At 34.9% G+C, this 60723-nt stretch overlaps 1 protein-coding gene across 5 annotated transcripts; it reads right to left on the minus strand.

Annotated features, from left to right (window-relative positions):
* Window positions 1–22938: 22938 nt before the first annotated feature.
* On the minus strand, window positions 22939–57535 carry LOC138329080 (secreted frizzled-related protein 5-like). 5 transcript variants are annotated; one of them, XM_069275809.1, is made up of 6 exons: window positions 40572–40723; window positions 38968–40387; window positions 26943–27023; window positions 26317–26607; window positions 25707–25752; window positions 22939–23199 (listed from the first exon to the last, which is right to left on the minus strand). In XM_069275809.1, exons 2-6 carry the CDS (start codon window positions 39461–39463, stop codon window positions 23193–23195), a joined length of 921 nt encoding a protein of 306 aa, XP_069131910.1. In that variant the 5' UTR covers window positions 39464–40387; window positions 40572–40723; the 3' UTR covers window positions 22939–23192. The 5 variants fall into 5 exon arrangements, 4 of the variants coding, with proteins under 4 accessions (XP_069131910.1, XP_069131908.1, XP_069131909.1 ...); XR_011209403.1 differs by having other exon boundaries at window positions 25707–26607; XM_069275807.1 differs by lacking the exon at window positions 40572–40723 and adding exons at window positions 51880–52011; window positions 57226–57535 and having other exon boundaries at window positions 22939–26607.
* Between the last annotated feature and the right edge of the window lie 3188 nt (window positions 57536–60723).

The following is a 60723-nucleotide window of genomic DNA, read 5'->3' on the forward strand; positions in this document are numbered from 1 at the left end:
CTTACTTTATATGTTATCGAGTTATTCCGTCTTTGCACATTACAATGTTAGCTCCCTTGCCGGTAGGTTTCCATTGTGTCGTCATTGTGAGAACAATTCACGTCGCTTTCCCCGAAAAATATGACGTTATGCTCGCAAACACATGACGTCACAATCAATAACTACTCGCAAGGGCAGATAAGTCTTTAATATGTAAACACAGAATATGTTATGAGATCCATAAGAATAACGAAGAAATATGATGGCTTTGAAGTAACAAAAAGGGTAAGAAATGTCATTATCTCTCTCCAGTTAGAATATGAACAACTAGTGAACTTTTTCTTTAAGCGTGATTTATACAATCTCATTCCATACTGCACAGTTCGATTTGATATAATTATAGTTTTGTATTATCCACCATTGACTTTATATACCAGTACATAAAGTCAGTACAATATAAATTATCGTTCAAATCGGAACACCATTACCATATAAATGTGTTTTTAATGTCATTGAATAATTTCAATTATAAAAATAGAATCTATATTTATTTGAATTTTTGAATGGGAAATTCAAGGTTGGCATGGTTCTTAATGTGTCACCATAGCTATAACTAATGTTTTCTTGCTATTATGATCATTAACGTAACGTTTCGTAATGCACTTGTTTTGGTAAAACTGAACAATTACTGGGTGTATACATGTACATTAAAAGTTGGCCTCAAACAACTCAATTTGATATGACATTACAGACTGTACATACACATCAACATAATCCTTACAACTAGAATTACAGGTAACGAAGCGTGTACGGACCAAATCGGTGCTTATCAATAAAATAGCTGAGGTATAACCACAACTCAGTGCAATCACAGTTATCGAAACCTCATTCATAACGGAGCAGACGAGACATTTCACCGACTTCCGGTTTGAAATGACTACATTTAAATTTTTGTACCGATCAGAAAGATTAGAGTATAATCTAGTCACGGAATTTTCTCGTAACAGTCCACATTCATCATTTCTACAACTGATATCAGGGAGCCCTTTATCATCTTACAGCAGGTATTCAAGTTATCTCTTATTCCGGAAGTTCGTCTTTCATTGCGTCAACAGTTAATAGATACAATTTCCGGGTCATTGAGAACCAAGGTCAAGTTATGGGCATATTTCCGGTCACGGGTCATAGCATTTCGATTTAGATGCATTTTAAAATTACAGTGATTGTAAGGGTAAGAAATATGATTTTGTATTACTTGCAAATTACAAACTGCAAAGTTTTGTAACCTGTCGCAAATTTGACAAATCTTTAAATGTCACATTTATTCAAACTAATTAGCAATACAAATTTGGAATATAAAAACCATCAAAATCATATTTTGTACATTCATTTATATGTATAACATCCGAAACAGAATATATGTATTTATGATGATTAAGATCATATAAAGCATTTTAGAACTTAATCCATCCTAATAGCAATTTAGTGTTATCCATATTTCCTGCTAACCATGAAACATTACAATATAATAATTTTTATGTACGGTTTTACGATATAATTTTTTCTATTATTACATTTTAATCACTCTGTAACTCCCCATATTTTTCCCTCTCTCACTCCATTCACTGACTACATTGTATTCTGTTTTCATCTTTCTACGTGTGTATGATATTGTATGGATGTTAATTCAAACATAGATTATGATACAATGGTTTGTGCGACAATGTTATTTTGATAAAGGAAATGACAAAGATAATGTGTGATAATAGTTTGATAGCAAGTTGATGATTACATCGATGATTTGTGTGATGGCAGTGTGCTAATGATGAGTTGGATGTTGTGTGTGTTGACGATGATAGACGCGACTTGATGAAAATAAGTTATCACTGATCGACAGATGCTTCTTTGTTAGTTTATATGTGGATGTGCAGAGTGAAAATATCTCTGTTTGTTATTTCTGACATGTTAAATGAATGATAATATATATATATATATATGCATGTATATTGAACAAAATAAAGTTTAGTGTCACCCGTTCACAATGAGTATTTTCCAATATGGGAGAGATATTGAAGTTAAACTTACATAAAAAAATCTGTTGTTTTTAATCCTTAAGTGAATATTGATCAGTGAATGCATTTATTATTAAATGTTTGGTGTGATACACGCAAATAATGTTGTTTCCACTGTATGTATTTTAGTATATTGTACATAATGTATTGGTGTGCAATTTCAGCAGTAGAGTGGACAAGTAGCAACATTTTAGATATAAGCGTTAAATGCTATAAATTTGAGGCTCCAATCCAGTGTAAATATTGTTGTAAAATATGTATTTATATCGTATAACTTTTAAAACGCATATGTGGAGGGTGTAAATAGGCTTTGTCTGGTGCCCAATCCATGTTAAATCTTCTGGGCTCTTACACCAGCCGATCCTCCAGAAATGTTATCACGGCTTCTATTGAAATGTCCATGATTGTGTGTAGGTACATCGTCTGCTTACTCATTGTCGTCATCTGAACTCGATCTCATGACCTCATCTTTTACTCGATATCTATGACATGATATCACATAAAATGTACCCGGAATAGTGAAATGCAAAACATTATCGAAACCAACCTGTTAGCCTTTTATATATTTAATGACTTGGTCCAATTCTTCTTAGTTACATTTCCAAAGTTTCCATCACTGACATTCTGTCTAGAACATTGTAGTTTATAAAAGGTACCGTCAAACTTGTTGGTAAAAATCACCCAAGGAAAGAATTATCGTTATAGACAGGTGGTCTTTAAACACAGGTCGAATCGTGTTCAAATTCCATTTGTTATTGGGGTCCCCAGAAAAGAGGTGTTATTAAGCAGGTGGTCTTCATACAGAGATGGCCGCTAAATCAGGGTTGACTATATTACAATATCTATAAAGTGTTTAAAATATATTGAGAAATAACTTTTGTGTAGGCCATATAAAAATGGCTATTTTGTATTCAAATATATTTGAGTGTCTCAGAAATTCAGTGTATTATGATATAACTAAATAATAATGTAAAAAATAAAGCGTAATTTAATGTCCCTATTTTTAATCTTTTTCTTTTGATTTTTTCTATTAATTACCAATATTATCAATACTTTTGACACGTATTTAATATCATTCATGAGTCCCTTGAAGGAAAACTTGAGTTGGAATACTTAGCTGTAGACTTGTTACGGTATTATTATTTGTCGGTAGAAATATGTCCTTGTTGAGTTTGAAGTAAATGCTGGAGGAAAGTGCAATTCTAAATATCGAGAAAAAAATAGTGTTAGACAAACATTAGATTGAAAAAATGAATCCGATTTGTACATATAAGTATACATGCTATTGACAGCTGTTGAAGTACATATAATGTAAATAGTTGACGCATATGGGGTTTGGTCCTATTTCGGGGTGACTGCCTCCCTTATTTCTCCTAAGCTTTTAATCTTATACTGTTAGAGAAAGGAAAGTAGAATGCTGTTTTGTGTGTCGAGGACCGTAAACAAGCGGCTCAATGAGTCAGATTTTCTACGTTGTCATTATCCCAACTAACCATGTATCTAGAGAGTCGTGTCAAGCATTGGGCTGAATTAGATCCGTGACATTGATTGGCACATGTCAAGTCCCTCTTTACGTTTTCACACATTCGACAGAGGTCCCGAAGAGGTTAAACACTGCTAAGGAGAGATTAGGAAATGGGTACAATTGGATATTGTGTATTTTGTAATTGAAAAAGCTAAGGCGATTGAATAAAAACCTCTGCCTGTATGAAATGTTGTAAAATATAATATGTCTCGTGCAATCTTACTTTCCATGATTGGATGATAGGGACTCGTTTATATACACGCATACACAAGTAACTTGATGCGAACGCCAAATTAAATTTCACGATACATAATTGAATAAAAAACACCGTAATAATTGGCATGTCGATATTTACACTTCTTATCCCCACTGGAACCTTTCTAGAGTCTCAGATGAAGTTTGATCGTTATGAGTTATATTTAGAAACTGTCGCTAAATATTTTAAATTTGAAAATTAACATCGCGGAAATAAATATTGCTTTATTTAGTAGAATATAATCCGTGACAGATTTATAAATTGGTTTTGTAACATAAGAGACCTTTATCGTGCTGTAATTTACTGGATCATAATGTTTACTTTTAAATTCTCCTTAATAGCATGTTTACTACCACCAAGCTTCATTTGAAATGCTCATGAAACATACAGACGGCTTTTATTTGTTAATCCAGGGAGGTATTCCAGCCTAATCATTTTACTCGCCTGATAATTGTATTTGTCACGATTTATCATATTTTTAGAATAGAACAAAGGCTTAACAATTTACAGATTTAGAATGTATTATGTTCAGTGAGTTAAGAATAATATGGTGATATTATTATGGTAAACGTAATTAGCAATCCCTCCCAGGGTTCATTGCCCCCTTCACTCAAGCGTTCCACAAGCAGGAGAGACATTTAGGACAAATCATCTACGTCAGGAGTATAGCCGTTCATCAACGATGGGGTCGGAACGTAACAACGCTGACGTTGTCAAAGGAAGAAAAAGTGGAACCATATTATGGTACAGTTTGGTTTAGATTTTTTTAGTTTAACGTCCTATTATCAGCCGGGGTAATTTAAGGACTTGTCAGGGTTGTTGGTGAAGGAAAACCAGAGTACCCGGAGAATAACCATCGATCAGCACTCAGTACCTGGCAACTACCCCACATGGGATTCGAACTCGAAACCCAGAGGTAGAAAGCTTGTGATAATATGTTGGGGCATCTTAACCACTCGGTAACCTCTGACCTGTTTTTGACGCAGTCGAAATCGGATGACCGCAATGAAATCGGGAAGTGATTACAGAATTAGCAGTAATTTCGAGGCGATATACTGTTGGAACAATTCTAACTGAAATATGGTGTAATCAATGAATTTTTAATTCTCATCCCATTCCTTATTGCTTCGTTTTGTAAAATTGCGACATGGATATCAAATTTTACAAAAAAGAAAAAAATATTGAAAGGCCCACTACCTTTCCGAAACGACTTTTGATTTTTAAAATGAGCATGCAAAAAAGATCCTACCAGTAAATATTTATATAAAATATCCCTAAATATCGTGTCTTTATTAAATCATTGACTAGCCAATACTTGGTTATTCTGTATCTCTGACGATCATCATAATTTTATTATATTTTTATAATTTGCATGTGATTGTGTCTTATACACTAAGTACAGCTACACAGGTTTTATTGACGTGCTCTTCAAACTATCCAAATCTTAATAAACCAAGGACAAAGACAATGTATATACGTGATTATAAGTCATTGTTAATTAAGCAGTATTTCAATATTTTCGATTTCAAATAACGGTTATATCACATACCTTTTTTTATCAAAATAATTTTTTTTGCCATATTTCCTATACAATAGGATTGAAACACCTTTGACAAGCCACAAGTTATACATGATATTTAGCATCTGTCGACTCCTATGAAATAGTTACATTGGTTTGTGTCTAATATTGTCACCGACTATTCGTAATCAGATTCAATTTCACTACCTTTCTGTTTTATCGTAATTATCTGACATATTCTATTACTATACTATGGACATGCAGGTTATTTACGCGTGTGATAAGAATTTTCGTAATAATATCAATGTCCCAACGACATCGCGAATATAACCGGCTATATCACATCACACAAAACTTATTTAATGTTTTAAAATGTGCAATGTGCCAGGAATAGATAATGTCATGTGAAAGCCCTGTTGGAAACTGTCTGGTATGTAAAGTATAAAACTACAATAAGAACTGTATACAACATTACAATTGTCTATTAGACTTAGTGTGGGAACCCTGGTGGAAACTGTCTGGTACGTATAGTATAAAACCACAATGAGAACTTTATACAATATTACAGTTGTCTATTAGACTTAGTGTAGGAACCCTGGTGGAAACTGTCTGGTACGTATAGTATAAAACCACAATGAGAACTTTATACAACATTACAATTGTCTATTAGACTTAGTGTGGGAACCCTGGTGGAAACTGTCTGGTACGTATAGTATAAAACCACAATGAGAACTTTATACAACATTACAATTGTCTATTAGACTTAGTGTGGGAACCCTGGTGGAAACTGTCTGGTACGTATAGTATAAAACCACAATGAGAACTTTATACAACATTACAATTGTCTATTAGACTTAGTGTGGGAACCCTGGTGGAAACTGTCTGGTACGTATAGTATAAAACCACAATGAGAACTTTATACAACATTACAATATTGTGTATAAGACTTAGTGTGGGGACCCTGGTGGAAACTGTCTGGTACGTATAGTGTAAAAACTACAATGAGAACTTTATACAACATTACAATTGTCTATTAGACTTAGTGTGGGAACCCTGGTGGAAACTGTCTCGTACGTATAGTATAAAACCACAATGAGAACTTTATACAACATTACAATTGTCTATTAGACTTAGTGTGGGGACCCTGGTGGAAACTGTCTCGTACGTATAGTATAAAACTACAATGAGAACTTTATACAACATTACAATTGTCTATTAGACTTAGTGTGGGGACCCTGGTGGAAACTGTCTCGTACGTATAGTATAAAACTACAATGAGAACTTTATACAACATTACAATTGTCTATTAGACTTAGTGTGGGGACCCTGGTGGAAACTGTCTCGTACGTATAGTATAAAACCACAATGAGAACTTTATACAACATTACAATTGTCTATTAGACTTAGTGTGGGAACCCTGGTGGAAACTGTCTCGTACGTATAGTATAAAACTACAATGAGAACTTTATACAACATTACAATTGTCTATTAGACTTAGTGTGGGAACCCTGGTGGAAACTGTCTCGTACGTATAGTATAAAACCACAATGAGAACTTATACAACATTACAATTGTCTATTAGACTTAGTGTGGGAACCCTGGTGGAAACTGTCTGTACGTATAGTATAAAACCACAATGAGAACTTTATACAACATTACAATTGTCTATTAGACTTAGTGTGGGAACCCTGGTGGAAACTGTCTGGTACGTATAGTATATAAACCACAATGAGAACTTTATACAACATTACAATTGTCTATTAGACTTAGTGTGGGAACCCTGGTGGAAACTGTCTCGTACGTATAGTATAAAACCACAATGAGAACTTTATACAACATTACAATTGTCTATTAGACTTAGTGTGGGAACCCTGGTGGAAACTGTCTCGTACGTATAGTATAAAACTACAATGAGAACTTTATACAACATTACAATTGTCTATTAGACTTAGTGTGGGAACCCTGGTGGAAACTGTCTGTACGTATAGTATAAAACCACAATGAGAACTTTATACAACATTACAATTGTCTATTAGACTTAGTGTGGGAACCCTGGTGGAAACTGTCTGGTACGTATAGTATAAAACCACAATGAGAACTTATACAACATTACAATTGTCTATTAGACTTATAGTGTGGGAACCCTGGTGGAAACTGTCTGTACGTATAGTATAAAACCACAATGAGAACTTTATACAACATTACAATTGTCTATTAGACTTAGTGTGGGAACCCTGGTGGAAACTGTCTGGTACGTATAGTATAAAACTACAATGAGAACTTTATACAACATTACAATTGTCTATTAGACTTAGTGTGGGGACCCTGGTGGAAACTGTCTCGTACGTATAGTATAAAAACTACAATGAGAACTTTATACAACATTACAATTGTCTATTAGACTTAGTGTGGGAACCCTGGTGGAAACTTTGTCTCGTACGTATAGTATAAAACCACAATGAGAACTTTATACAACATTACAATTGTCTATTAGACTTAGTGTGGGAACCCTGGTGGAAACTGTCTGGTACGTATAGTATAAACCCACAATGAGAACTTTATACAATAATACAATTGTCTATTAGACTTATAGTGTGGGAACCCTGGTGGAAACTGTCTGGTACGTATAGTACAAAAACTACAATGAGACCTTTAAACAATAATACAATTGTCTATTAGACTTATAGTGTGGGAACCCTGGTGGAAACTGTCTGGTACGTATAGTATAAAACCACAATGAGAACTTTATACAACATTACAATTGTCTATTAGACTTAGTGTGGGAACCCTGGTGGAAACTGTCTCGTACGTATAGTATAAAACCACAATGAGAACTTTATACAACATTACAATTGTCTATTAGACTTAGTGTGGGAACCCTGGTGGAAACTGTCTGGTACGTATAGTGTAAAAACTACAATGAGACCTTTATACAACATTACAATTGTCTATTAGACTTAGTGTGGGAACCCTGGTGGAAACTGTCTCGTACGTATAGTATAAAACCACAATGAGAACTTTATACAACATTACAATTGTCTATTAGACTTAGTGTGGGAACCCTGGTGGAAACTGTCTGGTACGTATAGTATAAAACTACAATGAGAACTTTATACAACATTACAATTGTCTATTAGACTTAGTGTGGGAACCCTGGTGGAAACTGTCTCGTACGTATAGTATAAAACCTACAATGAGACCTTTATACAACATTACAATTGTCTATTAGACTTAGTGTGGGAACCCTGGTGGAAACTGTCTCGTACGTATAGTATAAAACTACAATGAGAACTTTATACAACATTACAATTGTCTATTAGACTTAGTGTGGGGACCCTGGTGGAAACTGTCTCGTACGTATAGTATAAAACCACAATGAGAACTTTATACAACATTACAATTGTCTATTAGACTTAGTGTGGGAACCCTGGTGGAAACTGTCTCGTACGTATAGTATAAAACCACAATGAGAACTTTATACAACATTACAATTGTCTATTAGACTTAGTGTGGGAACCCTGGTGGAAACTGTCTGGTACGTATAGTATAAAACCACAATGAGAACTTTATACAACATTACAATTGTCTATTAGACTTAGTGTGGGAACCCTGGTGGAAACTGTCTGGTACGTATAGTATAAAACCACAATGAGAACTCTATACAACATTACAATATTGTGTATAAGACTTAGTGTGGGGACCCTGGTGGAAACTGTCTGGTACGTATAGTGTAAAAACTACAATGAGACCTTTAAACAATAATACAATTGTCTATTAGACTTAGTGTGGGAACCCTGGTGGAAACTGTCTCGTACGTATAGTATAAACCCGCAATGAGGACTTTATACAACATTACAATTGTCTATTAGACTTAGTGTGGGGACCCTGGTGGAAACTGTCTCATACGTATAGTATAAAACCACAATGAGAACTTTATACAACATTACAATTGTCTATTAGACTTAGTGTGGGAACCCTGGTGGAAACTGTCTGGTACGTATAGTATAAAACCACACAATGAGAACTTTATACAACATTACAATTGTCTATTAGACTTAGTGTGGGAACCCTGGTGGAAACTGTCTCGTACGTATAGTATAAAACCACAATGAGAACTTTATACAACATTACAATTGTCTATTAGACTTAGTGTGGGAACCCTGGTGGAAACTGTCTGGTACGTATAGTATAAAACCACAATGAGAACTTTATACAACATTACAATTGTCTATTAGACTTAGTGTGGGGACCCTGGTGGAAACTGTCTGGTACGTATAGTATAAAACCACAATGAGAACTTTATACAACATTACAATTGTCTATTAGACTTAGTGTGGGAACCCTGGTGGAAACTGTCTGGTACGTATAGTATAAAACCACAATGAGAACTTTATACAACATTACAATTGTCTATTAGACTTAGTGTGGGGACCCTGGTGGAAACTGTCTGGTACGTATAGTATAAAACTACAATGAGGACTTTATACAACATTACAATTGTCTATTAGACTTATAGTGTGGGAACCCTGGTGGAAACTGTCTGGTACGTATAGTATAAAACCACAATGAGACCTTTATACAACATTACAATTGTCTATTAGACTTAGTGTGGGGACCCTGGTGGAAACTGTCTGGTACGTATAGTATAAAACCACAATGAGAACTTTATACAATATTACAATTGTCTATTAGACTTAGTGTGGGAACCCTGGTGGGTCTCGTACGTATAGTATAAAACCCACAATGAGAATTTTAAACAATATTACAATTGTCTATTAGACTTAGTGTGGGAACCCTGGTGGAAACTGTCTGGTACGTATAGTATAAACCCACAATGAGAACTTTATACAACATTACAATTGTCTATTAGACTTAGTGTGGGAACCCTGGTGGAAACTGTCTGGTACGTATAGTATAAAACCACAATGAGAACTTTATACAACATTACAATTGTCTATTAGACTTAGTGTGGGAACCCTGGTGGAAACTGTCTGGTACGTATAGTATAAAAACCACAATGAGAACTTTATACAACATTACAATTGTCTATTAGACTTAGTGTGGGAACCCTGGTGGAAACTGTCTGGTACGTATAGTATAAAACCACAATGAGAACTTTATACAACATTACAATTGTCTATTAGACTTAGTGTGGGAACCCTGGTGGAAACTGTCTCGTACGTATAGTATAAACCCACAATGAGAACTTTATACAACAATACAATATTGTCTATTAGACTTAGTGTGGGAACCCTGGTGGAAACTGTCTCGTACGTATAGTATAAAACCACAATGAGAACTTTATACAACATTACAATTGTCTATTAGACTTAGTGTGGGAACCCTGGTGGAAACTGTCTGGTACGTATAGTATAAAACTACAATGAGAACTTTATACAACATTACATATTGTCTATTAGACTTAGTGTGGGAACCCTGGTGGAAACTGTCTCGTACGTATAGTATAAAACCACAATGAGACCTTTATACAACATTACAATTGTCTATTAGACTTAGTGTGGGGACCCTGGTGGAAACTGTCTGGTACGTATAGTATAAAACCACAATGAGACCTTTATACAACATTACAATTGTCTATTAGACTTAGTGTGGGAACCCTGGTGGAAACTGTCTCGTACGTATAGTATAAACCCACAATGAGAACTTTATACAACATTACAATATTGTCTATTAGACTTAGTGTGGGAACCCTGGTGGAAACTGTCTGGTACGTATAGTATAAAACCACAATGAGAACTTTATACAACATTACAAATTGTCTATTAGACTTAGTGTGGGAACCCTGGTGGAAACTGTCTCGTACGTATAGTATAAAACCACAATGAGAACTTTATACAACATTACAATTGAAACTTTGTGTGGGGACCCTGGTGGAAACTGTCTCGTACGTATAGTATAAAACAACCAATGAGACTTTATACAACATTACAATTGTCTATTAGACTTTGTTGGGACCCTGGTGGAAACTGTCTCGTACGTATAGTATAAACCTACAATGAGAAACTTTATACAACATTACCATATTGTCTATTACACTGTAGACTTTGTGTGGGAACCCTGGTCGAAGCTGTCCATCACATTTACCTCATTTAGTTAGTGTTTTAAATCTTTTGTTAAATGTATTAGCTTACTTAGTTAGACCACCATGTTGAAGACATACGCTGCACTTAGTATGTGACAACCCGGATGAACAATCCTGTAGTGGATCAGAAAACACGAGAGGTTTGTGAACCCACTTCTCATATTAATCTAACAACTAGATAAAGGTATGGTATTAAGTCATATCAAAACTCACAAATTGAATCATATGTTATACTTTTTTATACTTTTATCTCACTTTGAAAAGAAAACATTACATAATGTATTTAGAAAGAACGGATCCCATTGGAAAGTTATTTTACATGTTTGATTAAGCACAATAGGTGCATATGAGTTGGTTTTACGTCTTGGCTATCTCGTGTTATATCGAACAGTGTTATGGTTTGCAGAACATCTGTACAAACACACCCAGATAGCATGCTCGCCAAAGTATTCACAAACCTTATCTTAATTGTCCCTATGCAATTACCATTAGTTAGATAGTCTTGTATATAGGAAACAAGTGCTCTCTTACATCTCCTGCGATAAGTTGTCAACACTTTCTGATGCAATTCACAGTGGTAAATTAGCTGTGCACGCTGATTCCAAAGTCTGTCAGGATTAGATAGAACAACATTTCCTATTTTCCGTCTTGCTGTACAAACTGGGTATTTATCAATTTGAAAATATTTTGCCTGTCAGGTTTCACTCACATGATGGTGATTCTGACAGACGTATGTTGAAAACGCAAGAAACCGATAAGAAAGTAATATTGCAGAAAACGCAAAAAATAATAAAAATGCCGTTTTGAAATTTCAAATTGTGAAAGCAATGCCACTTGATCTTATTTTCCTCTAGTAAGTAAGTTACATTATTTTGACAAATAACCTATTTGCATATAATGTTTAATGCGTATGCAAAATCAAAACATTTACAAACACATAGCCTACATTTGCTTTGCTATATGTATCAGGATGAGGATTTTGATGTACAACTGTAATGATTGTTGGAAAACATGTGTAACTGGGGATAACTAGTCTTCGTTGTCGTTGTGAATGTGGCATTCTAAAATTATTCACTCAACAGGTCTGTTTTAAGAATAGAATTGCCGTTTTTAGCTTATGCAGTGACATTCTACAAGCCATATTTGCTGGGTATCTTGACATATATTCACAAATCTGTGAATGTTAAATCAATGCTTACTAACGTGTAAATTGAGTGTTTTGAGGTAAAATATGAACTGCGTTTAATAAGGTCAAGGCCAAACCTTTCTTGTTAATCCAGACAGATTCTTCTGGCACTGGTCGGGGTCTCACCACAGAACCTCGCTAATTGACGGGCTTGGCACTTTGTATGGCGACAAGCCAGATCATTGCTAACTTTCCGGAGACAACTTTATCCCACAGATATCTGGTCCGCGTCAAAACAATTCTCTTTTAGCAGTTCAATTTTTTATATTTCATGTATTGTTTAAGACACAAAAACCCTTTATTCTAATTTTTCCTAATGCGTATGCAAAATCATCACATTTACAAACGCACGCTGCACGTGCATTTGCTAACATGTGCACTTTTGTAAAGTTATATAACGCATACTGGTCTGGCATCAATGAAAAGTTTTATCTGAAATGATTTTATTGTGAATCATTTACATGGGATATGTTTGTATTTTGCTTGTGTTGCTTTATTTTTCCAATGTAATACATCGTTGTACGTTATATGTTTAATCGCGCGATGTTTGATAGCTGATGGTTTTGGAGATCTTCTGAAATGGTTTAATTGGGGTGTCTTCTCCGAGGTTGTAGCAGGTGTATCGATCCTTATTCTTTCAGGATCGTCCGTCTGTCTGTATGTCCTTCAAGGTGTGTGTCACAGTTAACGGATACAAACATATATCGAAATAAACAAACAAGCATAATACCTAGTGGCACTGTAATATATATCGAAATAAACAAACAAGCATATTACCTAGTGGCACTGTAATATATATCGAAATAAACAAATAAGCATATTACCTAGTGGCACTGTAATATATATCGAAATAAACAAATAAGCATATTACCTAGTGGCACTGTAATATATATCGAAATAAACAAACAAGCATATTACCTAGTGGCACTGTAATATATATCGAAATAAACAAATAAGCATATTACCTAGTGGCACTGTAATATATATCGAAATAAACAAATAAGCATATTACCTAGTGGCACTGTAATATATATCGAAATAAACAAATAAGCATATTACCTAGTGGCACTGTAATATATATCGAAATAAACAAAAAGCATATTACCTAGTGGCACTGTAATATATATCGAAATAAACAAATAAGCATATTACCTAGTGGCACTGTAATATATATCGAAATAAACAAACAAGCATATTACCTAGTGGCACTGTAATATATATCGAAATAAACAAAAGCATATTACCTAGTGCATAATATATATCGAAATAAACAAACAAGCAAATTACCTAGTGGCACATCGAAATAAACCAGCATATTACCTAGTGGCACTGTAATATATATCGAAATAAACAAACAAGCATATTACCTAGTGGCACTGTAATATATATCGAAATAAACAAACAAGCATATTACCTAGTGGCACTGTAATATATATCGAAATAAACAAACAAGCATATTACCTAGTGGCACTGTAATATATATCGAAATAAACAAATAAGCATATTACCTAGTGGCACTGTAATATATATCGAAATAAACAAACAAGCATATTACCTAGTGGCACTGTAATATATATCGAAATAAACAAACAAGCATATTACCTAGTGGCACTGTAATATATATCGAAATAAACAAATAAGCATATTACCTAGTGGCACTGTAATATATATCGAAATAAACAAATAAGCATATTACCTAGTGGCACTGTAATATATATCGAAATAAACAAACAAGCATATAACCTAGTGGCACTGTAATATATATCGAAATAAACAAACAAGCATATTACCTAGTGGCACTGTAATATATATCGAAATAAACAAACAAGCATATTACCTAGTGGCACTGTAATATATATCGAAATAAACAAACAAGCATATTACCTAGTGGCACTGTAATATATATCGAAATAAACAAATAAGCATATTACCTAGTGGCACTGTAATATATATCGAAATAAACAAACAAGCATATTACCTAGTGGCACTGTAATATATATCGAAATAAACAAACAAGCATATTACCTAGTGGCACTGTAATATATATCGAAATAAACAAACAAGCATATTACCTAGTGGCACTGTAATATATATCGAAATAAACAAACAAGCATATTACCTAGTGGCACTGTAATATATATCGAAATAAACAAATAAGCATATTACCTAGTGGCACTGTAATATATATCGAAATAAACAAATAAGCATATTACCTAGTGGCACTGTAATATATATCGAAATAAACAAATAAGCATATTACCTAGTGGCACTGTAATATAAATGATCAGAGAGGTTTATGATATAATACTTCATTTTTACTGTTTAATACATGATAAAAAAGGTTGATGATGCATTATGAATAATCAGATGTCCCATTGTATTAGTAATATATCTTAATATTCCTCACACTACCCCCTAACACGATGTGACATTGACCTTGCCTCACTTTAAGGTGATCTTGTTACTGACATGGTGACATACATATCAGCATGTCTACATAACAATTTATCATCAGCGCCGTGTACTTTCATATGGATTAATGCTAACTACTATAAGTTGTTAGTGTTAGGGTAAAGTACGTGTTCGATACGCTCGAGTGACTCTCGTGATCAGTCTATAATCACAACATTATGGAAAATGAGAATATGGATATGTATCAATTACGAGATCTGTATAGATGCTGTCTGAGCATGAAAAGTACGTGCCCTTTATACATGAAACGGTTACAGAAGGGTGGATCCATGAGGCAGAAAAATGCAAGAATAATAGTATTACGCTGAATATAAATTTTGACGTAAATGGATGTTTAGTTTTTGTGATGTTTGATATGTAATCTTAATTTGACATTTTTGGGGCTATAAGAAGAACAGCTAGTCACAGTACATTTACTGTTCAGCACTATTTCTGGTAAGCCATTAACATGGTATATCCATCAGATTAAGATGACCAATAAAATCATATTTATCTCATAACTATGCATCTTTCACAATGGAAAATTCATGAGATAACTTCCATAACAGTTGATTATCGGCGCCTTTCATTTGTCTTCTTCAACCCCTCTTAACTCCGATAGGTTAAATCAGAATATCGGGTCTCTATTTTATGATAGAAAGATATGTATGGCGCACTATGTGCTAAAACGGAAAAAAGATAATCGAGTTAAAGGCATCTGGTAAACAAGATCCCCAACAAGTGACAGTTGTTCATTATATCTATTAAACTAAATAAGTTAATTTCCATTGTTTATTTTTTGCTAGAGTTAATGTCAGAAAACATAACCGGTTTGATAGACATGATTAACATCAGTCACTTGTTGGGGAACCTGTATTTGAAGTAATATTAAAAAAATGTATTCTAACAGTGTTTAATTGAAAAGGCGCTGTTTAAATGAGACGCTGCTTCTTGTCGAACCCTGTGTATATCTGTTGAAGTATGGTCGCTTGTAGTTGACATTACTTTTATCATAAACAATATCATTCTTTATTAGAACGCGCCATTCGAATTTAATCGAATTAGTCATTTTCTTCATTAAAATCCTTTTCTTTAGCTTCTTTGTTGCTTCTGTTGGCTCATCAGGAATCACCACGAAAGAATTATATTTACAAAATGCGGTTCTTTAACAACTCTTTACATGATTATTCCTAAATTTAAACAATATCAAGTTCAAAAATGCATTGCTACTGGTAAAGGTGTTTGAATGAAGGAAAAGTTTGTTTTAGAGTGGAGTAAATGGGAAAAACCCATTGAATTAAAAAATTTTTTTATCTATTTTTTAATTTTTCTTGCGAACATGTTTTATTCTTCATATGATAATGTACCAAACATAGTTAACCTTGATAGGCAAAAAAAAAAAAAAAAAAAAAAAAAAAACAAAAAAAACTTGGCTATCCTCCCTTCTTTGTTGTTCCACCTCTTGTTATCTTTTTACTTTTCTTCTTAACTTTTTTGTCCTTATTTTCTTTCTTTTCCTTCCTTTTAAAAGTGCAATACACATGTTTTTATTTTAATAACTATCAACTTGTAAACCATAAGTTATACGTAATAGAACTCAAATCTACTTTTAATCTTTACAAAAAGAAAAAAAAAATAATTATGGGAATGAAAGATATTGTGTAAGGTAGAGGATGATTGAATATGAAGATCATAATGATTTTACTGCAGAGTTATTAAATTGATACATAAAGTGAGTGCCGAGTGAATAAATTCAAATGAAGAATATGGTTTGGAGACGTGATAATGATTTGAGGATGTTTGAAATGTTGAGAACGAAGTATTTTGGTTGATGTTTAGAGGAGGATGAAGATGGTAACAATGAGAGTGTGTATTGGATATGAGAAACTGATTTTTTTTTAAATTTTGTTTAAGTTATTAAATTTTGAAGTGATTTCTCTTCAAGACTTTTCAAACTTACTTATGTGATGATAACTTTTTTCGGAAAAAGAATCCCTTGAAAATTCACTAGAATGATACTTTATGTTTGATTAAATCGAATATAGAATATGGTTTGAAGACGTGATAATGATTTGAGGATGTTTGAAATGTTGAGGACGAAGATAATATTTTTTTGTTTGTATGGTTGATGTTTAAAGGAGGATGAAGATGGTAACAATGAGAGTGTGTATTGCAAATGAGAAACTGATTTTTGTTGTTGTTTTATTTTGGTTTTTTTATAATTTTGTTTAAGTTATTAAATTTTGAAGTTATTTCTTCAAGACTTTTCAAACTTACTTATGTGATAATAACCCTTTTCGGAAAAAGAATCCCTTGAAAATTCACTAGAATGATATTTTATTTTTGGTTAAATCAGTTACAAAATTAATTATAAGCATTAATGTCACTATTTTGTAATTCCATACCCCGCTGAAATAAAAACAAATAGTGATATCAATGCTTAAATCTGCCCATGCGTGTAGTTATTGATTGTGACGTCATGTGTGTGCGAGCGTAACGTCATATAATTCAGAGAAAACAACGTGATTTTCTCCCAAAAAATTAATGACGGCACAATGGATACCTACCCACAAAGTATGTTTGGTGAGGTTTTAAGGGAAATTGGAAGAAAAGAAATCTTAATTCATCTTCCGTGAATATGTAGTAAAAGGGGCGAAGGCCAAATGATAAAAATCTTACATAACTAGATTACTTGTAATGGGTATGATCCAAACAAAACTATCCAGATAGCCATGTTTATTGTACATACACCAGAGCAAGGAGATCAGCTCTGACATCTTAATAAATCATGTCTTGAAAATTATGTCTATTTCGTTGTATGAATGGGAAAATAATGGCAAAGCTCTTTTACAATAGCTAATGATTACAAACACATTTTGTAAATGCTAATATTATACGGAGTTTGTAGAAGTTAAATGATTCTACTCTAACAAATCTAGACAATCACCACCATACGAGGCAGATTATGCGTTAATTGCATAATTAGTACCTGTAGATATCACGTGATGACTTGAGTGGAGCACGTGCTGTGATATATCTATCAGCACCAATCAGCCGCACGAGAACGCGATGAATCTATGTACAGCTTCGTGCTAAAGTGCATCTCCTCTTCTCTATTTCAGTTCTCGCAATACAGAAACGTCGATAGGCATTAATTATCTACCTAAATCAATCACATCTCATTTAACTGCATATCTTCATATTGAAAATAATGAAAACTCAAAATAATTATTTCTTAATACCAGTATAATTAGTTAGTTTGTATTTTATGGCATTGTGAATATTTGCGGGGTGCGATACGTCATCTCTATAGTAACACCTCGGCTCCATATCATTTGTAAAATGTTTGTGATGTTAAGGTTCGTGTAATGCTAGTGCTTGAATGATGTAGCTGCCTTAATCCACATATCTGATCAATTAAAAGGAGGCTAATTTTGTACAAAACGAGCATGTTGTGAGATTTTTGGGGTTTTAGGAAACCTCACCCGATATTACGCGAAACAGCCCTACATCACGTCAGAGCACATTCAGCGAGTAGACGCTTGATCACAGAATAGTTAAGGGTAATTATGGCTTTAAAAATCAGAAAACGACATTTCGAAAGTTTCTTTCTGACGATACAAAAGCCAAGCCTAATGCTGAATTAACTTCAAAGCGTTTCATTATTATGTTTAAATCAGTAAATGGGAATACCTGAAAGACTGTCAGAGAAAATATGTGGTTTTAAAAGCATTAATTCCTAGTGTATTCCGCACTAGGTCATCTTGTTTAAATACTTGGCAGCTTGCCCAAACCCACGGATTACACGCGAATGTCAATTATGTAATACAGGGAACACTTTATTATAATTCTTATGGCGATATTCGAGAGCTTTAAATTGGTGATAACGTACATTGCAAAGATTCATTGGGTAACAAGCTGCAATTTGATATAGCATCATGTAAAACATTGGTAATTCGTGAATACAACCAATTTGTGGGAAAGATGCAATGAAGTTATTCACTCACGAATATCATCAATGGCAGTACGAAAAATGCCCTTTTATTGACACGAATTTAATTGAAGGCAACCAGATCTTTTACATATGTAATTAATTGCTATTTATGAGGCATACAATGAAAATGAGCTGTGCTGTGTGAATTCAATTTTGCAGAGTGTTAGACAGCAAACAACCAGGCTGAAGGGTAACATCATTAAATCTATTATATGAACTTATTTTTAAATTTGTTTATTGTATAAAAATGTCTGACGCATGTTAGTTATGATTTACGTCGAAAAATGCAATTAAAATTCCGAAAGATAATAGACATTTAAAAAAAATAATACTCATCTGTTTTTGATACGTAATCAAAACTTTTACAAGGAGACCTCACAGTCGTTATGTGATCGTCAGCCCTTATTGTTCCCCGGTGCATAATTAGGCAGAGTACCCTAAAGGGTTCTACGCTGTGATAGCAATTTTCCATAACTATTATGAAACTGTTACCTCATTATCAAAAAACCCTATATACTCTCTTAGATAATGGACGAATTAAAATATTATTAGGGTTTAACCATCTTATTTTCATGTCATTATTCTCTAATAAATCATATTTCATTGCTGTAAGAATTCAATTAAATAGTAATCTGAAAAATCGTTTGTGGAAATTATGACATAGAGCGAACACCATCTACTCCAGTTTTTCAATGTCCAGTTTTCGCTCAATATTGCGTCACATCCAAGTGGCTTTTGTTTCTAGGCCATCTAGCGATAATTGAAATAATCATGAATTTCATGTACGTAATCACCCTTAAACGTTGAAGGTATTAATTTCACTGAATAAAAATTCAAAAAAATTCAAAATGAAATTACGAGGTTGAATCAAGCCCAAATTCCTTTTAAAGATGCTCCACCGCTGACAAATGGTATTTTTTCACTATCAAAAACAGGAGCAAACGGTTTAGTATTTTTCTTCAGTTACAAAAGTTACTTAATTTACAGCATTACCACCATTGAAAAGTTTGAGCTTCTAAATTTACTTCAAGTTAAAAATATAAAAAATAATTTATTGCATCCCGAAAAAATTCCGTGCCACTTTATCCTGTATGGAATGAAGTACTGATTGCGCACGCACCAAAGGCGAAATAAATTATTTTATATTATTTTTTGTGTTAATTATATATATATATATATACGATTAAACACCAATTATTGTTCAAATGATGAATATCATTTATGCTCTGTCGGCGGTGGAGCATCTTTAAGTTTTGAAATGTATCGTTGACTATATTGTGAGTCTGACACCAATCATCAACAATGATTTTGGCCTCTATCTTTCCTAACGATATACATTAGGATCATGATTAAAAAAACTGGAGGACTCGGGCTAATTTTAATATGCTTGTAACATCTTGTGCGTTTCTTGTCAAAGTCTTTGAAAATGCTATCTACACAACCAAAAAGCAGGCTACAGAAGAATTCAAAGTCGATTACCTAAATCATGATCATACACTGAAATAGATAGTAATCGTGTGTTATGAACGTACAAGGTGATGTTACCCTTCAATTTTTTCTCTAAGGGCCTAACCTAAAGATCAAAACCTCACTTTTGTAAACATATTTATAGCTGCGTGATGCTTGTTTTGTTTAATCAATGAAAGAGTTGGTATATATTAAAAAACATTTTCTATATATAACTGAAACTGAAATAAGACGTGGTATTGTTGCTCGTACTATGTCTGTCGTCGTCGTCATACCAAACTTAGTACCGATACCACTGTTGTTTTTACCACAACATTCCCGGTATTTTGTAGAGTATAGTCTGTTGTCATGGACGTAACAACGTTTATCTGAAATATGGGTTTATTTGTGATATGCTATTATCTTTGACTACGCCATTGGAAGTTGTGCACTAGTGAAACGAGAGTATCCTATCTACAGTCAGTAAACTCAATGTTAAATGATTTTGTTATATGTTACAGTTGATTCACTGTCCAACAGCTTATTCCCATTACGACGATACGACAGAAACATATTTTACGCTTGTTAATAATGTATTAAGTCTTTACAGATCCCTGTTTATGTTTAAATATATTTTGTTAACAATTCATTATCTTTTATTTGGTCAGGTATGCAACAACTATACTTGAGGAATAAAACAATTATTATCCTTATTTAAAATTAGTTACAAATCCTCACCATGCATAAAATTTATTAAACATTGACAGATAAAAGAAACCAATATAATTAAACAAAAATAATTATCAATGTAAGTTGTTGTATGGATATCTAACAAACTGAAAACTCCAGTCCAGTTACCCGTCATGAACTATATAACATACTTGATTTTGTCATTAAATCAATGTTTCTTTGCAAAATATTCACCGCACATAAATTCCGAAGGAAAACACTTGCAATACTTATAAATAGGATATATCGCTGTGATCGCGCGTACAGTTTGTTCCTTCTGACAGCTATGTAAACTAACCCTGCCGAGACAGCAGACATCGGTAAAACATTGCATCCCGTAAGATATTCCAGATCGAGGCTATTATCACGAAACATGCTACGTATCACTATACATCCAAACCATTATAGTATGACATTTAATTGAAACTAAACAGAAATATTCAACGGAACTTCCGGTCTATAAATAGCACTGAAGACAACGTCAGACATCACACGTCAGTATCTTGTCCGAGTGATAATGTCAAAGCGACATAGAACAGAGTAACCTCCCCTGAAGAGGGAATCTTCCGCTGGTGATGGGTCGATTATGTAGAACTGCATTAGGTTTTAAGCCGAATAACTTAAACTAGCGAAGACGAATTTACATTTGAGCGTTTTGAAGATTTCAATTTACAGTCAGGTGTCGTTATCTAGACTTATAAGCCACATATCTGTAAAATCACTTAAACACGAGCTTTTAAGCCCACAATAATTTGTATTAAAGAAAACACTTGATGATGACGTGTTTCTCCGAGCCACCATATCATGAATCGCTTACGTTTACTAAAATAGGCACAAATAAAGATTTGACATAAAACATTGCCCGATGGACTTAGTGCAACAGATTGGTTCATTAAATCTAAAAATAATCAAAGAGATGGAAGGTAGCATTCATGAGTTCATGAATGCCAAAATGATGAAGGAAATTCTAAAAAAAAAACCTTTCGAAATCGACACAACACAACTATGTATGTATGGAAACTTACATTTACATTAAAGATGCTCCACAGCCGACAGAGCATAAATGACATTCATCATTTGAACAATAATTGGTGTTTAATCGTATATATATATATATATATATATATATATATATATATATATATATATAATTAACACAAAAAATAATATAAAATAATTTACTTCGTTTTTGGTGCATGCGCAATAAGTACTTCATTCCATATAGGATAAAGTGGCACGGAATTTATTCGGGATGCAATAAATTATTTTTTATATTTTTAACTTGAAGTAAAATAAGAAGCTCAAACTTTTCAATGGTGGTAATGGTCTAAAGTAAGTAACTTTTGTAACTGAAGAAAAATACTAAATCGTCTGCTCCTGTTTTTGATAGTGAAAAAATACCATTTGTCAGCGGTGGAGCATCTTTAAAGATATAAAAAGGGAGGGGTCATGAAGACTTTAGTACTGTGCTATTCGAGGAAGAAACCTTTCATTACTGATATAGATCAAGGTCGTGACAAGGTAAGTATCCAATAGGTCGGACATTGTCATCGGAACCACAAGCTCCAGGTATGTCTAAACACAAAGGCAGCAAAAGTTTATCAGCCGACGCCACCGTATTGGGATGTTCACTTTGGTGCACAATTTGGCTTGGACACAAAGACACAGAATGCTATAGTACGACTTCATAAATAGGTTTAATTGCATCTGAAATAATGTTGATTATTGACATCAAAGAAGTAAATGAACATATGACAACAATATAATAAATCTGATAAAACAGTTACATCAGGTGCGCGATCTATCAACGGTGTTCACATGAATTACTAATTACTAATAAAACAACAGACAGGATACGAATTTTTTGTAATATATCCTAAATTTTCTGTAAGTTCTTTATGATATTAAAAGCTTCAATTCCATGCAGAAATATCATTCTCTGAAATACAAAGGACAAAACCACATTATTTCAACTTTAAAGGTTACAATTTTGGCGTTGTATTGTAACAGGTCAGATGCTTGTAAAACCTCCTATCAAATCACGAAGTGATGCAAACAGGAATTGATTTCGAATCCGTGCGAACTTTCGTGTTAAAATATATACTGAAAGCAATAACGGTGTAGCATTGTCATACATAACGATGTCATAGTAATTGTGAAAGTACAGACCTTGACCAGATGATTATTCAATAATAACAATTAAATTATACCATATAGGCTAAAACTCAGATATGTTTTACTTCATATATAGGGATATGTATTGTTTTGTTTTTATAGTATAGAAATAACTACACATTGAGAAATTCTAAAAAATCTAACAAAAGTTTTCTTTTTCATTTTAAATAATGCATATATTTTAACCGAAATACAGAATTAGTCAACAACATTTTACAAATGAACTGTAATTTGTTTTTAAAATCCTGATATTTACATATCATTGTATATTGACCATTTTTTCATTATGGTGAAATCACAGTTTCGTCGAACAAAAGGAACATAATACTGATATTAAAACAACAATCTGAAGGTCATATAAGATAACAATTTGACACGATTTGATATATCATACCAAATACCATTGAATTGTTTTAAAAGCATTGTTGTAACGGTGTACTTACTATAAATATTAATGTAACGGTGTACTTACTATAAATATTGAACCAAAAATTGACACCCGCGTCAGAAATATAGTATAAACAAACTTGCTTGGCTTGTGAAATTATTTGCCCCCGAAAAAAAATAAATAAGAAGAAAGTAATATTATACATTGATAGCAGTCAAAATACAATCGGATTTATGATTGGTAAATATCGCCATTTTTGTGTATATAAAACATTCTGAACATTCAGCGCTCTAATGTATACGTGTTGTTCGACAATATTTTATTTGACGCTACAAGATGACTGATGAAACTTTATTCATTTGTACATTTTTATATCGCTATCTAAGTAAAATGTCAAAACATGACATTATGTCTTTGCATATTACAGATTTTCCTCTGAAAAAGCTGACGTTACGCTTTTAAACACATGACGTCACAATCAATACCAACCAGAAAGGGCAGGTAACTCTGTAATATGCAAAAACAGATTTGTTTGCAAGCAGAATGTCTTTTGTAATAAAACAGACGATTAAGCCTTAACCTTTTTTTCGTTTTTTGGAAATATATAGTTAACAATCTCTAAAATATTTTATCAATAAAGCTATTTACAATGTCATGGAATTATAATTATGATCAATCCTTTTACAGAAACAAGGAAATGACTAAATATCTAACAGTACTATGTACATTTTATTTTTACGAGTTAATTAGGTGTATCGTGCGGGAAAGACGTGTTTGACAAATTTCTATACAAGATTACTGTGCAAGGGATTGGTGTTGTATATGTGCAGAAAGTCAGGGGCATGATGCAAAAGGATTTAGGATATCAAGGATTCATTGTAAGGGGCACATAGGGGGTAACCTGTAAGGAGGGAACACAAACGGAACAATGTTTACAATGAAACGAACAATAGAAACACGTATGTTTAAAAGTACGCTGATGTTTTATTCAACGTGATGTCAAATTAACTCATCGTTTCATTACTGTATGTCATTTTTACTAAATGATTATCTAAGAATAAAGGTAAAATAATGCGACCACTTGCAACTAAGATTCAAGTTTCAAAATAAATGCCAATTAAATTTGAAAAGATGACTACCTACAAATTAATATCAATGACTGGATTTTACAGAATTCGAATGCGTGAGCGACAATATCATATTTTTACAATATTCTGCAACGTTATGGCAGCATAATGACTACAACAAGTCTTTCTGAATTGATGAGCTGTATGTTGCTTTTCATTATGAACTACCATCTTACGATATGTGGCTTAACTATGAAACACATTAACACAATCTTACAATAGACCTGTTTCCATAAGGAAGCATATACAAATGATTATACTCTGTCGGCCGCGAGTGTTCTGGCGCTGACCTTCAGAGTGCCACACAGGACAAACTGTGCAGGTGGGTGCTTGGTACAAAACAATGTCGGATGTGCAAAACAGTTTAAAGCAAAAACATTATATTATCATGATTAATTTCTACAAGACAAACAAAAAATCGAAATGAAAATAAAGGACAAAGGCATCATAAGGTTTATGAAATCGGTAAACAACAGTGTACGGGAAGACCTTCTAGTTGTCTCGAGTCTCTTTACACTTTGAGTTCTGTATGCCAAGAAAAGGTCTTCCATGTGTGAAAAAAGCAAAATGTCGCTTATATTAGACATCACGTGCTTTGCTAAGGAATAGGCAGCATATGCTATGTAATTGGATGTCATCGACATGGATTGCTGAATTTTCAGTGAGATAAGACAAGCAAATCTATGCCGACATTGTTTTTTCCAGACCTTTCTTGTACAAGAATTCACAGTGTAACAGTAGCCCGTTGGTCCTTACCCAACAAACACCGTCCTCATACGTCCGGCTTCACAGGTGCTCTTGCCTGCAATACATTTATAGTCTATTATTATACATATCTCACAGTAATGTCTTGGAATTCAAACACTCGTAGATCCACTATCACAGATTTCATTTTATAAACAACATATGTAGTCCATTTGAAAAAAAGCTGTATCAATAACAAGTTTTGATAATATTTTCCAAATTCCCATGCAGTATTTTGCGCACCAACTCTTGGCTTGAAAGACATCTCACGCTTAGTCACATGTCATGCCCGTTAGACCACAAGTACATATGACGTCAACCAAATGTACATATGACGTCAGTGACGTCAACCACAGGTACATATGACGTCAGTGACGTCAACCACTCATGTTGGTTTCAGTAGTCTGAGAATTATTGCCTGGTCTTTTACGACCACGGCCCTTTCCTCTATTTTCCTTTCGTCGTCGGTTTTTCCTTCTATTTTTCTTCCTATTCTTTTTAGGTCGATTCTTATTACCCCTTCTATTACCACCTCGACCATTGCCACCCTTTGGTGGGGGAGGCGGGTTATTTCCCCCTGGTTGTTCAATTATGTCTATAATTTTACTGCAATCAAAATCACCTTTTATTTTCCGGAGTGCTCGCTTGAATTCCCTGTCCTTCCGCCACGGACTGATATAGGACACAGTGTACACTCCGGACTCTGTCTTGTTGCCCATTATAATGAAGGAGTCACTCCTACTTGTGTTGATCGTGCTACACTCACACTGCGCTCCGTTCTCAATCACCAAGTTCAGCTTCCTCTTCTCACGCTTTGTCAAAGTGCCGTGCTTATAAAATTTCTTCTTCTTCTTTAGAATCAGTATTTTGGACAGCCTTTTCAATTTTATCTTTCGCACTTTGACCTTTGCAACTGTGGAAATAAAGAAGTAACGAATTTGCTTCTTTATTCAACAACAACATCTTTATATGGTGTCATCGAATACGTATTCAAAATTGATATGGCAAATGAAAATAATGTGTTTCGCAATTAACTTGGTAATTGAATATATAAGTATATATCATCAAGTAAAATAACTATGTTCTGTTTACTTCCCAATAACCTATTGTATTAGGTTTGCGAAATGTTTGATCTTTGTATTGGAACTACATAATTCCGGGTTGTAGTTCTTGTCTAACCTACATTATCAGTATCTAAGTAGTGAGTTATTTTTTTCATAAGGCGATGGATTTGTTGAAGACACTTACCAAACTGTGCCCGGCAGTGGTTATCCACGATTCCTTCTAACGTGGGAGGTTGGTTACATGCATCGCATACATTCTGTGTAGCTGTAAAAATATATATAGGAAACGGGTGTTTAAAATAATAATTTCGAACGTATGAAAACAAGTTTAAAACATTCAAATTGTAAGCTTTTAACATTTTCACCAGTAGTATGTGTTCCTGACTTTTAACATTTTCCCCAGTGGTGTAGATGTGTCTTCCTGGTTTTAAAGACTTTCCCCAATTGTTTGCGTTCCTGGCTTTTACCATTTTCCCCAGTGTTATGTTTCCCTGGCTTTTAACATTTTCCCAGTGGTGTGTGTTCCTGGTTTTAAAGACTTTCCCCAATTGTATGCGTTCCTGGTTTTTACCATTTTCCCAAGTGTTATGTTTCCCTGGCTTTTAACATTTTCCCATTGGTGTGTGTTCATGGTTTTAAAGACTTTCCCCAATTGTATGCGTTCCTGGCTTTTACCATTTCCCCCAGTGTTATGTTTCCCTGGCTTTTAACATTTTCCTCAGTGGCATGTATTCCTGTCTTTAAACATTTTCCCCAGTGTTATGTTTCCCTGGCTTTTAACATTTTCCCAGTGGTGTGTGTTCATGGTTTTAAAGACTTTCCCCAATTGTATGCGTTCCTGGTTTTTTACCATTTTCCCCAGTGTTATGTTTCCCTGGCTTTTAACATTTTCCCAGTGGTGTGTGTTCATGGTTTTAAAGACTTTCCCTAATTGTATGCGTTCCTGGCTTTTAACATTTTCCCCAGTAGTATGTGTTCCTGGCTTTTAACATTTTCCCAGTGATATGTGTTCCTGGCTTTTAATATTTTTCCAAGTGGTATGTGTTCCTGGCTTTTAACATTTTCCCCAGCGGTATGTGTTCTTGGCTTTTAACATTTTTCCCATTGGTATGTGTTCCTTGCTTTTAACATTTTCCCCAGTGGTATGTGTTTCTTGCTTTTAACATTTTCCCCATTGGTATGTGTATGTGTTCCTGGCTTTTACAATTTTCCCCAGTGGTATGTGTTCCTGGCTTTTAAAATTTTTCCCATTGGTATGTGTATGTTTTCCTGACTTTTAACATTTCCCCATTGGTATGTGTTCTTGGCTTTTAACATTTTTCCCATTGGTATGTGTTCCTTGCTTTTAACATTTTCCCCAGTGGTATGTGTTTCTTGCTTTTAACATTTTCCCCATTGGTATGTGTATGTGTTCCTGGCTTTTACAATTTTCCCCAGTGGTATGTGTTCCTGGCTTTTAAAATTTTTCCCATTGGTATGTGTATGTTTTCCTGACTTTTAACATTTCCCCATTGGTATGTGTTCCTGGCTTTTAACATTTTCCCCTGTGGTATATGTTCCTGGCTTTTAACATTTTTCCCATTGGTATGTGTTCCTGGCTTTTAACATTTTTCCCAGTGTTATGTGTTCCTAGCTTTTAACATTGTTCCCATTGGTATGTGTTCCTGGCTTTTAAAATTTTTCCCATTGGTATGTGTATGTTTTCCTGACTTTTAACATTTCCCCAGTGGTATGTGTTCCTGGCTTTTAACATTTTCACCTGTGGTATATGTTCTTGGCTTTTAACAGTTTCACCATTGATATGTGTTTCTGGCTTTTAACATTTTCCCCAGTGTTATGTGTTCCTGGCTTTTAACACTGTTCCCATCGGTATGTTTTCCTCGCTTTGAACATTTTCCCCAGTGTTATATGTTCCTGGCTTTTAACATTGTTCCCATTGGTATGTGTTCCTGGCTTTTAACATTTATCCTAGTGGTATGTGTTCCTGGCTTTTAACATATATCCCAGTGGTATGTGTTTCAGGCTTTTAACATTTTTCCCAGCGGTATGTGTATATTTTCCTGGCTTTTAACATTTTCCCCATTGGTATGTGTTCCTGGCTTTTAACATTTTCCCCCGTGGTATGTGTTCCTGGCTTTTTTAACATTTTCCCCAGTGGTATGTGTTCCTGGCTTTTAACATTTTTCCCATTGGTATGTGTATGTTACCCTGGCTTTCAACATTTTCCCCAGTGTTATGTGTTCCTGGCTTTTACCATTGTTCCCATTGGTATGTTTTCCTGGCTTTTAACATTTTCCCCAGTGGTATGTGTATGTTTCCCTGGCTTTTACCATTTTCCCCAGTGGTATGTGTTCCTGGCTTTTAACATTTTTCCCATTGGTATGTGTTCCTGGCTTTCAACATTTTCCCAATGGTATGTGTTCCTGGCTTTTAACATTTTTCTCAGTGGTATGTGGATGTTTTCCTGGCTTTTAACATTTTCCCCATTGGTATGTGTTCCTGGCTTTTACCATTTTCCCCCATGGTATGTGTTCTTGGCTTTTTGAACATTTTCCCCAGTGGTATGTGTTCCTGGCTTTTAACATTTTTCCCATTGGTATGTGTATGTTTCCCTGGCTTTCAACATTTTCCCCAGTGTTATGTGTTCCTGGCTTTTAACATTTTCCCCAGTGTTATGTGTTCCTGGCTTTTAACATTTTTCCCATCGGTATGTGTTCCTGGCTTTCAACATTTTCCCTAGTAGTATGTGTTCCTGGCTTTTAACATTTTTCCCATTGGTATGTGTATGTTTCCCTGGTTTTCAACATTTTCCCATTGGTATGTGTTCCTGGCTTTTACCATTTTCCCCCGTGGTATGTGCTCCTGGCTTTTAACATTTTCCCCAGTGTTATGTGTTCCTGGAAAAATTATTTGAACATTAGTCTCAATTGTTTTATGTTAATTGATAATACAATTGTTTTAGACGAAACATGAAATACTGGAACACAAAATGTTATATGTGTGACCGGAACATTTACAGTATAAAGTTTAAAATTATTATTGTACTTATACATGTAGAGAATATTAACAAACACTTGCATAAGTAAATATTTTATAAAATACACAATGGTTCATAACTTTCATAGGTCAACGTAGCGTTAACAGAATATTTAGTTTTAGGAGTGCATTCTGGAAACAAGATGTCAATAATAGTATTTATATCGAAAATTCAGAATGCATTTAAGATTGATATAACCATAAAACAATCCTAAATCTTTTTAAATCGAGTCAGAAGAAAAGTATTAGCGCTTAGCGAAATAAAAATTTATGGAAAACTATTTCATGAATGAGCTTTGAAATGATTATTCAGAAGTTATTTGAAATACATTGCATCAGTAAGTTTATTTACTCTACATAAAATATACACAGCTGAATACAAATAAAACCTGTATAGATAAACAGTTAGACCTCAAACACGAGTAGAGTATTAAAATGCTGAACAAAGTTGAAAAAGTACCCCGCTAGGTTTATATAGGACGTGATTTTCCCATGGATTACATTGTAGGGTAGTTAATCTCCTCGAGTAACGGTTTGCCGGGCGTTGTGTTGGGGCAGTCAACCGAACACGACACGAAAACCAGTAAGATGATATGTATTAAACATGTAAATCAAGCCACGCTCTCTAGAACATATCACTGCCACAAAAACATCATCGGGTTGCTAGTGCGCAGAATGTACACTTTATCAATTTTCCTTCGCCCTATCGACCTACCCCGATGTGACATTTATTACAGGCTTAACAATAAACGCGTAGTGATATATACACACCTGATATAGTGTTATCTTTATTACTTTATATTTAGTGTCAAAAACCCCATTCATCACATTTATCCTTCGTCATGGTACATCTATTTGTCTGCAGATTGATATTTTAAAAAAGAGGTTTATATCAATTAGGACTTCCAATTATAGTAAAATTATAACTACACTCGTTCTATGACCTTAAAAGCGACAACTTTAATTTTCAACATTGATACGAAAATTGGAATTATGTGAGAAAAAAAAATAACTAGAGAGTTAACATTTATACTATCCCGTTTCATGGGGATCAAGTAATATGCAAACGTAAAAGGGCATAAACTACATATGTATATGATATTGTCTTATTTAATAAATTGTCTTAATCTATCACATAAAATAAGCAATTTAATGAACTTAATTATAATTTAATCCTATGTCCTACGAAACGAAAAAAAGAAAGATTTAATATCAAATTTTATGAAAATTATGATTATTCATATTAAGTAATGATACGCCAACACTTTCTATTTTACTCAGCATCTAAATACGCCGTCTATCTATTTTTTTAAGTTTCCATGGTAAGGACGGGAATTATATTTCCTAGTCGTCTTTATTTCGTTACTCGTTATTATGTGGATTTCTCGCAGTCTGGTCATAAAAACACAAATGGTAAAATACTAAGTCAAGACCTAGAACATCTACACCTTGTTAGCCTGAGGACCAGCACTAACTTTGTCAACTCGTCTGTAAGCCTGAGGACGAGTATAAGCGAAGGTTCATCAAATAACACAAGTCTGTATAAGATCCCGTAGTATGTCGTACATACCAGATAAACACGTGTTGTGAAGGGCTATTACATCTGCAGTGTATATGTCGTCAATTCAGTGTGGGTTTTTATCCCCTTTCGTAACCGCTAAATTACACATGTTATTCCGACATCAAACTTAATATATACCATACCATTTATATGTATCACAGCGTCTGGGGCCGGTGGCTTACTAAGGTTCAACGCACATACACATTGCTTATTACGTATAAGATATTGCATGGAAATATCAAAAGGATGCTGATATTATATAGTGCTATTTCGCGTTAACGTATGTTTTTGTCAAATGTCTGTTTTTAATACAAACACATTTAACAATGGATAAATCTATATTAACAAGGATATATTTGTTAGGGGAAAAATATTTTAAATAATCTTATCATGCTGAAATTTCTTCATATTATGACTTTAGATGTGTGTCAATAAAACATCATAAATATTGTAAAAATCCATAGGATACGTATTACCTTACTCCATTTAAACATTGAAACAAAAGACGCTCCTTATTCCGGAGCGTGCTCTATTATTATTCTTTTTTAATACAAGTATATTGTTCTTGCCTTGCAATCAAAGTTTAGAATCACAAACACGTATAAGATTTAATTTCACTCAAGTATGCATTTTGATTCTTCATGTAATAATATTCTACATTGAAATATCAAAACAATTCGTCCCATATATGCTTGTACGTTCCCTGTAATTTCCCAATTTAAACGATTTGTACAACATACAAACTAAAGTGTTTTATGAGAAATGATGTCTGACCTTATACCCATCATGGGATGTATTCTAAAGTCCTCTTTGAATATTTCGGTGTGAATAGGTGCGTCTGGTCGCTACTTAACGTTTATACCAGGAATCAGCAAGGTTCATTTACCTTTTAATCTTACATCAAATACTTCCCCTAACATCATTACGATTTAAGCGCTAACATATCGTTTTTCACTGGATTTGTCTATGAATACTTTGACTGGAGTATTTTTATCGTTTAAACATGCTTTTTTATTTGTGAAGTTTTATAAAAAATGAAAGTTTATAAAGAGACGTTGAATGTCGGCTATAAAATAAGGTTTACATCGGTACGACTCCGGCAATTTTAGTGCAAGTTACAAATATAAGATTACGAGCACCATAAAAGGATACGGAAACAATTGTTGGACTTTTATTCTGATAATCTCGTGACAAAACTGTCGGGCCCAATAGTCGACTCTCCTTTTGGTTTTACACAACATACTTCTCATTTATATATATAGTAAATCGCCTAAAAACGCCAAGAGACATGGAAGTGTAATTCACTATACAAGAAGTTTGTTGTATAGAAAGAGCGAATGGAAATGAACACATCATAATTTAATATATATATATTTTTTCTTTACAAACAACGACTCCGGCAGAAATACACAAGTCATAAATAATGAAACAAAATTTTATTTTTAGAAAATATGATGATATATACATATGTATTATCAAGCTTACAATTTGTTGATAACGAAAGGTAAGGCTCTGATTCATTGACAATTCGCAATTCGAGTGTAACTGCACTGAAATAATGAGGTGAAGGGGCTCAAAAAATAATTCGCAATAGACGAAAATTCGTTATATAAATTTTGTCGTACAAATGTTTATATTGCAAATATATATTATATAGCGGTGCAATCGGGCAATTACTGCTTTGTTAAACATTGAAATTCGTTCTAACGGAATTCGAATTTTACTTATCTTATTTTCTTGTTATGTTTGCTCCATCATCTGTAACGTTTAAAAAAGTTATAATCAAACATTGGAATAATCTACTTTCGGTGTATTCTTACAACGTCAAGCTATTGTAAATCAACAAATGATACCAACGTTTACGTTAGATGAGACCTGGTAGAAACAGCATTAACAGTAACTATGTTAAACGAATCAACATTAATGTGAGTTAGACCGTGTAATGTGCATATAAATGTGCATTACATTTTGTAGGCCGTCTTAGCACAAAAGACATGATAACCCCAGGAGCTGTGATGATCTTAAACAGCGTTACAACACACTCACTATTCTAAAAAGTGATCCTCACCCACATATATACTGCTTAATTCATTCCATAGCCTCGAAAAGTGCAGATCAGCTGGCTTACATTAAAGGGATTACTATACATCAATAGATAGCCGAACTGATGATCCCCCTGATACATATCATAGGTAATTCATCAAACACCCAATTCACAGAATACATTTCAAAAAAAAGGTTTTTGGAACGACATCAGTCAAAGAGGAGCATAAAAAATATCATTACCTGATATTCGGAATTAGGTTATTAAATAAATTTGTTAATAAATCATGCGGGATTGTTTTTGCGGTTCAAGGTCGAAAAAAGTAAAGCTTCTTACTGCAGATGTGAATTCCTGGTATTATCTTAAAACACAGGCGGATTAGCCCATATCTTATTGTTATATTACTTTAACAATTATCTTGCTAATGTAATAGAAGATAGATTGCGAGGTTTAATTTATCATCCACAGAGTAACGTCATTGTTCAGTGAAACTTCAATCTAAGAAGAAATTGAGAATTCTAGACATACATGTAGGAAACATTAAGATATATTATACCAATGTTAATTGTTATTACACAGAGAAGAATATTTATAGAAATAAAATAACATAACACGTATAATAACGAAAATTCTACAGATACCGGGCGTTCTTCGGTTAACAGGATGCCTGACGTAAAATCAGATTGACGTGATTTCTTGTAAATGCATCACACAAGTATATAGATTCATATCAATACTGATAACGGCTTAGAGTTCATGGTGGTATCACAGGAGTCTTTTTATGTCGAAATATAAATTAATTAATTTCTGAGGGAGAATTAGTTCCGGTCTGGTGACTTCCGGTTCTAGCACGGAGGTGAGAGCGTGTTTGTGAGTGTAGCGGTGGGGTGACTCGGTTGTATTTCTGTAGTCGTTATCTGTCTGGCTGTCTACCTACGTATTACTTTCACACCTGTACTCGAGCCGTATATATCTGTGGCTGTCGTTAGGCACAAGACTTGTAGTAGTCTGATAGTAGTACCCACTGCCATCTAACATTCTGCAGGGGTTCGTAATCATCAAAGAAAGGATAAACGTCGTAATGGCCATGTTAGCTGTATCATAAGGCATATCTATAAGACAGATCGCTCATACCAATTAATGAAAACAAATAGCTGATGAACGTTTGATGCTGAAGAACACGTGTGTATAACACGACACATTGTAGGTCCATGTCAAAATATTTTTACAATTTCTATTACCGCCAATATGATTCAGAATACAAAAAGTATCTTCACCGTCTACAATATTTAAAAAGTAATCAGTGAAATCACTGACAAGGAAACTGAATTTTATAACAAAATATAATAATTATATCACCAAAGTTTATAGAATAAAAAAATTTCATACAAAACATGTAAATGTCAAAAGTCAATGCAATTTCATAGGATAATTTACCCATCGAATGCTTTTCAAAAGTGTGGAGTTTTAAGATGAGGAAATATCTAAGAATCAGGAAAACCAATAATCTGAAACATGACAGAGCCAGGAACATAATCCGGTTAAAAATAAACATGAACATCGACCTTGGGCTAGCATATACTCGGTAATTTACGTGCGGATATTTTTGCTTCACGATTTCACGTGGCATTACTGAATTCGCGAAAGGCAAACAAATGTAATGGGTATAAATGATAGGGACTCGTGAAATGTTAAATCGTGAAAATTTCTCGATTAAAAAAATCACGATTTTTCCCCGCGAAAGTATGACTATACGTTATTTATTTATGCAGAAAGTGTACAAAGCAAAGAAGACCAGGCGTCCCAGAAGAGTTATCCTATTCCACGTAATCTAACACTCATGTGATAGTTGGAAAGTGGCTGCTGTAAAATTAGACCTATGTAAAAGTAGTAAATAACTGGGATAATTTTGAAGTTTGTCATAATCTGATCGTGGTGAGTAATGTAAGGGATTCTAACAAATGCAAGAAAAAGTTTATATCTTACCAATATGATTGATATATTTTATCTTCATCCATACACTATCGTGCTCTACAATCCTCTAACACAACTGAGAACATAAATTGCGCTAATCGTGTGACCTGGAGGACACTGGCCTAGTGTATACTTGATAGCTATTATTACAAATTTATTGCGCTTATTTAATGTTCTTTGTCGTTACCTAATATTATCTTATGAGTTTAATGGTAGTTCGCTTTAACAACGTTCGTTATCGCAGAAAAGATATATAAAATGACGACCAGAATAAATTTACAGTCCGTCGTAGCTCTCGAAATAGGCCCTGATTATATTACAGCTTACTAATGTACTTAAACATGATCGTTGGTTTATCATTCTGACAATCATATTACAGGGCGGACAGTCTTGGATGTTACGACGAATACTTTTATCAATGACGTTTTTCATTTCTCCTCGTCAACAGCTCATGTCCATTCGTTGCTGTTTTAATACCAGTGTATTTCATAATGCTGCCACGATAGGTGGGGCCACCTAACTTACTAGTTTTACGTTATGTAAGGTCTATCATCAGTTGTCTATCTATTGACGTTAAGGAGATTCAGGAGTCAATTAATAATTTCTAAGAAATCTGAAGAGCGGCAAAACATATGACAAATAGACATGTGCTTCAAACTGAAGAGTCAAATCTAATTTCTGAGAGTTAAAACATACTCTCAATATGTACTGGATACCCTGTTCTATCCTTTGCGTATTTACCAAATGCTTGTTGGGTAGTAGTTTAAATGTTTAAATTTTCTAAGACTACCCTTTTTACATAATGTTATATTCTAAAGAATTTAACCACACCGCCCTCCAAATGTATTTTGCTGTTCTTGATTATGGTACAGCTCATGGTGTGGCCGTCATTGTGATAATAAACTTTTTACGTAAATATAATGAACCCAATCCAACTCTATCATTATCAATATATTTTAGGTATGATATTTGTCTTAATTTCATGTTTTTTCATGTTCATTCCATAAGTATTAAATACCTGAGAGAGAGATGCGATGTAAGGAAACACTAGAACTCAATCTAAAGGCTTTATGGTAAAGGATATAAGCACGACATATACTCAAGGCGCCAAAACGGCTAATTGAAAAGTTTAAGGAAACATTATAGCTACTTAATGATAAAACCGGAAAGAAATGTAATGGACAATTTTCGCAATTAAGTAGGAATTACCTACGAATTAAGTAGGATATTAAAAAAAGTACCAGAAAAGGTCGACGACATGAAAATTGCTATGACGTAGAAAGCATACATTTATATTGATATTCAGTTATGGTCTTGAAAATCATTTTCGTTCGATGTACATTTCAAACTTGATGAATAGGTAGGCCCTAGTTATCATGCAACTATTCTGAAAGCATTTGCTTCACAGTAAAATTTTTGTCTTGAACTAGTTCAAAAATTGTGACAATTGAAACATTAACTTCTAGGCAAACCAATGTCACATTTGTGTTATTCCATTTCCCATGTCTTGAGATTCGAAAATGCCAGAGCCTGGATTCGAACTGACAATCCCAGCGGTCACCACACAGAGTTTGACAGTTCTAAACAAACGTCACTTACGTCCCATGCAGTGTTGTATCGTTCTGTTTCTAATTTTTAGTGTATGATTTATATATATGTGTGAAAATGGTGATCGAAACATTGCAATGCTTTCATCTCTCGGATACTATCCGTACGATGCATGATCACATCTTTGGTTAATTATGGTAAGATGTGTTCTCTGAAGACGCAATCACACCCTGCTGTGAGATAACTAGAGCGCTGTTTACATCTTTCTGGTGTATTTCGATGTTTTGTCTTAGAGCTGTTTTAGAACCGGTTAAGGAGACATGAAGAAGAACAGTCACAACACATCCGATGTGTGTCGTCACTCGATGTATGAAATATGTTAAAGGAATCTTTATCAAATATTATTTGATTACTACGATCACAAGGAAAAGCATTAGAGAATTGTAACAATATTTGAGCTTTACCTTCTTGCTAGTCTGCAGCTTATAGGTGTTTATTGAAATAATGTTTAAATGTTGAGCCAGCAATGCAAATACTTAAGACTGCTTTGAGAATATTCTAAAATGAAACGTCCAACTTTTCTTGAAAACATGTGAGTATATCCAGAATAATGTTTTTGCATATGAAATAAGATTTCTGGTACACTGTGACGTCAGTGTAAGTGAGAAAAATAAAATGTTAAATAGAATAAAAGTCACGAAAAATCTTAGATTGGGAATATTTCGATAGAGCAACCAGTAAATGAGTCCAAACATAAAGCATACTTTCCAATCGGATGAAAACGTTGAGAAAAGTAAATGAACTCCTATGTAATTATGTTACTATAAGACAGACCTGGAAGAGAGTGTCAATAGCGAACAAAGGGTCACACTTGTAAGCAATGAGACACATGTCACACCAGTAATTTAACACTGACACCTGTGTACACATCAACACACAATGACACCAGTGATTGTTTACAGCATCATACTCTAGTCCAAATAAATAACGAATGTTTTCATACTTTGTGTTTTAACTCGTCATACCCTCCTTCGTATAGCATTGTATAGTATTTTTTCTGTTTTATTTTTTGTTTGTTTCAAATATGAAATGGGGCAATAAAGAGGAAAAGACCCACTAAAATCATTTAAAATGTATAAACTAAGCTTTAAAACAAATAATTGAGTCTTTATGTTGAAAGCGTAAATACCAAAGTCATGAACATATTGCAATCTTTGTCAGAAATTATCAGGAATTTATTTAAACTCCAAACTATCCCTTAGACTTCAAGCAAAGGAAAACATAAATTACGACAATGATGACGTTATAGATATCAACATGTACTTAATGTGGCCCCTAAAACCACTTGTGACTAAGGATTACTAGCAGACACTAATCGCTAATTGGCCATATGGAACCTCTTATAGTTCGCCGATAACACCTGCTGATTTATAATCCATACACTTGTCAGGGTAATACACAATAAGTCAATGAATTAGGGAAAGTGGACTACAAATAATGCTAACATAAATAATGCGACATATTTACGAACATGATAACAGGTACGTGTCATTTATATTTTCGGGCGTTTGAAAAATATTTGACTCATAATAGAGAAAATGATTTCAACGTCATGTATATTTGAAAGACACTTAGAAAAACTCTAGCTTAGAATTATATACTTACTCTAACATGTCAATGACAGCTAAATTTATCAAGGACGAAAACAAGTACCGCAATCGAAATCAACCTAGCTAATATTCAGTGAATTGCAATGGCCCAGATTAAATTAAGGATGATTAGTGTTTGTACAGTAACCTACAACAGCATGCGATTATTTGACGTTTGTTTCATTATGTCATGAAAGACATGTTATTCCGAAGAGTTTTGAATTATCAGGGCACTACTGCAGGTAAGGGGTGTAATTATTTCAATATTATAATATTTGAAATTAGAATTATCAAATAAAATATGAAGCTTTAGCTGAACGGATTATTTTGGATGGGTAAGACAGATAAAGATGAGTATAGCAACAATTTATGAATTGAAGTTGTAAGGCATACTCACTTGTCACATTGTGTTGAGGCTGTATGCAAAGATCTGAATCATCCGGAAACTTGTCACATCTGACCATTTCCGGCCACAAATATCCATAATAAAGCATCTTAGATTCACAGCCAGCCTTGACACTTTCACATAGTGACCTACAGGGCTTGATGGTCCGCTCCAGACAAACAGGTGAGAAGAGGGAGCAGAGGAAGAGCTGTGTGTCGGGGTGACAGTGTATCCTGGGGAGGGACACCCATGATTTTGACTGTTGGATCACCTCATTAAGTGTATCGTGGTCCAGGAGATTAGGCAATCTCATTTCTGTATATCCTATCCCACGACACAGAGTTAGGTTACTTGGTATATCAATACATTTCGGCTTATGAGGTCTGATGCCAATCCATTCAACAGACTCACCATCACTAAGATAACCTATTCCGTCATATGTAAAACTCGCGGGTTGTCCAGGGTACAGCATGGACCACACAACACTAGTGATAAATAGCCACCTCATAATGACGTTTGGGGGTCTGTACGATGGCGCTGAAATACTAGTAAATCCCTTTTCACAAATCAACTATCGATCCAACATGAAGATTTAACTAAGCTTCAATCCATGTACTGCAGGCTTTTCACAATGTTCTATGAATATGCACGTTCTTGCCCTCCACGGGTTGGCCTGCGTAGTGACCTGGGAATCCAGATAACGTCCGACACCTTTTCATATACTGTGTTCTTAACCAAGCGTGGGCAGAGCAGAAAAAAGTATCCAAGCTTTACTGCATTGTAAATATTTCTTTTCAAAGTAAAAATTTTGTCCTGGGGACGTGAAATTTGTAGTTGTTCAAGGAAGACAAAAATAAAGCAATTAATCACACTAGAAGAATGCCTTTGTTGCTTTTAGTTGCCCGCCTAATCCGTCAATAAAATATGACAGGACTTCAGTCTTTTTCCATGACGAGGGACCTAAATACCTCCGAGTTGTGTAATGTTATTCTGAAGGCCTCTCCTGCACTGTATTACATAATTTGATGTTTTCACTTTTTTTTCTAGCTTTTCAGCTCTAGAGCAAAGTGCGTGCATGTAAGATATAATATTACCGACGGCACTAAATTCTATGATGTCTGTTTTATATCAAATCATTTTGACAGAAACATGTGAAACATTAACTAGACGTAATAAACAGCATTACTACTTGTCTGTTGAAAATATTACTTTACCTTTCTGTCGACAAAAAATTATTTTAAAGATCCAAGTGTTCGCTGTTGTAAAACTGAGCGTTTGTAAAGAGATTCCGGTAGGGTCCTTACGCACACGTCTAGCCGGTTGTATGATAGTCTGTCAGGGTGACCCGGTGGGATGTAGCAGCAGCAGCTGTGTAGGGACCGTCAAACTGTCCAAGGTCTGCCGTCCCATGGAGCGATGCTGGTGTCCTCACCTGTTGGGACAACCAAGAACGAGTGACTCACAACACTTAATACCCTAGGCTTATATACACGACCTGTTACATTATCGAAATCAGTTAAAAGGAAGAATATATCAAGTTTTTTTCCCTTTCTCTTTTTCTAATAATTACTATTTACTTCAACAAAATCCTTCATATGGATAAGTAGCTGTATTACCTCTCGCTAACACATCCACCTCTCACTCGAACTAGAGACAGCGGTACGGCAGCATTGGTGAGCCAGGTACCCTGTTACACATTGGACAGTCGGCAGTGAAATACAGACTGAGTATTACCTGCAGACGAACTCTGTCTATATGCCACTCAGTGCGTCTAGTAGGAGGAGAAAGGGGGTGGGCCGGTAACTACGTATAAAGATCAAAGCGCCGTCACCGCAGTATGTAATATAACTCTATGTGAGTTAAGTAAATGCGTTTTAATCATCGTGAAGGAGTGAAATGATAAGGTAAATGTGTGAGCAACTTAAACCTTTATCAAATGTCATAAATCGTCATATATATATTCTCTCTGGAACGTTAACTGATCTATTAGCAGATAAGACCGTCACCACACGTATCATGCCCAACGCATCATTCAGATTTTTTTTTTTCGATTTTTTTTTTAGTTTTAAACATTTCTTTTGTTAATGTTCACAACGAAGACACATATCGGATACATCTAACGTTAACATTCTCCGCTACTTATTGTCTTCAAAGGAAAAGCAAGGCTTTTGTTCACCATTCCTGGGATATTTCTCAACCCAAGTTTTTTTTATAAGTGTAATTCTAATAGTAAGGATCTCCATCAGTTTGCTTTTGAAAAGCTTTTGAGAAAATCTTTATGAACATCTTAAAGTATTTTTTCATCCGATATAATCTCACGTATTATGGTTTGAACCTTGAGTGACTTCTAATCGTGCCTTTCCCTACACTTTACATCCAACAGCCTAAACCTACATTCACCGCGGTCGTTCCTTTCATGAAAAAGAGTATTATTGAATGTTAGCCAGAGGATCTCGAGAGATGCTTGTATGTGTTGTGTGTATTACGGAGCTCAATGGTGATACAGAATAGACACTGTAGTGAAATACATACACTGGTTAGTCTTTGATTCATTGATCTCGGCTGTTTGACTCGTACCGGGCTGTCAAAGGCGGATTAGCGAGTAGTTAATATAGATAAGAAGAGTGTATATTTATATATTTTACCGTACTTTTACCGTATTTTATCTTGTAAGCTTGAAAATTGTTTTAGTGTGTAAAAATTTGAATTTGAAGAGTGTATATTTATATATTTTACCGCACAATTACCGTATTTTTTCTTGTAAACTTGATACTGTTTTGTTGTACTGGATAGTTAAATTAAAATTTGAATTTGAAGAGTTATATATGTTACTGCGCAGTTACCGTATCTTATCCTGTTTTTGACTGTTGATTTATTAAGTCAAAATTTGAATAGTTAATATTTATATATTTACCGTACAGTTACCGTATTTTATCTTGTAAACTTTGCAGTTTATTCATTGTACTGGATAGTTATGTTAAAATTTGAATTTGAATATTTTATATTGAAACATTTTACCGTACAGTTACCTTATTTTATCTGATAAACACGACAGTAGCTTTATTGTGTTCAATTTTTTTTTTTTATATATTGTATATTTATATATTTTACCGTGCAGTTACCATATTTTAATTTGTAAACTTGACAGTTACTTTTTCGTGCTAAAATTGGAATATGAAGAGTATATATTTTACTGTACAGTTACCATATTTTATCTTGTAAAATTGACAATGTTTTGTTATACTAGATAGTTATATTAAAATTTGAAAAGTGTATATTTTCAGATTTCACCGAATAGTTACCGTATTTTGTCTTTTAATCTTGACAGTTGCTTTATTGCTATGGATACTTCAGTTAAAATCAAATTATTTGTTTTTATTTACCTGAGATAAGATCATTTTTAACTTTTTGTGTCCATGATCTTGTCAGATAAACAAGAGAAAATTTATCAGTGTGAAAGTAATGACTATCAATGTATTGATGAAGTTACTGTCAAAATCATCAAAATAATACAAAATATGGAACAGCATATTACTAAAAGGAGAAATAAAGTTAATACTTTGTTGAATAAAGAAAAGCGTAGAATAACAACGAATGGCGCATTTCATATCCGTTAACAATGATGAATAATGTATTCTTTATCGATCATTCATGACTTACAGAATTGATGGTTTGTGTATCCACAATTAACTCCATATCAAACATCAATATAAAGGAGACAATGTGAAGTACTATTATTATGAAAAAATATTCAATTGTATAACCATTAAATAGATCAATCAATGTTTCAATCAGATATTAATTAGAGTTAGCCTACATGCAACAATCTTAACATTTTCTTAATAGTTATATTAGTTTGGTTTTTATTTTTATTTTTGTTATCACCCGATATCGTAGAAGATAATACAGTAAGCGTTCCTGGTCTAGTAAAGAGTGAGTTAGGAGGTGAATGTGAAATCAGACTCAGCCAAAGCCAAAGCTATACTTTATGAGGAAATCTTTTTAATGCGAATCCCATGAATCGTTTAGAATTTTAAAAGTTTTGTGATAACGCATGTTCTATATATTAGAGAATACAGCGAGACAGAGCTCTGTAAGATAAATGGCCATGTACTGACACTGTGATGTTAAACTACAGATATGTCTGTTTCAAGAATGATTCACCGTTTGATTAATTGAATGTTTGATATACATGATAGCATTTTACGTCATAAGATACACATCACGTGACAGGATGAAGAGGTTCATCGGGTTATGAATGGAGCATCCAATGGAATGATAACAATACATAAAATCGTCGATAACAAATAATCTCTGTTGCCGTTGAATGGGAACGCATGATGTGGCTGCATAGCTGATATGCTTTTGTAAAGAAAGACTGATATAGCATCTTTAGATTTTTCCGGAATGACAGATGCATTGTAGAATAAATAAATATAGATTTGTAATAATATTATCAATTTTTACACAAGCGTTGGAATGTTTGAGTTGCAATGTCCGAACAGATGTCATATTTGAAATTAAATATTGATAATGTTGGTGTAAACATAAATAACTGTTGGTTATACATGAATATGTTGTGGAAATCTAAAAAGGCGAAACATTGTTACACAGATGTCTCTTTTCTTCATTAAAAAGATAAGAATCCGTTAATTAAAACTTATACCAAATAATGTAACGCGTTTAACATATTTCATATTACGAAGAGAAAAAAGTAAGTTTTTATCTATTACAGAACTAGAATTGATGGAAATATAGTAAAAACTTTCCTTTACGTTACTATATAAGAGAAACGTCATAACATTAGTATGACGTCATTATTATCTGTGAGAGTGATAGTACAAGCGTGTCAAACGATGTTTACTATATAGCAGTTTCGCCTGTCTGACCGGGTCAGCTATGTGATAATAGTGACTCCTACCTATCTAACAAAGGATGAAATAGGGTATAAATGTTTAAAAAGAGAGAGGGGTACGCACGAGAGTGTGGGTGGGGAAGTGAGGGAAATATGAAGAGAGGGGCAGAGGGAGAAGGGAGGAAACTAAATAATTTAAGTAGGATAAAATAATGGCGATTGGAGGACTAAGAGTGAGATGGAAAGAATAGGAAACAAAGGGCAGCAAAGCGTGGTATTATCCCCCGCGACCTGCAGTTGGTATAAAAACCCAAATACATCAAGGTCAGAGTAACAAGTAAAACTTTAAATATATGTGAGTATTGTAAAACTGAAAAAATAACAACAGGTAACAAAAAGAAAAAAAGTAATCTGATATATACAGAAAGTTTCATTGAGCTGCATGCGACTTTGGAGTTATGGCCTGGAAATAAAAAGAAACAGTAATTTGGTATTTTTGACTAATTTTCCACAATCACGGAAAAAACGGAAAGTCCGCAATAGCAAAAGGTTCAACTAGTGCACTTGTCTGATGTATACAGAAAGTTTCAAGAAGCTGCGTTTAACGGTTTTTTAGTTATAGTCCGGAAAAGAATCTCGGACGGACGGAAGGGGCCCAATTTTATATCCCCTGCAACCGCGATCCACGAGGGATAACTAGAGAGAGAAGGAAAAAATGAGTGAAAGATAAATGAGGAAACTGAAGAGAAGATAGATAAGCTGATGGAATGACGATTGTGGGGAGAAGGCATAGAACGATGAGAAGGAAGATGTAGTGAAAGATGGCGGAGAACTGAGTGGACGAGGAGAAGGAAGACTGTGAGGGAGACGGAAGATGTAGTGAAAGATGGAGGAGAACTGAGTGGACAAGGAGAAAGAGATTGTGGGAGAAGGAATAGAACGAGGAAGGAAGATGTAGTGAAAGATGGAGGAGAACTGAGTGGACAAGGAGAAGGACGATTGTGGGGAGAAGGAATAGAACGATGAGAAGGAAGATGTAGTGAAAGATGGAGGAGAACTGAGTGGACAAGGAGAAGGACGATTGTGGGGAGAAGGAATAGAACGATGAGAAGGAAGATGTAGTGAAAGATGGAGGAGAACTGAGTGGACAAGGAGAAGGAAGATTGTGGGGAGACGGAAGATGTAGTGAAAGATGGAGGAGAACTGAGTGGACAAGGAGAAGGACGATTGTTGGGAGAAGGAATAGAACGATGAGAGGGAAGATGTAGTGAAAGATGGAGGAGAACTGAGTGGACAAGGAGAAGGACGATTGTGGGGAGAAGGAATAGAACGATGAGAAGGAAGATGTAGTGAAAAATGGAGGAGAACTGAGTGGACAAGGAGAAGGACGATTGTGGGGAGAAGGAATAGAACGATGAGAAGGAAGATTTAGTGAAAGATGGAGGAGAACTGAGTGGACAAGGAGAAGGACGATTGTTGGGAGAAGGAATAGAACGATGAGAAGGAAGATGTAGTGAAAGATGGAGGAGAACTGAGTGGACGAGGAGAAGGAAGGTTGTGGGGAGAAGGAATAGAACGATGAGAAGGAAGATTTAGTGAAAGATGGAGGAGAACTGAGTGGACAAGGAGAAGGACGATTGTTGGGAGAAGGAATAGAACGATGAGAGGGAAGATGTAGTGAAAGATGGAGGAGAACTGAGTGGACAAGGAGAAGGACGATTGTTGGGAGAAGGAATAGAACGATGAGAAGGAAGATGTAGTGAAAGATGGAGGAGAACTGAGTGGACAAGGAGAAGGACGATTGTTGGGAGAAGGAATAGAACGATGAGAAGGAAGATGTAGTGAAAGATGGAGGAGAACTGAGTGGACAAGGAGAAGGACGATTGTTGGAGAAGGAATAGAACGATGAGAAGGAAGATGTAGTGAAAGATGGAGGAGAACTGAGTGGACGAGGAGAAGGAAGATTGTGGGGAGAAGGAATAGAACGATGAGAAGGAAGATGTAGTGAAAGATGGAGGAGAACTGAGTGGACAAGGAGAAGGACGATTGTTGGGAGAAGGAATAGAACGATGAGAGGGAAGATGTAGTGAAAGATGGAGGAGAACTGAGTGGACAAGGAGAAGGACGATTGTTGGGAGAAGGAATAGAACGATGAGAAGGAAGATGTAGTGAAAGATGGAGGAGAACTGAGTGGACAAGGAGAAGGACGATTGTGGGGAGAAGGAATAGAACGATGAGAAGAAAGATGTAGTGAAAGATGGAGGAGAACTGAGTGGACAAGGAGAAGGACGATTGTTGGGAGAAGGAATAGAACGATGAGAAGGAAGATGTAGTGAAAGATGGAGGAGAACTGAGTGGACAAGGAGAAAGGACGATTGTGGGGAGAAGGAATAGAACGATGAGAAGGAAGATGTAGTGAAAGATGGAGGAGAACTGAGTGGACAAGGAGAAGGACGATTGTTGGGAGAAGGAATAGAACGATGAGAAGGAAGATGTAGTGAAAGATGGAGGAGAACTGAGTGGACAAGGAGAAGGAAGACTGTGGGGAGACGGAAGATGTAGTGAAAGATGGAGGAGAACTGAGTGGACAAGGAGAAGGACGATTGTTGGGAGAAGGAATAGAACGATGAGAAGGAAGATGTAGTGAAAGATGGAGGAGAACTGAGTGGACAAGGAGAAGGACGATTGTTGGGAGAAGGAATAGAACGATGAGAGGAAGATGTAGTGAAAGATGGAGGAGAACTGAGTGGACAAGGAGAAGGACGATTGTTGGGAGAAGGAATAGAACGATGAGAGGAAGATTTAGTGAAAGATGGAGGAGAACTGAGTGGACAAGGAGAAGGACGATTGTTGGGAGAAGGAATAGAACGATGAGAAGGAAGATGTAGTGAAAGATGGAGGAGAACTGAGTGGACAAGGAGAAGGACGATTGTTGGGAGAAGGAATAGAACGATGAGAAGGAAGATGTAGTGAAAGATGGAGGAGAACTGAGTGGACAGGAGAAGGACGATTGTGGAGAAGGAATAGAACGATGAGAAGGAAGATTTAGTGAAAGATGGAGGAGAACTGAGTGGACAAGGAGAAGGACGATTGTTGGGAGAAGGAATAGAACGATGAGAGGGAAGATGTAGTGAAAGATGGAGGAGAACTGAGTGGACAAGGAGAAGGACGATTGTTGGGGAGAAGGAATAAAACGATGAGAAGGAAGATTTAGTGAAAGATGGAGGAGAACTGAGTGGACAAGGAGAAGGACGATTGTTGGGAGAAGAAATAGAACGATGAGAAGGAAGATTTAGTGAAAGATGGAGGAGAACTGAGTGGACAAGGAGAAGGACGATTGTTGGGAGAAGGAATAGAACGATGAGAAGGAAGATGTAGTGAAAGATGGAGGAGAACTGAGTGGACAAGGAGAAGGACGATTGTGGGGAGAAGGAATAGAACGATGAGAGGAAGATGTAGTGAAAGATGGAGGAGAACTGAGTGGACAAGGAGAAGGACGATTGTGGGAGAAGGAATAGAACGATGAGAGGAAGATGTAGTGAAAGATGGAGGAGAACTGAGTGGACAAGGAGAAGGAAGGTTGTGGGGAGAAGGAATAGAACGATGAGAAGGAAGATTTAGTGAAAGATGGAGGAGAACTGAGTGGACAAGGAGAAGGACGATTGTTGGGAGAAGGAATAGAACGATGAGAAGGAAGATGTAGTGAAAGATGGAGGAGAACTGAGTGGACAAGGAGAAGGACGATTGTTGGGAGAAGGAATAGAACGATGAGAAGGAAGATGTAGTGAAAGATGGAGGAGAACTGAGTGGACAAGGAGAAAGGACGATTGTTGGGAGAAGGAATAGAACGATGAGAAGGAAGATGTAGTGAAAGATGGAGGAGAACTGAGTGGACAAGGAGAAAGGACGATTGTTGGGAGAAGGAATAGAACGATGAGAAGGAAGATGTAGTGAAAGATGGAGGAGAACTGAGTGGACAAGGAGGACGAGTGAAGATGAGAAGGAAGGATGGGGAGAAGGAATAGAAACGATGAGAAGGAATGACGAAGAGAAATTAGTGAAAGATGGAGGAGAACTGAGTGGACAAGGAGAAGGACGATTGTGGGGAGAAGGAATAGAACGATGAGAAGGAAGATGTAATGGAGGAGAACTGAGTGGACAAGGAGAAAGAGTTGTGGGAGAAGGAATAGAACGATGAGAAGAAGATGTAGTGAAAGATGGAGGAGAACTGAGTGGAAGAGGAAGGACGATTGTGGGGAGAAGGAATAGAACGATGAGAAGAAGATGTAGTGAAAAAATGGAGAGAACTGAGTGGACAGGAGAAAGGACGATTGTGGGGAGAAGGAATAGAACGATGAGAAGAAAGATGTAGTGAAAGATGGAGGAGAACTGAGTGGACGAGGAGAAGGAAGGTTGTGGGGAGAAGGAATAGAACGATGAGAAGAAAGATGTAGTGAAAAATGGAGGAGAACTGAGTGGACAAGGAGAAAGGACGATTGTGGGGAGAAGGAATAGAACGATGAGAAGAAAGATGTAGTGAAAGATGGAGGAGAACTGAGTGGACGAGGAGAAGGAAGGTTGTGGGGAGAAGGAATAGAACGATGAGAAGAAAGATGTAGTGAAAAATGGAGGAGAACTGAGTGGACAAGGAGAAAGGACGATTGTTGGGAGAAGGAATAGAACGATGAGAAGGGAAGATGTAGTGAAAGATGGAGGAGAACTGAGTGGACGAGGAGAAGGACGATTGTGGGGAGAAGGAATAGAACGATGAGAAGGAAGATGTAGTGAAAGATGGAGGAGAACTGAGTGGACAAGGAGAAAGGACGATTGTTGGGAGAAGGAATAGAACGATGAGAAGGAAGATGTAGTGAAAGATGGAGGAGAACTGAGTGGACAAGGAGAAAGGACGATTGTTGGGAGAAGGAATAGAACGATGAGAAGGAAGATGTAGTGAAAGATGGAGGAGAACTGAGTGGACGAGGAGAAGGACGACAAGTATGTCCCGTTGATGACAATGCAGACTAAATGATATACAATATACCTGTCACTTTAACTTAAGGGGCGGAGCAGACCTTTAAGTGACGCGTTATAACTATCCATATTTGTGTTAATAATAAGTCCTGGGTAAACGTCGTGTCAATGGCGATATTGATTCAGACATGACTGTGAAGATATGACATGTTTGTGTATACTTTGGCACAGGAGTTTAGATATGGAAGTCAACCCGTAATGTTCATACAGGCCACGCACCTGTTAGGGCAAGGATAAACAACCATTATGTGTCAAAAACAAACAGTGCTAAGTTTGGCTGGAGTTACATATTGTAAATGCCACAGAACAAGTAGTGATGTCAAGAGTGTCATATCAACAACTCCCCGCCCGACATGTTGATAAATATGGCCAGACGCGTGTTCATATTGCCATCGTGTCATCATGGCTTCTCTGTACTGTCAACTCATTTGTTTAAAAATAGACAGCTAGGGATATTCTTCGATATAGTAGTCTGAGATCTCTATCGCTACTTAACACATTGCGTTTTTTGATTAATCAAAGAAGCATCTCAAAGCGGTTCTAGCCCCTCACAGAATGGAGACTGTTTTGTTTACCATACTACGGGAACCCTTTCACCATTCGTTGGTGAAATAGTCATTAAACATGCTGTAGAAATAAATTGCTTCCTTCCGAATACATTTTAAATGATATCATTACTATTTTCTAAAAAAATATATACTTTCATGGGATTGTTAGAAAATTCTCTTCTTTAAAAAGAAATCCACAAATGCATACCAGATATCCAATTTTGGTTTAGAAAAGAGTTACTATGCTTTTTAAAATGTTGTTGTAATAACGCTATCACAACACCAGTTTACAACTCATTTGCTGTCAAGTAGGAATATGTTTCTTACTTATCATCCCAGGATAATACCTCACTAACGATCTCTCTCATACTGATGTTGCAGTTGTTCTGACAGATTACATAATTAGTTGTACATTACGGTCAATGCTAACCTAATCGTTAACCTAGTGAGCTGACCCACTTACTAATCCAAAACTGACACGATACCCATGGTATGTTAATCTAGTAATCACACCCCAATACACATCCCCATATCGGTAGGAGAGCGCTTCCAGTCGTACTCTAACTAGGAAGCACAATACTACAGGCATTGAATCGACTACCGTCTAGTCGATTACTTTCACTTGTCAAAAAAAAATTCAAACGGGGAAAAAAAATTAAGGGATCAAAAATTCCCGATGTGGTTATACAGTACATTTTTTTCTCCAATTATTTATAATTCCCCGTTATAGTGTAAATGCAGTAAAGATAACTCGAGATGTAATTGATTGTAAAACGAGACATCAAGTAGGAGCATCATGGATACATTTGTTTGGTTATCATCTTATGGTAAACATTCCTGGCAGTAATTTCAGATCAGAGATGCAATTCTAATTTTATTTTTTTAAATAGATCACATTATATATCAAATTAGACATCAATATGTCAAATTGGAAGATACTGCAATTAGTAGGTGATTATGCTTTTTGACATAAATATAAACTATTTATTGATATACTGTTCACATTTTTTACCTTTTACAATAACTCTTACTTTTCCCCGCGGTAGAAAATACAGATCATCTATATGACTGTCCAGTTCACTTACATTCGGCGACCAAAATTTTGTGGCGATGGAAAGCGTGAAATTTGACAACTTGTCATCAAGATATACATGTAATTTCACATGTTTATTGCACCAGTCTGAGCTATATTAGTACTTCTTGTAGCGTGAGAGTGACTGGCCCTGTTAGTCTGTGTGTTGGCGTGCGTGTAATACATAGTAATACATAGTCCCCTTCGTGTGGTATCGCCAACACTACCCGTGAGGCAGATAGAAAGCCAGATGCCACTTTACGTATCAACTAATAGCACAGATTGCTATCTGGTGTTCAAATCCTCTGATGCAAGAAATTACACCTACTTCTTTAGAAAGATTATAGATTGACAATGTCTTGTGTGGGTTTTTTTCTGAACTAGTGAAGCAATCAACTCTTAAATACCTATTGCTCATGTTACATTACACAAAACTACAGAACTGTACAAGATTTCGTTTAATGACAGATTAGGTCTTTTCAATTATTACTAGATGGAATCTACACCATTAAACATAGTTTGATACTGGGAAGTCGTTTGCTCGTAAATCTCATTACAATTACCACAGTGTAAACAGAAGTGGCACACCATGTTATCACACACACCCGATTTGACGTGACTGAGTCTCAGTATCGTCTGGAGCAAAATACCTCAAAGACAAGCGAATTAGGGACCCACAGGCCAGTCATATAACCCCAATCATTGTGGCGGCAGTCACACCGCGATAACTCACGTGTTCGGAGAGGATAACCAGTAGTACCTCAGGAGCAATGGTGATGGTAGCAGAAATCTGTCTCAATGCAATATCTTTGAAATGAAATTATTTCTACTGACAGAAGTATTGATTTATTGTTTTTATTTTCGCAACTCAACATCAGAATCGAGAGCCACAATTGCAAGATGTATTCTCAAAACCTTATAACGATTCTATAAAAATGATGATTAAATCTTTTTGTTCACTTTCTTGATAATTAGTACTCATAAGTTGTCTATTGTTTGTTCGCAAATAACAGTATAGTTCTCAGTACTAGACCATAATCTAAAGAATAGATATATATATATAAAGAAATCGTGGAATTGTGAACATTATTGCATTCATAAAACACTTTCTTCTCTTTTAATTGGTTTCCAAAATTAATTTTCCTAGTCCGATGGAGAGTTTTACTTTTCAAATTTTCGGGTGGCATTAATAATAAATTTCTCTTTTCTACGATCCCAAAAAGCAGTTTGACACGTTAGAAGTATTTCAGCGATATTATCATTGAAAGGAAACTAACAAAAACTCAGCGCAGCGACAACGGAAAATCAATTCAGTGACACCGCACAATTTGTTTCGTCATTCTGGGACCCGTCAGTCAGGCGAAATTCTAAATAAATTGAAAGAAACTACAAGGTACAGAAGACAAAATGGAACATACCAGTCGTGAGACGGTGTTATCAGCCTAAATCCCCAGAGAGCAGACGACAGAGACGCGTGTCCAGGTACAATTGACAGGACCAGTTTCCAGTCGTCACGTGATCGTCATTGGTCACACCATGTATCCAATTAGCTGTCACCAAAAGTAAACATGTGACACTTCAGTTGTGCTTTGTTTGGAAATGTGTCAAACTTAATTTACTTTCATTTTTATTTCGATTGAGATGAGTCACCATGTTCGGAACACTGATACATTTCTTCTATGTACAGGATATTAAAATCGGACATTTTGCATTATCATTTTTTCACCGTTTTATTTCCATCCAGCTTCAATCTGGGTTCTGTGTAAATAAGTTTTCATGTTTCATGTCACAAGTTTACTTTTCAAAAACATTTCTGATGTATAGAGAGTAATAAAACGACAAACAACATCTGTATACCTTATTCCCGAGTATATCCTTACTACAAACATACTAAAATTCAAAAAATAGATATATCAATACTTATTTATAACATTAAGATAATTTAATCCCTCTACTTTAAGATGTTGGCATATGCACTTTCGATAAACCCTTATTGCAAGACATCAATTCTCTCTCAAAAAAATCAGTTGATATATATATATATATATATATATATATAGAACTAAGTAAACTACTCAGCGATTTCGCAAAAAAAATGTATTGGTTATCCGTATCCCATTTAAACCATCATGGAAAACCTGAAGTGGATCGCACACAATAAGCATTTGTAGAATGTCACGTTAATTGTTTAAAAGATATGCACGTAACCTAACAGACGCTCAAACCGTTACAAACATGTAACTAACAAGCAAAAATACCTACCGCACATTCTTTGCTTAATGGTTAAAGAGAACAACGTATTTCAATAATAATTGGTAGCGATTGTTTTATAGGGTTGTTCATGCCATAGCCCGATTACCATTCGGCGAAATATGTACAGCAGTATCATACTGATGTACATTATCGGGTAGGTAAGCTGAACAGAAGTAACAATGATATATGGGCGTACCAGCGTGCAGGTTTTAGACGTCGATAATAGATCATTCCGGCTATGGATAGATTTCACTGTCCGTTTATAACTCACTAAAGTGCTGCACTGTTCTCATGTCTAGACAACTGCATGCTTTACACGATAAGAAAATCTGGTCTGCAATCTGCATTGTTTGGTTTTAATTATCAAAGATAAATTCTTACGTCTAATCGAACCATTTTCTAACGAAGCATTTCCATTTAAATACCAGACTTTTTTGAAATACCTTAAATCTATTACACGCAAAATGGAAACTGTCCGACTAAATTTTGTATTAGGTAAATAATACAGAGAAATACTCGATGGTGATTTGGCCTATATTTGTTTAGGTCTTTCTAAAACAAGGGTCATTGAAGATTTTTTTTTTTAGTTTTTGTACAAAGTTTCTATATTTCTCCTAAATCCCTAAAACCACTATTTAAGAATTAGCTTCAATAGTTGGTTATGTTATGGGGGAGATGTAACACAAAACATGAATTGACTTTTTGATGAGAGTACATTCTGATTTTTTGTGTTATATCTCCATCGCATAAAAATCTGTTCAAATTCATCTTCATCATTTAATCTACAACAAACAATCTCTTCTAAATTATAAACTCATTAAGGAACTATTTTTTCTATGAAAATACCACACCGTTGAATCAAATAATCAGAAGCGATGTTACACAAACGTCTTTTTTTTCTTTATGGACTTATAAAGTAAAGTTTTAAGCCATTACAGACATACGTTCGAAATTTGAAAACAACCGAAAAAAATCTTAAAAGTTAAATTCTTAGTTTTAAAAGCATCACAAATTTCAGGATAAAAATTCAGAGATGTATCTGCCTGTTCACATAAATGAGCTAACAAGACTATACATCAGTTCCAAAAAGGCTAATGCCATTAATGTTTGGTAAAACAAAGGGTACGCACGAAAACAACAACAAAGCAAAAGGATGAAAAATTGAAAAATGTCATGATAAGGTGACATTACTTATACACCTGTATATCAGCTAACACATGATACACTGGTACAAGTGGCTAAAGTATTGCCACACAAAGTAACGTTGACATCACCAGGCCGTGGTGAACACCGCTTCATCATTTCACTATTGGCACCAGTCGCGTGCTCCATGTTTAATCGGAATATCGTTTACCTCAAATCTCGCCAAAATCTCGTTTTCGTGTAACCTACGGTCGTGGCACCGATAGATCTGTCGGACTGGTGACGAATGTCAAATACCCAGAGTCTAGATAAAGGTATTCACGGCAATCATTTGTAACTATTTCTACGGGAAATTTCTATTATTAGTTAGATAAGGAAACATCTATGAGTTAATTGTGCATTATAATGAATAGGTATTGTAATAGCATGAAAACGATAAGATCAAAGATTCCGGCGGTATTATAACGATAAACATATTATCATATTAAAAGGATTTTAGTACTTTAAGAGAAGATTCCAATAATAACGAAATTTTAAATAAAAATCTCAAATTACACAATAGAAACTTAAAGACATAAATAGCTAAAATCTGTAATTATTATTAAAAAATTAAACACAATAAACGTGCTTAACGTCAGCGAAGTGTAGCAGAATATGAATGGGTCGATAATAGGTGGCCAGATGGTATCTCAGTCGTTAGAGCATCCGGCTAGTGTTCGGAGGTCCCGGGTTCGAATTCCACACTTTTAAGACATACATGTACCTATATAATTACCTTTATTTATATTACATGAGCATGTATCTCTCTTGTTAAAATTCTATGGTCTATGACTTTCTCTCTTTTTTTTTTGTCATAGAAAAACATTCAAACTTTTCATATTTACTGAATATTGTAAATTTCGTTATCGCAAAGTTATCAAATAAAAACTAAATATTGATTTTCCACGTGTACACGTTTATAATAGCTCGGAAATCTCTTAACGGTTCCGATCTATTCCTATCTGTACGGGTATTGCCAATTAATGTTGATCACGTGATGCGACTCGAGAGATTCCGATTCATACGGGTGTTGCAGATGTTGGCCATGATGCAACTCGGTTTTCCGATATTATCCGAAAGTTGAATCATGGCGTTGACTGTGGCGGTTCTTTCAAAACCTGTTATATTTCTTGCGACATTTACCACAATGTCAATAGTATATTGGTGTTTTTATGGATCTGAATCATCATATATAAGCAATCTTTACTCACACATTGTATCTTTTAAGACAGTTTATGATGGTGAGACTTACATAAAATGCAACTTTAAAGTAGTCATGATTATTATAAGGAAATGAGAAAAAAGATGAATTTTGACATGTTTAAGTGCTAGCTGTTGTGCTACTGTATACAAGTTTAAATCGCCATGTGTTGATGTTGTATATCCGTTTGCTGTACGACGAACGAACCAAGGCTAGCTAGAAAGAGTTATGGCATCTTCCTTCGAGTCGATCAGGAAGAAATTCCCCAACCAGTAACACGTCAAGGCCAAACACTTGAAGATAAGCGGGCATTTAGTTTGACTGTGTTGAAATAAATCGAGTAGTTTATGTAAACCCGGGGATTTAGAGAGTCGCTGTCACCTCGAGCTCATGAACGTCACTTAGTCTTTCCTCGAGACTATCAAGTTTTACTCCATCAATACCCCTCCCCATTACGAACCAACAACAAGATTTTATTGATATTTCTTTCAATAATAGAACACTTCAAAACAATATAGGATATACAATGACGCAAGAACGGTGACTACAAGATTGACCGTGCTTAGATTACCCATTTTTAGAGCAAAAATCACTTCGGAAATTAGCATTAGAAGAAATATAGGATCTTCATGAGTGTTCATTTCATATGAAATTTTATGAAACGATTTAAAGAAGTTTATTTTTATTTTTGCGCGCCTTGGTGAGCAAAAATTAAAATTTTGAGACGAGTTTCATAAAATCTCATATGAAATTAACATAAATTTAAGATAATTTTTATCACATATCTACAAATACCTACATAACAAAGAACTTAACGTCAAAATGTATTCCGAAAATCCAGCAGAGAGCGCCATTTTGTCCCATCGTCCTCGTAATCCTGACGTCACGTCATTTTTCCTGATGTCATTTTATTGTTTCTGTCTGACGTCACAATAAATTTTCAGCCAATGAAAATCACTCCAGGTCATATTACACTAGTGACATATACAAAAATATTACATGAGTGATCAAATCACTGGATATCAGGCGGATTATGTGATAAATCAGTTTATCAAATAGACAATATCTTAATTTTATTTTTCCTCTAATCTTGGTAATTATTATACTACAGGAAATAAAAAAAAAAAAATAATTAGTATTTAATTTTATCATAACTTATATAAGATCACTTTTAAAACATAATGCATTTATTTGAAAATATTTGTGGATGTTATTTTTCATTTTGGCATATTTACGTTAGATTAGTTATGTTAGTTAGATTTGGAAACTACCACAAGTAATCAATAATACATCATTTCCCGAAATTCCTGGACATATTGTTTTAATCAAATTAAAATGATTAAATACGGAAAAAAGAACTTTCTATTTATCATATTATTTAAGGAGCACAGGACGGTGTTGTGAGATTTATTAAATATTAATGTTTTAAAAAGAAAATCAAATACAGAGTTAGTTGAATTTTAAAATGTAATGCTAGAATGAACTTATTTTGACAACTGTTTTCAGGTCAAAATTTTTACTTCGTTTTTGATACTAGCTTGTTGGCGAGAACGGAATCAACATTCTTGAATTGCAACAATTTCCACAGGTTCATTTGGTTTTCGTCAATACAATGTATAAAATGAGGTATTAATTTAATTGTAAATTAAATGACAACACAAAGTGATGCATAGAAAAGTTACATTTGTACATACAATTATAACAATTTAAGTTTACCAAAAAGGATGCGCATTCCATCTAGTAATGTTATCGGAAAAACTAATATCGAACCCTTTATCTTGGTCTTTTGGTGGATTTTTATCGTAATAAATGGGAAACCACTCTCCCTCCCATTCAAAATCAGTATTGCAGTCTTAAAATAGTACTCACAAATAATGGAATTACCCAATATAAAATAGCTACAAAATGTTCACATCCTATCTTACCAGTTATTAATGAATCCTAATAATAGATGAATGAAAGATCATCGGATTGGGGCATGGACCATGCAACTATACAATATTGAATACAGCAACAAATTACAAAATGTTTTCTTTATAAATACAACTACATAAACATGAAACATTAAAAGATAGTTTTCGTATTTACAAATGAACAATTAAAAAAGAAATAAATAGTAAAGACTCACCAAGAGTGTGTAGACTGCGATGTTCCCCGTCAATCCCGAGCAATCATGCCATCACATTTAGTTGTATTGTTGGTAATACCGTTTCATAGTAAGCTGTGCTCAATACTTAATCCGCTTCCCCATGTATCATTGCTATCTGTGGAATACCAGGCTGTTATTCTTCGAGAGCGTCTCAGCGGTTATCTCTGAAGTTGGTGTCAAAATGAAGGAAGCAGTAACTGAATAATATTCTATCGTAAACATGTCAATCACTTTTCAATACTTTACTTTAACAACAGTTAGCTATATGTTAAAAAGGGGGAAATACTGTCATAGATATTACCTCTATCTAAATAACCATAATTATATTAAAAAACGTAATCTCTTTTCATCAAAATATCCAAAATGTGTCAAAAAATTTGCCATGTCACAATTGAACTAAGATACGGATAATGTCACAGGTTTGCCCTCGTCCATGAACTGAGGCCTTAACTGTTTAGGTCATAAGGTTGAGGAGGACCCAGGACAAGGGGTCAGGACCAGGGATCGGGGCAAGGGGCAGGGATAAGGCGGACAATAAGGACACGAGTCTACATCAATCAGTGCCAGCACATTCATACAGTTTATCTATCCTATTTACAGTGGCCAAATTACCGACCCATCTAACACTCTCGTAAAGTACTCAGCGCCAGTTCTCATCCACTGTCGGGGACCGCCACGGACCAGAGCAATGGAGGGGAGGAGACACAGTATGGACGGTTTGGAGCAAGGGGATAAGGAGCAAGATAAACCGCCTATATGCTTCTGAAAACACTCTATGTTTGACCTCTTGCTTACGTAAATAATAGTACATGTATTCATGTTGTATAACTCCATAGTGGGTATAACAGGCTAAAGCTGTATGTAAAATAAATGCTATTCTTTACATTAAGCAAGATGGCAGACATACAATAAAGAGTGTTTTCAGAAGCATTTGTTTTGATTTCATTTCATCAAACAAGTTAAAATATAAAAAACAAATAAACACAAAATGAAATTTTTTTTTTATAACAAATGAAGCAATGGGGCAAACAAATATTGCAAAGTTTGTTTCAGTACGTTAGGGCATATAAAGAGTCAAATGGTTGTTTTATCAACATAAGGGAAATCAATACCGGTATATGAAAACATTTTAAAACCCATGGGTGAACGGAGCATGTGGAATTTTCATAAAACAAAGGGAACTATAGAATAAAAACAAACAAAAAATAAAAACAACAAAAGGGCAATAGCTATTTCCAGAAGCACCAAATGCGGCCAGTAAAAGACACATTATAACATTGCTAATAGAATATAGCGTTTAGGAGATTAGGAGTAGGTGACTCAGGATAGAAAATATACATACCATGTAACTTGTAAGGAGCGGGGACTAACACATATCAGCGCGTTCTTTGGTATCAATGGAACAAATGCAAAAAAGCTCCTTAAGGAGTAGGAGATTGAAATGAAATTAGAGACTTTTAGAATCATATGTCGTTACACTACTACGTTATAGTAAGTCTGAAGGTATTTCAACAAAATAGATCAATAGACAAAGTTCCTGAGAGATATTGACGCAAGGTCAAAAAGAAAAAAAAAGAAAAAGAAAAGTGAAACGATTCCTTCAAGTTTTTTTTCATCGTTATAATTGCATTATCGTTTGGTACGGTTCAGACGTCCTATTAACAGTCAGGACATTTAAGGACGAATTAGGTTTAGATGGAGAAAAAAGGCCGGAGTTCACAGAGAAAAAACCCCGACAGCAGTCAGTCCTTGCACACACAAAAATCATCGTAATGAAGCTTGTCAGAGATTGATAAAAAGCATAACATCAAAACAAAAGTTTGTGTTTTCTCAGCCGGACAATGATTTAAAATTCACTCTTACTTGTTACACATACAAAGAAAGGGTTACAATCATATATGAAAAAGACCCTTTATCATATATTTGCTTGTTATGGTTTATCGATAATCTTGCTAAGCGTGGAAAAGAACATGGTTCTCGGATTTAGGAGATTTATAGCGGCATAGTTACTATACAGTGGTGAGTGGTGTGACACCTGGATGAGATGATAATTACGATGATTATGACAATGACGACGAGGCACACATACTTAGAGATAAGATAACACAGGTTTTAAGTACATAATCGGTAAAGGAAACCACAGCAGAAACATGGCGAGGGGGTGTAGATAACGTCGGGATTAAACAGCGGAAAAAATCAGAAATACGACAGGGCGGTTAGGCAGCATTTCACTATATAAATGTACCTAAGGCGTAGACACTAGTAACATATACGAGAATCAAATGTATATGACTAAGTAGCAATAAGAACGTTGACTGATTGGAATAATCAGTATTGAAAAAAAAATATCGAGAAAGTTTTATAGTGATGCAGTGGCGTAGGAAGGGGTTCGCTAATAGTAAATTAAGAATACGAAAATTGGCCAAAATGGTGTGCGAGCTGAGATGTGTTTTACGATGTATTTTGATAACTTTAAATCGTTTTTAACATGGTATTTTTTTTTTATTTAAAGTTACCTGCATTTGGAAATGATAATGGTGTATGTCGTCAAACCATTATGCAACCCAGCTCGATCTAAACATACGACTTCCCACCATCGGCACATAGTTGTGTAACTCAAAATAATAATGAATTGATTGTCTTGCTAAGACATATAAACAAATTAATCTTTTAAGAGACATTTTTTGAAATAGTAGAATCCCTTAACTGACATTTTCAGTCTAGTTCGTGTGTGTTTTATTTTCATTATTAAAGGTTTGAACATTACGTACTTGAACGTTTTAGAAAAAAATGAAGTACGAAAAATCTGGAGGAGGACCGTTTTTCTTTAAAATGTGCATTTTTACAACATTTCAGTTGGCGGAAATGGGGGGGGGGGCGTGAATTGCCCCCTGCCCCCCGCTTCCTACGCCCCTGAACACACAGATAATTTAAAGATGGTACTATATTGTACAAGACGAAGTTTGCGAACGTAGTATATTTCAGTATTATAGTTTCTATTTAAAAATACATGTACATATCTTTGACCTGGATTACACAATTTTTTCGAATGTTATGAATTATTATACAACTTGTTTGGCACATCTTGCTTTGATTAAATGAATGTATTCCTTAAATATCGAATAATGTTAAATCATAAAGTTGACATTTCAATATTAGATCTTCATAAAAACATATCCTACATCCAAATTCAAAACGAATGCATAATATGTCAATTTAGGCGCTTACTAGATGCTAAAATTTGGAGTATGCAATTTTTGACATAATTTCAATTTAATTTTTGATGTAACTTACTTAGAATATCTAATAAAATTTTGGAGTTAACTTTTAATATGATTTCGAATTCATATTTGAAGTAACTAACGAAAATATTTAAATTATGTTGATATTGTTGGATCGATACGTCCTCCATCTAATGAACCCATATTTAATGTTCTTGATAGTGGCCTCTTGCCGTTGAAGCCTTCGAAATGATAT

This window comes from Argopecten irradians, chromosome 8, assembly GCF_041381155.1.
Source record: "Argopecten irradians isolate NY chromosome 8, Ai_NY, whole genome shotgun sequence".
NCBI lineage: Eukaryota > Metazoa > Mollusca > Bivalvia > Pectinida > Pectinidae > Argopecten > Argopecten irradians.

Bases quoted from the DNA above. Each gene is read 5' to 3' on its own strand.
- LOC138329080 (XM_069275808.1), bottom strand. From the start codon at position 39,463: ATGAGGTGGCTATTTATCACTAGTGTTGTGTGGTCCATGCTGTACCCT. The intron at 27,024-38,967 runs GTGAGTATGCCT...ATATTTTTACAG, and splicing joins GCCTCAACACAATGTGACAA to CTACACAGAATGTATGCGAT. The intron at 26,608-26,942 runs GTAAGTGTCTTC...TTATTTCCACAG, and splicing joins CCACTGCCGGGCACAGTTTG to TTGCAAAGGTCAAAGTGCGA.